This window comes from Papaver somniferum, chromosome 8 (genome assembly GCF_003573695.1).
Source record: "Papaver somniferum cultivar HN1 chromosome 8, ASM357369v1, whole genome shotgun sequence".
NCBI classification, from domain to species: domain Eukaryota; kingdom Viridiplantae; phylum Streptophyta; class Magnoliopsida; order Ranunculales; family Papaveraceae; genus Papaver; species Papaver somniferum.
In genome coordinates, this window is record NC_039365.1 from 5160055 (window position 1) to 5232143 (window position 72089).

The following is a 72089-nucleotide window of genomic DNA, read 5'->3' on the forward strand; positions in this document are numbered from 1 at the left end:
GTATGGATAGACCGATAAACCAGTGAACCAGCAAGAAAACCGATACGGTTCATCTATGATCCACAAATATGTTGAAAAACCCAGTAGACCGGCTGACTCGGGCGGTTCAACCAATGAACCAAGTAACACAGCTTGATTTTTAGCGCTTCACCCAGGTTTTCTTTCTGTCCACAAAATTGAAGAAAAAGCTCAGGGGAGATGATACATAACTTGATCAGATGAATTTTCATTAAACGTGATTTTTCAAATTGAAATATATCAATTTTATAAAGGAGAAAGAAAAAATGTTATAGTGAGGCTGAAACATTGGGGTTCTTCTTAAATGCATGCAATGGTGTTTCCATCATCAATTAAATTAGTGTCGATGGAATAGGAGAATAGGAGAAAAAGAAATATATTGATGGAAAGATTGATACGTTATTATTTGGTATTTGGAAAAAATTATGTTGAGAAATAAAAGATTAAATAGGAAATAAACAAAAAGATTGAGAGCTAGAGAACTATGGAGGCGGACAAAAAATTGATGTTTGTTGTTCAGAACTCAAAAGGTAAAAGAAAGTGGCAGATGCTTCATATTTAGGGTTTTTTTAAAAAAAAAAATATTAAATTGAGATATCCATAAACCCCTTGCAAACATGTGGGGATCATAAGCTGATCAATTACCAGCTGTTTTCATTTTAACCCCACACCAGATGCAATGATGATACACCCACCGATTTTCTATCCCGAACTGTGTCCCGAAACTCACTGCCCCAGGGCCCACGAGAGACAATAATGGGTGGGTTTGGGCCCACCAAGAATTTGTCTCAGTCGGGATTTAGTGTCAGGACAAAAACTCGGTAGGGTAATCATTTCCGCACCAGATGAACCTTCTTTTTAGCCCACACGAGATTAACCAACATGTTAGTAATTATTTATTTATATATGAATTGATTCAGTGAACCGATGTTAAACCAATGACCCTTGACCCAGTAATTAAGTCTATCGGTTCGATGCCCGGTCCGGTTTTCAAAACATTGGTTCTATGAAATTGATTCCCTTAGCTGACGTCCTTTACATCCTAAAAGTTTCTTCAACCTAAGTGAAGACTTATGATACCAATCTACCTCTAACATATAAGCCTTCCGTTTAGATCGTAAGATCAAGGTGGGAAAATCTGTTTGCAATAGCAAAGCTAGCAAACCTCATAAATCCGGTAGTTATGATTCCCAAAGAGAAGCCTAGATTATTAACGACCTCATAAGAACAATCTTAAACGAATTAAATTAGGAATAGTTATAATATATCTATCTTTTGGAATCACAAAATTTGAGACGAAGAAAACTGAATTTTATCTGTCCAGCCTGAAAGAGATTACGAAAACCTCGGTAAAAGAAAAGTAAGATCTGGATACACGAACTACCAAGGTAAAAGATAGTTGGACCTGGCTTCACGAATCCCTAAGTGAAGTCTTTAAGTCGTTAACCTTATTATGTTTCTTAGAATAAGTCTATGTTAATAGAGGACGACTCTAGTATACAACTAGAACAGGGGAAAGTACCAGGGATTGAATTTCCAGTTGTTTGAGTCTCTATGTTTAAATCCTTTCAAGATCGAAGGTCGCTAAAGATTCAAGCTAAGATATCTTGGGAATAAAAATAAAATAAAAATTCTCTGTTTATATGAAATACTGGTTAGGGTTTCACGTAAGCATGTGAGAAATTCGACTTGAAATCACATAGTAGAATATACAGTATGGTCAGCCATAACCGAATTGTGTATAATGATAATTCATGGTCGGTTAACAATTTGAACCATAAGCTTAGCCATATTCATTTAACACTTTTGACTTTAATCTTGATACACAATCACAAGTGATTAAGTGATCAAATATGTCTTAGAGGTGTTTTCGAGAGTTAATCAAATGCCAAATATATCGTATAAAATAGTTTGAATGCTTCTGAAAAATATCTAGCAGGGATGGTATGCATAACAGGTATGTGTACCAACCACATTCGTGAACTCAGACTACCAAAGTACATGTACCCTTAGGTAATTTTTCGGACAGACTATTTTGGTACGCATGCTGGGTACGTGTACTGTAAGGCAGATTCTGAACTCATGCTATTTTGGTATGCGTACATGGTACTGTACCATGAGCCAATTCACGAACTAAGGCTATTTTGGTATGCGTACTGGGTATGCATACCACTGATATGGAACCATTACAGTTGCGTCGGTACGTATACTATCTTGTATCCATATTTTCAGTAGTATTGTATCTCTCTTATAATCAATTTGAAACATTCCCAAGATGAATATTATCGCTCGGGTTATTTTCAAATGATCAACTTGAACCGTAACTTAGTTCACAAATAATAAATTGTTTTTAACTAAATTCATTAAGTATATGAGTGACTATTGCTTGAATTATATTTCGAGATTTCAACAAGACATTTGACTTGAAACTTCTTCTATGCAATGTTTAAATTCCACGTAGTCATACGACTTAATATCATTAAAATAGAATGGTGATCATGTGAGTAAAGAAAATGGTTCAGTCTTTACATACCTTTTGTCGATGAAGTTCTCCGTATGTCTTCGGTTGATCTTTGTCTTCAATAGGTGATTCAGTGATGTCTGATACTCAACCACACACTTTTAATCCTAGTTCAAGACTTGACTAAATGTATACTAGAAATCAAGATATAGTTTTGTGCGACTAAATTTGACAACAAGATTGAGATAGTAAAACTTGCTAGTTCTACCGAGCAGTGCTCTAACAACTACATTATGATGGTGCTACTAATCTTTGATACTGTTTTTTTTAATCTTTTGTAGATATTTTGGCAGAAATTTTTGAAGTTAAGTTAAAAAGTTGGAGGATGTGGAAGATTATGGCTAACAATCTAACTATATGGAAGGCCTTGTCATTTGTTATTAGTTGGCAACTGCGAATATAGAAGAACTCTCGTATTCATGGGACTAGAGCTAGAACTATCAAAGAATGTTGATAGCAGTTAAACATGACATTAATCGCTGATATTCTTATAACGAAAATTTTATCGTAAAGGAATTTAAGAAAAGGTGGAATTCTCCGTTTCCCAAAGTTCTCAAATATTCCGAACAGGAAAATAAGTCCAAAAGGGCAACATATATGACCCAAAAAATATCGCATGTGTCCCTGAAACGATGTCGTACGCCACTGCATGATAAATGCAGTAAGAATATGATAAGTTAACCAGTCAACTGGACTCATATTGACTGGTCAACAGTATGTAGTCAACGGTCAACAATATGATAAGTTCAGTCAACTTGACTGCATGAGTCCTCGTTTGACCAAAAACATTATGAAAAATATGTTATGGGGTAAAACAATGTCACAAAAGGATAATAATGTCGTTGTTAGAATTCTGATAAGGAACAATAATTGCCAGGAATTATATCCTCTTTTGAATCCCTATCCGACCCAGAACCCGCTTAGAACAAAAATTTTAATTCAAAGATTATAACATTTTTCGTATTCTGTCTAAATAGGAGGAAGCAGTTAAATTGTATTTTCGTTGATTTTTCTTTTTCTGGGTTGTATAACCATCTTTCAAATATTTTTTTCTTTAGTATATCTTTTTCTTTTCGGAAAATGGGTAATTTGTCAAATATTTTTAAAACATGGTTCAAATGGACGAGTTAAAATGTCTTTTTCACCCATGAATTGTTGGTTTTGGTCTTTTTAACCAATTTTGTGTTTTCTTTTCTGGAAACACAAAATTGGTTAAAAAGACCAAAATCAACAATTCCTGGGTGAAATGGACAGTTAGATTTTGATACTGTTTAAATGGACAAAAATGTAAAAATAGACAGGATGTAACCAGTTTCATCGTGCCAATTTTCAAATATTTTTTCTTATTTTTAATTTACACAGGATGTATCCAGTTTCATCCTTGCTATTTTTTAAATTTAAGCTAGGATGAAACCAATTTCATCCTTATTATTTTTTTGGCCATTTCACCCAAACTATTTTTTACTCGTCCATTTGAACCGTGATTTAAAAATATTTGGACAAATGACCCATTTTCCGTTCTGGAAATTAGTATATCTTTTTCTTTTCGGGAAATTAAATATCTAGCACAAATACATATTAGTTACCGGAAAGCTTCAATACAATGTGCTGGTAGCCCATGACGGACCATCGGATAGAGCATGCAGTCCATTGACAATCGGCCGAAAAAGAAAAGAGACGTTACTGATGACAAGATAAAATAGTAAGAAGACTGGTTATGTTGTAGTCATTGTCGCGTTTAGGGAAGCTTGATCAAGTTATCGTTATCGCTGATCTACAACAATAATATTCATAGATTTTACTTGAAATTATTTTAATCAAGATACTATACTAATTTGAATATTCTTTATATCTCCAAAGTCAAATAGAATTGTTTTTGCATTAGTTTATGGCTGTACTGTATTTTTAATAAGAATATGCTTTAGCATCATTTCATCAATCGACATCTTTAATCACTAATTGAAGGTAATTGCATTGTTGAAGCTGACAGATGCTTAATGTATCGCATGGTATGTTCCAATTGGTTAGCATATCAAAATCATGTAGCTAATACTGGCATTTTGCAGGGTATTTCCAAATGCACGACACAGTCTGTGGTCACTGGTCATTAATACAAGCTTGTTATCTCTTGACGTGAAAATTTAGCATTAATTTTGCTTTGGTAATTGGACTGAAACTGGCAGCAAACACTCAGCCATGAACGTCACTTCAAGGTTAATATTTTCATGGTTAACAAGCGATCAAAACCAGGTGATTTTTTGTTGTGCTTCAAAAGAAAAAAAATTATCAGGTGTTTTCAATTATTTTTCTCAAAAGAAAAATCATTTTAAAATTGACAAAATCTAATTTGTCCGAATGGGTGAGAAATACTAGGTACTTTAAAAGATCTAAATGGGGATAAAAAGCTTGCCACAGGATATCCTTGATGATGAAGTTTTATTTCCAAAGCATCCTTTCTGGACTTGGTCCCACAGGCAGGGGGCCTATAACAGTTAATGCAGAAGAGAAATGTCTAGGGAATTTTGATAAAGTGACCCAGTTTTGAATTCGGGTAAAAAGAGTACCCCTGCTAGTACTTTTTTGCACTTTTGTAAACTGCCCCGTTTTTTTCAAATAACGCTTTCCATCCCGTTAAATACAAGGTGGCAGTTATCTCACCTGTTAAAAAGTCATATTTACCCCTGAACTATGTCGTGAACTATGAACCCTAACCATGAACCCTAAACCCCTAACCCTGAACTATATCGTGAACCATGAATCCTGAACCATGAACAGCGAAGCCTGAACTATGAACCCAGAACCATGAACTTTGAACCCTGAACTCTGAACTATATCGTGAACCATGAACCCAGAACCATGAACTTTGAACCCTGAACCTTAAACCCCTAACCCTGAACCCCAAACCCTAAATCCATGAACCGAGCTCGACGAACCTGAAAAAAAGAAGTAGAAGATAAACGTGACAAGTAAAGGGTAAATAAGTAAAAAATTGGATGGAAAATTAAACTAGATGGAAAAGTTAACAGTGGGGGCAGTTTTGAAAAGTTGAAAAAAACGGGAGAAATTTATTAAACCGAAATTGAAAGTGGGACAGTTTATCAATATTCCCAAATGTCTACTCAGCTGCCCGGTGAGTGCTAGGTCTTCATACGGTTAACTACCAAAAACGTTGCTATTTGCCATTCTTGTTTCCTTTATAGCACATCCTAAGCTTGCAGTCGACAGCAGCTACAAACATACGCTCAAAAATCCGGGGGAAATATCACAGGGAGATCCAAGGGTTAATTGGGCAGCGATTTTCTCACTAGGATAAGAACAATGTAAAATGAGTTATTTTTTCTCTCATACGGGATTCTTTTCGGTATTTTTCAAGTTAACCAATCATTTTCGATTTTCAAGTTAACCAATCATTTTCGAACTACAAAACTGATCCAATATTTATCTTTTTTTTCCACGTAAACATAATATTTTGGGTTGCCTAAGTCGACTAGATTCTAAAAGCTTGATACTTTGGGTGATCTAATATCATGTGTATGTTCTGAGAGGCTTAGGCTTTTGACGACGAAATATTGTGCATGTCATTTGATATATATGCTAGTCTTATGGACTTCATTCGCAAGATTTCAAGGGAGTCACCTTAGATACCGGAATAAACTGGCTTTTGCAACTGTAAAAGAGAACAAGAAGAAAATGCTTGTATCTGTTAGAAATGTGTAAAATTTGTGCACAAGTTTTGAGTGAACCGCATATTAATTTTGTGGTGGATAGAATAAAAAACCCTAAAATAAACAGAAAAACGTGACCAGGTATAATAATAAAAAATTCAAAAGAAAAAGGAAACGAAAACCGTTACGTATTTTTATTAGGATTCAAAAATTGGATAAAAAAGAACGAACTCTAAGACTTCACTATTGGCTCCAGCTTTCCTCATCTTTCCAAGTTGAACACTCTCTGGTCTTACAAATAAAGTTTTAATCGCACATGGAAATTAAGGGGATAATACAGTTTTTTGAGTCACGATTCAACATTAGGGATCTGAAAACATAATTTTAGGTTAGAGATAAATTTAGATCACCACAATAAACATTCGATTAGGTCACAAGGAAAAATTTAAGTCATAGAGAAAGTTCTGGGACACAAAGCAAATTTTGGGGGCATCTAACATAATTTTGGACATTTATATAAGTTTCAAGTTACATGAGGTCATGAGATTGATTTAGTTCACCTAGTAAGTTTTACTCCCTCCGTTCTTTTTTAATAGGCCAGTTTCTATAAATAAAAGTTTCAAAAAAATAGGCCAGTTTCCTAATTGGGAAAGTCAAATGTTATTTTAATTTTTTGGGACCACTTTTCTCTTAACTTCTTTTGATGACAAGTGTCATGTGGACCACTTCACTTTACTTCTTTTGCGAACAAGTGTCATGGGGACCATTTCACTTCACTTCTTTTATTGACAAGTGTCATGAGGACCACTTTCAATGATTAGTTCTCTTAATTTCCTTAAATTTCGCTAAAAACAAAACTGGATTATTAAAAAAGAACGGAGGGAGTAGATCAAAGTATAATCAGAAGACAAGTTTTGAATCACATGACAAAGTTCAGATTTGGATCACCAGAATTTCTCATAATTGAGGTAATACCATAATGTTTGGATACATATCTAGGAATAATTTTTCCATTTTAGAAGTCAAAAGCTAGAAATTAATTTAGACTTGTAAAACTAATTCAACTTTTTATGAAGCAAAATATAAAAACTACTGCAGCAACTCGTCATCTCTTACATTAACGACATCTCCATCTTCTTTAATCATTGCTCAATATCTCTGCAAATCGAGGACAACCCTAGATTCAATTTCTACAACAATTCAAATCACATTCTTTAAAGAACCCTAATTCCAAAATTGAGAAACCCAAAACCTATCAGTACATCTTCAAACACAAAAAATCTACCAGCAACATCTTCAAATCAAGCACCACCACCTCCATCGATAAAAACCCATGCTAAGGATGTAGAAGAGATGCAGGTACCGATTCCATTTAACAAAAATTTCTCTAAATTTCAGAAATCTTCTCGCAAACCCTTAATTCCTTTTCATAAATCTTCAATCCCATACACTACAGTAACATCAAATTCTGGATAAACCCATCTTTTTTCTTTCACCATAGCATTGATTTGTATACGTGTTTTGAATCAAGCCTGCAAACTGGCTCAGCAATTTCAATGAGGAAATCATAAGCTTGCTTTTAGAAACGTGAGCAGTCTCAAAAATTAACCAACCATCATGACATACAGACAATGGTCGATTAATATGATTTTCTCTTAGTTCAAAGTTGATGGTTTTCTCTTCTTCCACCATATTCTGATTTCTTTAATTCAGTTTCTGTTTTTTATTTTGATGTTCAATCATGTTCTTCAATGATTCTTGATTACATCACCAGATTCAAACCCATTTTGTTCACCGATTTTGTATCTCTTTAGCCTTCTTCACTGATTCCATCCTCCGAATCTTCACCAACAAGATCTTAGATTCTTACAACAACACAGAGAAATGGGGGTGAACTGAGAAAACGGGAAGAACAGTTCTCTCACATGCGACCTAAGATGTTGACGATGGTGCATTTGGTTTAATTCACGGAAATATATGAGGACATTTTGGTAACTTTAACCGACACGTGTATCATTCTGCCACACGTATGTTCTCGCTGACTCAGCTAACTGAGTAATGGATGGAAAAACTAACAAAGGGAAGATTCACTAATTTCAATCTTTTTGGAGAGGAAACGCTAATTAGCGATCTTGAGAGGGGAGGAAACGCAAAATAGACCTAAAAATTAATTCAAACTTTATGGAAAGCAAAATATTTTTGCTTCCGACTTCCGAAGCACTTCACCTGTTTTCCAAAGGCACTTCACCTATTTAACATCTTAACAAACAAAGAACTCTTGATGCCATTGGATAAGATGAGGCGGACTATTCTATGAAGGATAGCTCCGATACATAACTAGGTTAGTAAATAACAACCATCAACGTCAAATTCTTCTTCATAAATTTTCTCGAGAGAGACAACTAATTTCCTTCCAACTTGTACCAGAAAAGAAGAAGAGTCCTCAAAAGAGTGAAACTCATAGATTTCTGAAAAAGATGGATTCATAACTTCAATTCTTGCATTGAATTCTTCAGAGAAAAGGGTCATTGAAATTTGAAGAAATTTGCTTATAACTACAAATGTTAGTCGATTAATGGAGCAGAGTAGTAGTAGAGAAATTGAAACCACAGAGAATCATCAAGAAATGGAAGAGAAAATATATGTAGCAGTTGGTAAAGAGGTTAGAGAAAGTAAATCAACTTTATTATGGGCATTAAAAAATTCTCGTGGAAGAAAAATTTGCTTACTTCATATTCATGTTCCTGCTCAAATGATTCCTATCAGTAATCTCTTTCTCCCTCTCTTTATCTCTCTGTTTTACTGTTTCTCTGGTTTTGAAATTTCTTCTGACATTGTTGTTAGTGGTGGAGGATAATAAACAGTTGACTTTTCTGTGTTTGACTCTTTAAGCTTATTTTTGGATTTTAGAGTCTGGGTTTTGTTTGGTTTTGATGGAATTGGAGTAATGGGTTGAGGAATTTTTGATTGAACTCAAAATGTTTGATTATATTTCTCAATGGATTTTTTTGTGTGTGTGTGAAATGAATTTTAATAGTTTTGGTTGTTTACTGAATGCAGTGGGAGGGAAATTTCCGGCATCTCAATGTAAAGATGAGGAAGTTACGGCTTATCGAGATCTCGAAAGACAGAAGATGGTTAAGAGCTTGAAGGAATATGTTTTGCTTTGTGCTAGTGTTGGGGTAAAGTTGATTCTTCTGCGTTTTGCACCTTGATTTTCTGTGATTTTGAAGTAGTCTATCACTTGCATGATATGTATGGTCTTTAAATTTTAAGTGTGCGGTTGTTTCGGGTTTTTTTCAGGTGAGGGTAGAGAAAATGGAAATTGAAATTGACAATATTGAGAGAGGAATCGTTGAACTTATCACTCGGCATGACATTAAATGGCTTGTCATGGGAGCATCTGCAGACAAACACTATTGGAAGTATGAGTTTGATTTTGCTTCTTGTTCACTACTAAAATGGCTGCCTTAATTGTCACCGGTATTATTATATCCAATCATCGATAGTTGTTTGTTGCATTGCCATTCATTAAGAACTAAATTCCTTAAACTCCTATTTTGGTACCTCTATTTTTATGGAGGGATTGATTTATGAATGTGATTCTATTGCCAAAAATGATGAAACCTGCATTCAACCTCATGCTGCCTCATTTCTGATCCGTTGTACTTGATTAATTTGCAGAAAAATGGCAATGCTCAGGTCCAAGAAAGCAATCTTTGTGTGTAAACAAGCTCAAGTATCTTGCCATATATGGTTCATCTGCAAAGGGTGCCTTATCCTAACGAGGTATGGTTTAAGAGTCACAAAAGACATGAGAATTATGTCATGGGTTCCAATTTCATCAACAAAACATGTTGTTTTGATATATACTTGGTAAAAGAACACTTAAAAAACTAGACCTATGTTTATATACAGGGAAGTTAGTACGGGTGAATCGGAGTTGCAAGCAACTTCACCAGAGGTAGTAATCAATGAAACCACTGGAGCTACCGAATTAGATGGTACAAGAATGAGATCTCTGTCAGAGGGTCGGGAGGAACTTGCGAGGCTCGCTAACCCTGTTCATAATTCATTTCGAAGAGTGCAATCTGACAATTTCGACACTCGTGGAGCAATTGTGAGAACATCGTCTTCCGTAAACAGAACGATTGCGGCAGCGTCTGCAGATGAATGGAGGGAAGCTACAAGGAGCAAGCCTTCTCAGGTTTCAGGGTTCACCATATGGTCTTTGTGCGAAGAAGTCGAACCTTCAGTTTCTAACCAATTGATGCGATATCCAAGGAATGCAAATGGATTGTTACTGCCAGGAGGGCATGAATCTGACGTGGATTCTAGTGATTGTTCTCCGCAGAATGAGCCAGTATGTACTATTTTAGATCATTTCGATCCGAATCAACCTAGTATCACTCTAATCTTTCAGTTAATGTAAAATGTGAGAATAAATGCTGCAATTACATTAGTTCATGTAACTTTGCAGGTAGAAAGACGAATTACTGAAGAAATGTATGATCAACTACAACATGCAATGGCCGAGACGGAGGATTCAAAGAGAGAAGCATTTGAAGAGTCAACTAGGCGTCGGAAGGCCGAAAGACATGCCATTGATGCTATGCGTCAAGTAAGTTTCTTTCAAAATCACTTTTGTCGCCATAATAGTTCTGTTAGAACATTTTACACAGCATCATTCTCGTTTTCTTGGTTATCATATATGACTCAATCTACCCAGTGAGCCTATACACTTGGCACTCTTCTCATCTGACTAAGCTGCCAAACCATTTTATCACAGGCTAAGGCATCAGAAAGATTATACGCCACTGAGGTGAAACAAAGGAAAGATATGGAGGATATTCTCGCAAAAGAGAGTCTAGAATTGAAGGAGATGAAGAATGAGCAAGATGATGTAGTAAAAGAACTTCAAACAGCTCAAGAGCAGTTATCGTCCCTAGAGTGCAAACTGAACGACTCCGAACACATTGGACAGGAGTTGGAAGATAAGATTGCCTCTGCTATGAATCAATTGAAAACTCTCAAGAGAGAGCGAGATGAGATGCAGTTAGAGCGTGACGAAGTGTTCAGAGAAGCTGACAATTTTAGGAAAAGGAGAGAGGAAGAGAAAATCGTCTCAAAAAGTCCAGAGTTCTTCTCTGAGTTCTCTTTCACTGAGATAGAGGAAGCAACTCAGAAACTCAACGCATCACTTATGATCGGTGAAGGAGGATATGGGTGTGTATATAAAGGATTTCTTCACAACACCGAGGTGGCTATAAAGATGTTGCACGCGACTAACTTACAAGGCCATTCAGAATTCCAACAAGAGGTAAATGCTGTGCACTCATATGGGTAAACTACTGTTTATGTATTTGTATATGCAGTAAGCCTATATCATACTTATGGGTGTGATCTTAATTAATGATAAGTTCAATGGGTGGCTGGCCACGCCAAGGGACTGGTTTGATCATTCAGTGTGTGCAGTGCTTGCACTGGATTCTTCCAATATATGTACACTATATTAGCATAGTTGCAAAAATATGATTTTATTAGTGGGTTCTTTACTGTCAGCTGTGAGTTTAGAGATATAGAAGCAGCTTAAATAGTTAATACTAAATTGTTTAATCAAACTGTTGCTTGAATTTCAGGTTGACGTTCTAAGTAAGGTGAGACATCCTAATATCGTTACACTTGTTGGAGCCTGCCCGGAAGCCTGGGCACTTGTTTATGAATACCTTCCCAATGGCAGTCTCGAAGACCGACTTACCTGTAAGGACAATACCCCTCCACTCTTATGGCAAACCAGAATCCAAATTGCCAGCGAGATTTGTTCTGCCTTGATATATCTCCATACAAAGAACCCGCATAGCATCATTCATGGTGATCTCAAACCTGCCAATGTCCTTCTAGACGCCAATTTTGTAAGTAAACTTGGTGACTTTGGCATTTGCCGCTTAATCCCTCGGAGTGACTCCCCAAGCGGAAGCAGCACACCATTCTGTAGAACCCATCCAAAAGGAACACTTGTTTACATGGACCCTGAATTCCTAGGAACAGGTCAACTTACTGCAAAATCAGACGTGTATTCATTTGGAATTGTACTCCTTCGGCTTTTGACTGGGAGACCTGCAATGGGGTTAGTGAAGGAAGTAGAATATGCATTAGACAATGGAAATTTAAGCGACGTATTGGATGAATCAGCTGGCAATTGGCCATTTATACAGGCAAAACAGTTAGCTCAATTGGCATTAAGTTGTTGTCAAATGCACCGACGGAATAGGCCAGATCTTGAGTCAGAGGTAATGAAGGTGCTTGAACCTTTGAAGGATTCATCCAGGGATTCAACATCATCTTCTTGGATGGGAGATGAAGAGCAATCCCAAGGTCCTCCATCATACTTCCTTTGTCCCATTTTACAGGTCAGCAGTAATTTGTAGCTTTTTATTGTTTGGTAAAGAATTGGCATACCACCATCTTGATGGAATTCAACTTTCCGTCACCCATTTATAAAACGTGTAAATTGGATGTCATCATGTGATTAATGCAGACTTTGACGTCAAGAAAATCACAAATTTATTGACCTTTTTGATCTCTGAATTGCAGCAAGTAATGCAAGATCCACAAGTAGCAGCTGATGGGTTCACTTATGAAGCCGGTGCGCTTAAAGAATGGTTAGATGGTGGCAATGAGACCTCGCCCATGACCAATCTTAAGCTCACCCACCTTAATCTCGTTCCGAATCACTCACTTCGGTCAGCAATACAAGAACGGCAGCAACAACGGTGACCTAAGCATCTCAGTCTCCATCATATACTTTTCTTCTTCTCATTTTATGCAATTTGAGTTTTGTATTTATATCCATATTGTAAATAGCATAGATAGAAATATCACCTGTTTTGGTTGATGGAAATTGTTGTAATCTTGTAGAGCTGGAGTGAGTTTGCAATTGCGAAAATTTGCATTTTTGTAGTATTCTAGATCTCATTACTGTACTATTAGTAAGCATATATGTACTGTACTATTGTTTATAAATGTCAGCAATGACTCTCCATTATTTCCTGATTGTTAGTTGTGATAGAAGCAAAAATACTGCTCGCTTGAGTCGTAAGAAGTTACATGTCGACTGTTGGAAAACACTTAAAAAGTTACTTTCCGAATTCTAAAAGCAGAAATTAATATTGGGAACTCTTTTATTTCTAAAAATCATTTTAAAATTGTACTCCCATTCTAGCTCCTGATTTTTTTACTCCTAAAAGCCGAAAATAAATTTTTAAGTGTATCCAAACATGCAACTAGTCTTTAGCACACGAGCCATCTGCAAATTTGAACTTCCAACTCACTTGAAAGTCGTGGTGATTATTTTCTCATATCACCTGTATTATTTTCGCTATGCTCAGACCAATAATACAGGTGATATGAGTTCGAAATTAGTTAGTATCGAATAAAATAGATGATGATGATAATGACTCGAACGTAAAACTCGTCAGCATCATGTAAGATGGATGATCACGCTAATTCAATCAAATAAAAAGCACGATCTTGACGATGACTTCGGTACAAAACTCAACAACATCAGATAAGAAGGATGATCAGATAGTGACGTGATCTGAGTCCAGAACTCGTCCACACCTTTATTCAGGTGATAAATTTTAATTGGGCTTTTTAATAAAGTAGCCAACTTTTAGAAATATATTTTAGAAAATGACCGTTTTTTTGAATCATTATATAAACTGGCCGAGTTTGACTTTTTCCGTCCGTTTTTTTCAAAAAACGGGTAACAGCAGTTAACGGCCTACATGACAGTTATCCCACTATTAAAAAGACGTCTTAGTCCCTCCCAGTGCTAATGAGTTGAACCTGCAAATAAACGAGTCACTACTGAGTTGATAAGGCTTCCTTTCAAAACTTTCCACAAACAGATGGTGTGCGCAAAACTGGTGATGTAGAGGTGTCTCTTCTAGTGGTATTTGCGCAACCTTTTGTAGCTTTATCACCTGCAATTTCGAATTGGATAACTACCCAACAATCCTTGATATACAAAAACTCTAAAAACTTCAAAAACACATACATCTGATCATTGTAAACCGACGGGAACATCAACAGTTGCCAACTGATTTTCCGGCAGCCAAACAAACTCAAATCTTGACCTAAACGTCGTACCATTTCCTTCCTCGTTTTAGTGCTGAATCCGAATTCATAAATAGATTTCGATGCAGCAACTGTTGAAACATACATTCTAATCATTCATAATCTCTAACGGCTTCACCAGCCGTTACCACTGATCACCGAAATCAATGAAAACGACTTAAGTTCTGAGTTGTTTCAAGGCTTCAAGGCCATACACATCCGGACCAAATAGGAAAATCACTTTGCACCCAACGTTTATCTCCGGCTTCATCATCTCCCAACCCCATTAATCATAAACCAATTACACTTATAAGATTCCTCTTTTTTAGATTACTTAACACCACTCACATCTAAAGCATCAAATACCCAAACTTAGAATCACCATTCGTCTTTCATCAGAAAATTAAACAAAAAAAAAATACAATTTTATCATGTAAATGAAATCAGTGAAGAAATGAGAATGGAGATGATGATGGGATTGAAGATCTCGGAGAACATTTATTCTTCTCAAAACTTCTTAGAGTTGAGAGAGACAGAAACGAAGCGAAGAAATGAAATGAGGCTGGGAAGGATACTCGTGTAATTTCGATGTGAAAAATTGACTTAATCAACTTGGTAGACCATTCTAGTGGGTCCAGGTGTTATATCTAACAGAATGGCCACTTTATAAAAGATTTAAAATTTTTGGCCGGTTCATTAATTATATGGACGGAAGCTGGCCAGTTTATTAATTTGCCCATTTTAATTTTAGAATTTTTAAAAATTGTACGGAAAATAAACCCTACGGCTGACACGTGGCGTTAAGACAAATATTTCGTGACGTACATAAAATCACATATAATTCACTGTTCTATCTTAATTTTCCAGAATATTTTCTGAAAAGGATATACCATTAAACTCACAATTACAGTTTTACCCCTCTACATCCTTCGTCTTCTTCTTCTACCCTATTCTATATTTTTTTTCCCTCCCTCGAGAACCTTCCCGATTTCGGCGATACCACAGATTCATACTTCATATCTTGGGTTACTCAGTTTCATTTCTTAATAAAACATCGAATCGCTGAAGATCTTCAAGTTTTCCTGTAAATCGGTTCTTGTTCACAACTAATCTCAGATTTCCTGTATCTAGCTGGCTGCTGGTAAGTAAACTTTCACTGATTCGTAGATTTATTTTTTTGACACGGATCTTACGGTGTGGAACGCTAAATCGGAATGTGTTTCTTTGATTTTTTAATTGGTTTGTGTTTCTTGATTTGTTTGGACTTAATTTGCTGTTAATTTTGTTTTGTGGTGTATGATCTGAGTTTTATGTTAATTAGATCTCTATTTTGTCAATTTAGGGTTGGTTTAGTGATTGATTTAATTATTGTTTAGCTTTAAAAGATTGTGAATGAATAGGAGAAAGACCTGGATTCAATTGTTAGGTTGAGTTTTAATGACAGTGAATTCGGTGGTGACACATTAGATTTGATTTTGTAGGTGCCATTTTTACAGTATGATTCTTTGTTTACTTATCCAGTTATCCTGATCCTGCGTGATCTTTGTTTTTTTTTTATGAAGTGGGGAAAACAAGAATTATATTATTAGGTTTTAGTCTTTTAGATAGTGTGGACCTATGCCTCTGCTTGGTTAAGGGCGTTGATTGATGCAACTGTTTAAGCTACTAGCCACCTAAGCGGATTAGTGTAATAGAAAATTGTAGAGGGCAAAGAATGGCAGTTCTGCTCATATTATAGTCAATGCTGAGTTCCTTAAAAAGTTTGGCATGTTTCACATTTGTGGAGGTGTAGTTGGAAACCATGAGCATCATAAAGTTAGCTGCGAATGGTTGTATTTGACTTAGGTAATGTAGGTTCTGGACAAGAGGTATGTTCTCTTGTTGTTGAGTTTGCTTTTATTTAAAGAGAATGTTTAGCTGTTTTTCCCAAGTTGCATGATCTCAAGTGAATAAATATTGTTGTTATTGGTATGGGAGTGCTCAATTATTGATATATGTATCTGTCGGATCTTACTCTCTTTTTTTTTGTATTTTTCAGAGACTTCCCTCACATAGCCCTTGAAATCTTTATATGCCTGCAGCAAAATTAAGGTCCAGTAACAATCTAGATGCAATGATGTTTGGACAGAATCTCGTGAAGGCAGATGAAACAAATGTCTCTCTTGATACTTTCATTAGACAAGCAATAGGGAAAGAACCTGTTCTTCCTTATTCTAGGGCGGCTGACAGCCCAATCCAGTGGATTCAGTTCCTTAGCTCTTTAGACCCACAAGGTATTGACAAATGATTTAGCTTTCAAAGTTTTAAGATCCTTGTAGTGTGAAAAGTCTTATAGATAGCAAGTTTTAAAGGTGTTAGTTACTGCTTATTTGCATCCAAGATTAGTTTTCTTAGAAAATTTAATCACCCCATGATACGTATTAAAGTCCTATGAAAAGGGACATAGGGTGTCTCAGTAGCGAGCACATTCTATAATCCTGAGGCCTTTGTTACCTTTGCTCAGGTGAAGTGGCCTCGGTGAGACTGATTAAGTATGTGAAGTGTCATAACTCTTAAGCAGGTACTTTGGGGTTGTAGTTAGCATTAGGTTTCTCCAGGATACCAGTACATGATTCAGCGTTCGTTGTGCGTCTTTCTTTTTGCAGCAGATCTCTCTGGGTGGCCATTGTATCCGAAGGTTCCGATGCAGAAGTGCGATAAGTGTGTTCGAGAATTTTGTTCGCCCATTAACTATCGAAGACATATACGTCTGCACCGTCGGTCTTTGAAGATTGAAAAGGTTTCTATGCTTCCTGTTGAAATATTGTTTCTCAGTTCACTATCTTTATAGGTTTTGAGGCTCTCACTCATTTAGAAGAGTCATTTAAATTTCAATGAATTTTCCTTTTCCACGACTTACGTTTTCTGTATGATGTTTAGGACTCTACTAAGATTAGGGATCTCATGGGAGCATTTTGGGATAAGGTATTTTTAACTCTGCCTTTTACTTGAGCAATATAACTGTAGCGACCATTCAGTCCATTCCTCCTTTTGGACCCAATTTCTTACTTATGTCCTGTGTTTTGCAGCTGTCTGTGGATGAGGCTAAGGATGTTATATCATTTGATACTGTGATGTTGGAGGTAATGACCTAGTCATAAAATTCACATTGTTTTTTGTTTTATTTACTGTAGTCAGAGGTTCAGTTAATCTATAGTTCTCAGTATTCTGTCTCTTATATTTGGATAAATCTGATTTAAGCTGTTACTTCCCGCCCCTTATTATCTTTTTTGGACCTATACTTGACCATTAGGCGAATTGCATGATTGACTAATGGATGGAGTAGAGCGTGAAAAACCAGATTATTGCAATACAACTATAATTATAGCCCTATATAGCTTTTGTATTATGGTTAGACGAGAATGCACTTAACTGACATGGACAACTTTTAGCTCTTGGGAACCAAACAGAAGGCTGCCTGCATTCTATTCCTACATTACATAAGCTTCAAAAGAGGAAAATCTAAATGACCTAAATGTTACAGAACAGAGGTACAAGAGTAGTTATGGATCTCCAAGAGTCTTCCTTGCTTACGTATATATATAGTTGTCCGTTTAGAAAGTCAGCAGTCTGTGGGTAGTGGTTAGAGCTCATGGCAAAGGAATAATTGATTCGGCAGAGGCATCCTGTAATTGTTGTCATGTTCTTTTCATTAGATGTTCCAATATATGTGCATTTTCATCTATTGTTGGATGCTATCTAACAAGAAATAAGTTGCAGGGAGTTCCTGGATCTGCAGTTGTAAGGGCATTGGCATCGTTTATCCGTAAACCGGGGTTTTTCTCACTGCCTCAGAGTTATGTCAAGGCTGGTGCTGCTCTATTGGTTAGACACTTGTTCAGTATTTGTTATTCATTGACATTTTTTTAGTATCTGTCAGTTTTAAGGTATTCAAAGGTGCATATGCTTTCTCCAGGATCTCATTCAAGGAAGGCCTTCGAGGTTTCCTATATCCTCTACTGAATTATTCAGTATCCTTCATGATGCCAGCGAGAAGACATTCTTGTGTCCTGGCACAGCTACATCAATGCAAAAATTTATGTTTGATGGTGAACCTGGGAAGATTGGATTCGAAATGAAGAATCTAATCGCTTGCACTAGTTTCTTAGTCGAGCAAAAACTGGTAACTAGTTTATACCTCATTCTGATTTTGTTGGACGTATTCTGCTCAATAGCTCCATTCCATCTATATCTATGGTGGTCTAATAATTACATCGCGATGCAGATTAAGGAATGCCTTGTCGAGAAAGATGCAGAAGCTCTAAGGTGTCAAAAGTTGCTTGTAGAGGAGGAAGAAGCTGCTCAGAGAAGGTATTTTTCTAGTGTTTCTCTTCATTTAGCACAGATTATGAACCATTCATCGAAGACTTGAATTTCGGTAATAAAAATTATATGTTTGGTCTGTTCTTTTGTCCATGCAGACAGTTTGAACTCTTGGAAAGAAAAAGGCTAAAGAAGCTTAGGCAAAAAGAGCAGAAAGCAAAGGAGCAAGTCGAAGTAGAAGACGTAGATCTAAAAGAAGATTCCTCAATTTCTGTTGAGGTTTCAGAATCTACGTCCATCTCTCATACTCCTGAACTTTCTATAGTTCGATCTGCAAGCACAGATGAAGGATGTGATAATGCTGATAATGCAGAGAAGGCAGAAATTGACATGGCTTATGAAACTTCCAACTCTAACGATCCTCAGGACTTTGACCACCAACATGTACAGCAAGGAAACAGTCAACAGCAAGGAGATGGTCAACAGCATGGAAATGGTCGACAGCGTGCAGTTGCTAATCGACGTTCACAACGCAGTGAACCAAATAGCTTCCGCACAGGTCATGTCGTTCCAGTTTCTAAGTTGGGAGCTATTCAGAAACGTGGGAACTACAGAGACCTTAAGACAACTCCTCTGGCCAACAAAAGCCAAAGAGTATGGACCAGGAAAACCAAAATTGAGAATGAGAGAATAGGTTCGAATGCTGGAGTAAGAGACACGAGAGATAAACAAGATCTAGGTGGCAGTAGGGATTTGTTGATAGGTTCAATCCCCGTAACACTTGCGGAGTGTAGTACCAGCAGTCAGATTAAGGTCGATCAATGCACCTTGGATCACCAACCAGGTCAACGGAACATTAGCAGTAGCAGTATACAAGAAAAATCAGTAAAGATCGAGCTTGTTCAAAGTGGGACTAATAAATCGAAGACAAAGCATTGGAGGCCTGTGGGGAGACGTGAAAGAAGGAAAAGAGAAAAAATTGAATCTGTAGGAGAATCTTCAAATCTGATAGATGACAGTTGTATACCTCGCAATAATTCTGATGGGTGCAGTGGTTTGGAAGGGGCACGTTCTTCAGAAGCTACAGAGGAATTACACTCAACAGGGAAAAAACTATTTTCCAGCCACGAAGTCAAGGCTTTCCTCGCTCAGAGTATGAACAACAAATTTCTTCTTGTGTTTATTTTAACAAACATTTTTATCGTCTGAAATCATGTGCCTGACTGAATGACTAATCGTCTCAACTATACTTGCAGGATGGAAGGAAGCTATCACTTCAGATCATGTGAAGTTGGTCCTGTCTCCAGAAACAGAACTGCCAGAGTGCGTTGAGAACCAGGATGTTCAAGTAACTGCACATATACCATCAGAGAGTTGCAATCGCAGTATTCTCGGCAGTGCAGAGAATAGATTAGCAGGTACTAATGGTCCTGAACGTGCGAAAAATGGTACCTCTAAACATGCCAAGTTTAAAGCAAAGCCTGAAAGAGGTTATAAACTAAAGCGCATCCCCGAACAAAGAAATAGTTCATGATGGAATGAATCAAGGGGAAAGAAATAACATACAATTGTTGTACCAAAGTGTGTAGTGTGCAACAGCATCAAATCATCATTATTCATTGCAGAGGTTCCAGTTTTAGAAGAGAGTCTTCTGTGTCAGAAGCATGAAAAAAAATGATTCATTGGTAGAACTAGAAATATTTCACCAAATTTGTAACCTCTTCTGTTTCTTTCTCTTTCCTGTTATTATTGTGAGGGTAAGTGAATAGAGATAGTACAACTGTGAAAAAAAAAAGAAAAAAAAGTTCTGTGGGGATTTTGTCTTAAAATCTTTAAAGTAATTTTGGGGTCTTTCCATTTTAGGTTATTTCAAGCATCCTTTGTGCTTAACTTCTGTTATGGTGCTTGCATATAGTGACAGTTTTGACATCCCGGTTTTCAGATTCTTCGTTATTTTTGAATACGCTAGTGCGGTTTTGATGCTAATGCAGATTTCATCATCTCTTGAAAAGTTCTTTGACGCTATTTGATGGAAATGGTGTAAGGCAGAGTCCCGGATGTACTTGCCAGATGCGCCTAGGTGACAGTATCATCTGTGGGCTGCACTGAGCATTACAAATTCGCAATTCCTTGGCTGTTCGGCGAGAGGGCTGCGCCGGGCAATTTTCCTGAACAGCTGCTAGCGCTCCTTCACTTTGTCCACCGAATTTGGCTCTTTACCTGAGAGAATCAGGGAAATGTTTAAGTGGTGAACCCGAGGTACACCTGTCGCATAAAGAAGTCAACACATCATCCTGTTGCCGACACTTGTTAGATCAAAATCCCATTTCACTTCCACCTAAGTCACGTGGTCATCTATTTTACCTCTCCATTTTCTTCTTATCTCCATCTATTTCTTTCAAAATTTCCAAATAATTCTCACAAATTTAAACGGAAAAACAAAAAAATCAGGCAACAAAGGAAAAATGTCAGGAGGGTTAGGATCAACATGTATAGATGAAGACATTAGAGCTCCAAAATCAAAAGAATCAGAAACACAAAATCTTCAAATGAATTCAACCTTACCAGCAAAACCACCAAAAACCCATAGAGGAATCTTATCACTCAGGCAACTAAATGCATTAGCAATAGCAATAGTCCTCTCAGCAACAGGCATGGTAAGCATACAAGACATCGCTTTCGTAGTATCCTCAATATTCTACATGCTTTTCTTATCAAAATTTGCATTTCCTTTATCACCGCCTTCCACTGAAAACACACCAATATTCTCACCGGCGAAAAACAAGATCTTAGCCGTTTATGTATCCGTTGGTGCACTTATTGGTTTACTGTTGCCGATTGTGTACATCTTTCATGGGATTTATGAGGGTGATAAAGAAGGAATCAAAGCAGCTGTACCACATGTATTTCTTTTGTCTAGTCAGGTTTTTATGGAAGGGTTTGCGTTCTCGAACCGGTTTTCGATACCCATTCGAGTTTTTGTACCTGTTTTTTATAACGCTATGAGGATTTTGACGATTATGGATTGGTTGAAAGCTGAGATATTTAAAGAAAATGAAGGGTTTGGTAAAGGGTCTGAATGGAGGTTGTATGTTGGCAGAGGTCTTGGTGTTGCTAATATGGTGTTTTGGAGTTTTAATTTGTTTGGGTTCTTGTTGCCTATTTATTTGCCTAGGGCTTTCAAGAGATACTATGGAGCTAAGGAAGGTCAGGATTAATGTGCCTTCCTATGTTGTGCAAGGCACCAAGCTGGTTGCCAGCCGCGTTAGGCCCCTAATGCGACCAGTTCTTTTTAGTTTTTTGGAGGTAATGGCGACCTGGGCGCGGTATTGGTTAGGCGCTCGCCTTTGCCAACATAGGAACTGCCTTCTAGTTGCAGATTTAGTTTTTTTTTTTGCGTTTTCTTCTCTGGATGATGTAATATTGGCAAATGTAACTTTGTAGTAGTTTCTAATGAAAATCTGGCTTTTATGATGAATTAGGAGTCTCTTTTCAAAGTCCTTCTCTTCTTCCATCACTATCTTAACCTATTTTGGCCGTGAAGCCACAAACTTGGAGATAGTTTCGGCCATCTCATCTGCCTCATCTTCCTGAGGCCATCGACCACCTGGATGTGTGATGAAATCAGCTGCTGGAAGCTTACTAGCAACCCAGATTCCCTCTTTAGTCCATTCTTCAGACCAATTACGAGACCAAAGCACCTGAATCGGCACATTGTTTTTGTCAAGAGACTCGAGGTTCATCAACAATAAAAATGTTGGATAGATTATTCACCTTCAAGAGGAGGTATTTATCAAGGTTACAAGAAGAGAAGGAAGTAAATGAAACACGTCTATTTACACAACGTGTTGTCAGGATGTGAAGAAAGAAAGTCCAAGAATTACAGTTACACTATTACAACCACTAACCGTATTCACAATTGATTGTTCAACACTCTCCCTCAAGGTGGAGCATACATATCACGTATGCACTCTCCCTCAAGGTGGATATATTATTCGACATCGCTTTGGTTAGAATATCCGCCAATTGTTGTGTTGTACGGACATATGGTACTTCAATAATGTTTTCTTCGAGTTCCTCGTAGATGAAGTTCCTATCAATTTTCATGTGCTTCGTTCGATCATGTTGCACTGAATTTTCTGCAATTTTAATTGCCGACTGATTATCACAAAACAACTTCATAGGTTTCTCAGAGGGAAACCAAGCTCTTCCATAAGCCTTTTCAACCATAACAATTCACAAATTCCTTTTACCATTGCCCTACATTCTGCTTCACCACTTGACAAGGAAACAACCTGTTTTTTCTTAGACTTCCAAGTTACTAAGTTACCCCTGACGAAGGTAACATACCCAGATGTCGATCTTTTCCTATCACCTTTGCCTCCCCAATCCAAGTCCGTGTATCCTGATACATCCAGACGTCCATGTTTTGAAAACATCAACCCTCTTCCTGGTGCAGACTTCAAATATCTCAGTATCCTTATGACTGCATCCATGTGTTGTTGACCGGATTATGCATAAATCTGCTTACAACACTTACATCATAGGAAATATCAGGTCTTGTATGAGAAAGATACATTAAGCGGCCAACTAACCTTTGGTATTGCCCTTTGTCAGTTGGTACTTGATCAGAACACTCTTCAAGACCATGATTTTGTTCTATAGGAGATCCTATCGGTTCACAATCAAGCATATCGGTTTCCTTCAACAGATCAATCACATATTTTCGCTGAGACGAAAAAAATTCCCTTTTCAGATCGTGAAACTTCGATCCCCAAGAAGTATTTAAGTCCACCCAAATCCTTCATATCAAACTCAGAATACAAACAACTCTTCGGGGTCATTTCCTGTTACCACCATATCATCTACATAGATAATAAGCGCGGTTAATTTGTCACCTACCCTTTTTAGGAACAAAGTATGATCAACGTACTCTGTGTATACCCACATTTCTTCATTGCCAGACGAAATCGACCAAACCAAGCTCTGGGAGACTGCTTCAAACCATATAACGCCTTGTTTAGTTTACAAACCATGTTTGTATCGGTCGGATCATAATAACCTGGAGGTAGTGACATGTAGATTTCTTCTTGCAAATCACCATGTAAAAAGGAATTTTTTACATCATATTATTGTAGAGGCCATCCTAAATTTGCTGCCAAAGACAACAATACTCGAATAGTATTGATTTTTGCAACATGAGCAAACGTCTCTTGATAATCAATACCATAAGTCTGGGTAAATCCTTTCACCACAAGTCTTGCTTTGTACTTATAGATGGATCCATCTAGATTATGCTTGATTGCATATACCCACCTGCAACCAACAGGTTTCTTCCCTTCTGGTAGTGAAACTATATCCCATGTACCATTTTTCTTATGTGCTGACATCTCCTCTTCCATAGGGCCAGCCCATTTCGGGTCAGATAATGCTTCTTGTACGTTTTTGGGAATAGTAACATCCTCCATCTGAGTGACAAATGCTTTGCCAGCTTCTGACAACTTATGAGTAGATATGTAATCCGCAATGGGATATTTTACCTTCTTTATCGGTTCAGGTGAAAAGCGATCTGGTGGCACCCCACGGTTACTCCTTTGTGGCAATTGATACCTATCTGTCTCAGTTAATTCACAATTATTGTCAGTATTAATCAAATCCTCAACGTTTACCTCAGGGGCGTCAGCGGGAGGATGATTTGGTGTAGGTACGGCTGAAGAAAAGAAGGGGTCTTCCACGATAAGAGTTTCACCCTCTTGAACTATTTCCAGAGGTTTCATAGTAGTTATGCCCAAATCAGTAGAATCTTGAGGGTTATTTGAACTTGCTTCTGTGGCAGAAAGATGTATCTCACTGTTAGTTGGAAATAAATCCATCCATTTCAACTCTTCAATATTGCTCTTTCCCTGAAGAGGAGAACTTGTATCATCTATTGAGTAAAATTTCTCGTGCTCTGAGAAGGTAACATCCATGTTAACATAATATTTGCGTGTAGAAGGATGATAACACATGTAACCCTTTTGGTACGGATGATAACCAACGAATACACACTTTAGAGCACATGGGTCCAGCTTGCTACACAAATGTATTTATATGTGGACATATACAACACATCCAAACACTCGTAGAGGAAGTTTAATCTAGGAAGGAATTGCCACAAATGAAGCCACTTTATCCAAAGGTGTTTGAAATTTCAAAACACTGGTGGGTACACGATTAAGGAGATACACTGCATTTGTGATGGCTTCTTCCCAAAAATTTGGCCTCATGTGTGCGCCAATCAAACAATCTCTCGTAATCTCAAGTGATTGCCTGTTCTTCCTCTCTGCAACACCATTTTGTTGTGGAGTAGAAGGACAAGTAGTCTCATGAATTAAACCATGTTCCTGGAAATAACCTTATAAAACTTCATTAACATATTCGCCACCATTATCAGAACGAAGGAATTTTATAATAGTGGAAAATTGTGTTTGAATCATTACATGAAAATACTCGAAAATATCAGCTACATCACTTTTATTTTTCATCAAGTAAAGCCAAGTCATACGAGTGCAGTCATCGACAAAAATAACAAACCAACGAAATCCTGAAGTACTAGTAATTCGGCAAGGTCCCCAAACATCGGAATGAACCAAAGCAAATGGAATTAATCTTCTGTTAAAACTATCAGGATAAGTAGTACGATGAGTCTTTGCTAAGATACAAGTTTCGCAGTTAAAATCAGAGGGTTCGCAGGTTGAAAATAAAGTTGGAAATAAATGTTGTAAATTACCAAAAGAAACGTGACCCAATCGGTGATGCCATAACAATATTTGATCTTCATATGCATGGGAAGACCCTTTGGCTAACAAAGATCGTCCTTCACACACATCATCTACGTAATACAACCCCCCTTTCTTAGTACCACGCCCAATTATCTTCCCATCACTAAGATCTTGGAGAAAACAGGAAGTCGAATAGATCAATACTACACAATTTAATTGTGCAGTCACTTGTGATACTGATAAAAGGTTATTAGAAAGAGAAGGAATCAACAAAGTATGTTATAAAGTCAAGGAAGAATTCAAATCCACTCTCCCAACGGCAGTAACCGAACATGAAACGCCATTGGCATTATAAACCGTTGAGCATTCAGGTGCACATACATCTTTTAAAATAGATGCTTCAAATTCATATGATTAGTGGCACCGGAATCAAGTACCCAACCATGATCTTTTTCAGAATTTGTAGTAAGTAAAGCTATATCAAATTCACTTGATTGCTGAAAAATGTTCGGATTGACCAAAGAATGAGATTCAACAACTGAAGAATGAGTATCGGTTGTTCTCGTAACCATTGAAGTACATGCATCTGCCCCTCTTTGATGGATCTTTATTTGTATTTTATAGGCGTCCCACCAATCGGGATACCCAATTTTCTTGAAACATTTATCCACGAAATGTGAATTGCCTCCACAATAAACACAATGTCTATCGACCGTCAAAGAAATAATAATATAATACACGTTTGTATGTTGCAAGCAGCTTGCCAAAAGTTTGCAAACGGTTTGCAAAGGAGAAAAAATGGTTTCGTTAAAAATTTGCCGAAACAGGAAAGATGGCAATCAAAAAGTTACTAAAGAACTCAAATCACAAAACATATAACAGAGAAAAGGTATTCGCGTTCTTAATGAAGAACTCAATCATAAAACGGGTGAATTAAATTTCGGTTGATACCAACTTAATTAGCCAAAAAATTAATAGCTAAGATCCAAAGACAAAGTAGTAAGGATCACAATCTTAATAGTTAAGATTGATCACAGTCAATCAGCAAGGTAGCAAAGTAGTTTCAACAAATACCACTATTCCAAAAAACAACCAGTAACAATCAGATATTGAATCAAGTAACAATCAAAGAATCAACAAATGATTCATCGATACAGTAGAGTAAATGAGATCCAACAAAGGGTTCGAACACAAATTTACTTACACATCACAGAAGAAGAAAAAATACCACTTACTTGGTAGTCGGAATAAAAACAACTAGAAGAAGAACCTTAAGCAAGCGGAAGAAAGATCAAAAGAAGCACTCACTGTTATTAAGAAGCACTCAACTCACCATGGAGCTCTGATACCATGTCAAGAGACTCAAGGTTCATCGACAATAAAAATGTTGAATAGTTTATTCACCTTCAAGAGGAGGTATTTATCAAGGTTACAAGAAGAGAAGGAAGTAAATGAAACACGTCTATTTACACATAACGTGTTGTCAGGATGTGAAGAAAGTAAGTCAAAGAATTACACTTACACTATTACGACCACTAACCGTATTCACAATTGATTGTTCAACAGTCTTCTTCCATGAAATCAGCCCAATCTCCTAAATCAAAACCACCAATGCTGCAATCCAGACCATCTCTAACTTTCTTAACTCCAAGAACACCTCTTCTACCATCCCTACCTGTCAAGAGCACCCTGTGAGCCTCTGCAACAGTCCTGTTAACTGATCCAGAACAACAATTTCTAAGCAATCCCAGGTACGCAGATGAAAATCCCAACACTAGATCTCTGACAACCAGCATTTCTAACATCCGTAACGGCAAAGCTGTAGACGCCGGAGTAGAATCGATCAATGTTATACTTCTGACCACCTCTAGATTCCACGATACCCAACTACCACACATCACCAAAGCGAAATCATGTAAAACTATATGAACAGGAGAAGAAAGATCTATGTCCATTGGCTTAAGAATCTTAGCCAGACTCCTAGTTTTTTGAGTTGTTTCATCCTCGTAACTAGGAATTCCAACCAGCTGATCAAACCAACCCTTTTCTCTTAAATCACTGTAAACATCATGAAACCAACCGGAAATTCCACCCAATCTCTCATATTCTACTACAAATTCAGATTTATCAGAGAACCCTGAACCAGGTAAATCAATTCCAACAGCATGAATTCCATTGGAGCCCAATGATTTAATGACATTACGAAACGAATAAGAATTAGCACCGAACACATGAATCAACAATACAGTTTCTTCTCCTTCATTTCTTGGACTGTCACTTTCCATTGCAAACACTTGAAATGGAAATGAATTGAATGGGCTTTTTTGTACTTTAATCATTCTACCACTTGAATAGCGATGTTTTAGATCAGTAGGTAAGCTTAGAAACCATGATTCATCATCTTGTGGAGTTCAAATGTGAAGTATGCCCAGAACTTGAATGCATTTGTCCGTCGACTATGTTGTGAAAGGCGCCCTAGGTGCTCAAGGGGCGCCTAAGCAATATAGCGCCCTAGGCGCAAAGATGTGATACAGGTTATTGATTTGTTTTGGTAGGGTTTGATTTGTTTCTTTTAGTTCGGTAGTTTGCAAGTCTATAAGATAAGTCAAAAGGAGTTATCTTACAAGTATAGTTGTTAGGATAAACTTGACATGTATGTGAAGTTATGGTCAGTCAAGGGTTAGCTAGAACTATAAGTAGTATGTGAAGTTATGGTCAGTCAAGGGTTAGCTAGAACTATAAGTATCTAGTTCCTCTGCTTGCGAAATATTATTAACCAGTTGGTTGTTATTTGGGTTAAACTCCATTGTTACTTTTTTTTATTCTTGGATTAGAGTTTGCTCCTGGATTGGAGTGTTTTGTCGGTTACTTTAAGAAATGGAATTTCCTTGTTTTCAAATCGCTTCCGTGTGCCATATCAAGATGTTTTCTATTTTTTGAAAATTTCCACGGCCGCCTAGGCGCTAGGCATTAGGGTAGACATATAAGGATGAACTTGGTCGTCATGTATCCAGAATGATCTTGGTACTGACCAATTAGAAACCACACACAGATAGTCCTAGACATGCTTTGTTGCCATATCGAGAAAACTAGACATAAACACATGAAACTTCAAATTTGGCTACCCATACACGCTTATCAGGTGATGCTGAAACAATTGAAAAAACTACTTTCCGCAATATTTCCTGCATATACTCAATGGATTCATAACATAAATTATATTTACGAAAGTCTGCATCACATTCTTCATTAAAATTAGTTTATTGTTCAAGGAAACTAGAAAGTGCGCAGTTGATAGAAACTCCGCTTAACACCCAGCAGCTTACAAATCAAGTAAGAGACGCGATCTATGAGACACAAGCAAAACACACACAAGATTCCCATATACTAGTGATTAGTCATTGCAAAATGCATTTCAATGAGCATCAATTTTAAAATGCTTCAAAATTCAATAAAAATTACCAGGTTATACTTATGCTGCATTTATGGACTTTCCTCCCGATTGCCGCTTCTTCTGGTAATGCCTGTTCTCTTCTTCTCACACATGATATTGTATTTTACCTTATTCCACCGTTTTCGTATCTTCTTCTCCTAATGCTTTCAGTGAAATTAAGGTATTCATATGAGGAATCGCTTGGAGAACATAATGAGGAAAGTTCACAAGCGTTTCTATACAAGAAGATTTTATGTCATAGGAATATAAATTGTTTAAATTATAACATAGAACTTCTCCGCTCTTCATCAAGGAAAGTGGTCTCACATCGTAAAATTTCCCACCCGAAGTCATTGACAGAAATTTTTTCTCATGTTCCATCAGGTTCTGGCTTCCTTTTTTCCTTAGCAACCACGTAGTATTCTTCATCACTGACAGAAATACTAGAACACCATAAAACTCTACCCAAAACCCCAAGTTCAAAAGACCTACCACTAGATAGACAAGGCAGAGCAGGAATTTCACAAAACCTTTCATCAGCCAAATTAAAGCAAACTATTTTCCCTGTCGATGTAATCCAATATAAAGAGTTATTGAAAGAACCAACAGAATAACTTAATCCGCAGTCTCCTATGTTTCTCCATCGACTTCCACTACCTAGAGTGTATACCTCAACACAATCCAAATCGGGTTTCCTCCTCAACTGAACGATTCTAACAACCTTGTACTCATTGGTTTCACGGAGATAACCGAATCCGTCGTAGAGATTATAAGTTTCAGGATTCCTGTACCTATTATACTTGGGAAGTATAACATACTCTCTCGTAATGGGATATTCAGGGTTTATGTTCTGGATAAGCTTTCCTACAAAGCTATGTGCCGAGGAAATCAAAATTCACTCGAAGATAATGGTAATGACTATTTCCTTCGTTTGTTATCCAACTCTTTCTTCCAAGATGTGAAAATAGATACCCTAGATGACGTTGAAACGTTCAAAATACATGATTCAGTACATGACCTTGCACAAGCGTTGTTGGCAGTCATGAAGCCACAATTCTCAAGGCAAGTGAAATGCAGAATGACGTATCTCAAATTCTTCGTCTACATTTAGATATAAAAGGTGGAGTATCAAAATCAGTTTCTGATGTTTTGATTAATGCAAAAAAATGCGCACAATTTTTTGCCAGGATACTGACTTTTTCAATCAGATCTGCCCAATTAGCAACAAACGTTTACGTGTTATATCTCCACTTGGCAAGGGTAATCTGAAAACTCATCAAGTGTTTTCAGATACGATGGATATCTCCACTTTGCAATTTCTTTGGACGGATACGATGGATTCCGTCAAGTGTTTGGGTAAAGATTTGTGTTACCAAGAAAAAGAAGAAAGCAAAGGTTCTTCAAAAGCTACAACAACATCAGCATTCCTTCGCTAATTGAGTTAACAGTTATTGATATGAAACAATTAGAAATGTGGCTTTCTCCTCCATCACCTTACAACTCCTTCCCGGTCCTTGAGAAACTAACTATACAAAGCTGCAATATATTGACATATGTACCGATTTACGATTATGGACTTCTTTCCGGGAATTATATATCAGCGATTGCTATAGTATGGTAGCATCAACGCCGTATAATATCAGAAGTAATTCTCTCTCTCTCTTTCTGTCTACTTTATTTTTATTTTTTCAATGGAAACATCGTGCTGGGCATGGGTCTAAGACTCTAAATTCTTTTCTAAATAATGTGTAGGATTCAACTGGGACTCATAGCGATTCTTACATACATGATGATGCGGCCTAATCTGAATCCATGATTTTCTACATAGGTTTACAGTATACTTGCACCTGTTAACTGATTTTTTGGTTTTGAGGGTTTTTGCAGGCTGAAAATCTACTGACGGTGAATACAGACCCATGCATGGTATACAAGTTTCTTTAGTTCATAGAATTGCTAGCTTAATTAATTAATTATGTCGATAATCAGTTTCTGTTTGCTTGGTTCTGACGAAGGAAATTTTGGTGTTTGTGTTACTTTTATGATGCATAAAGTTCATAGTGTTCAAGACAACTGGTGCTACGACAACTACTACTGCTACTATTTCACCTCAGCGGCTCAGCCTATAACACAGATACTGTGTTCATCTGATAGGCAAGTCACACTAGGCATTAGAGCTTTTGACTAGGGATAGGCAAACATCCACTAAATGCACCTGCTGGTTTGATGGCGAGTGTCTTCAGTACATTCTATGATTTATTCCAAATTCCAAATTGTTGTCAGGTTTCTTTCGTTGAGCACAGGTCAAATGCTGAAATTCCTCTTGTACTGTTGCTTAGTGTGTCCATGGAAAGCCCGGAGATAAAGTAAACCCAGACTTTCCTAGAGAAAGTATAGGACAGCAAACCATGATCAGCGGTCTCCTCATTGGTGATCTATATCTCTTTCAACCAATCAAGTCCCTTGAATTGCACAGCATTACTAACCAAATTTGAATCCAACATAAAAGTTTGTGGTGCAGTTAACTCTGGAGTCTGGTGGAACATCGTAGTTTGCAAGGTACACGAAACTTGAATTGCGAGAAAGTCATCAACGTAGTTTTATTCAAGATTTGATAAGACAGCCTGCTTAAGAGATTTCTTGAGGTGATTAACTTAATCGGTCTACCCGTGTATCTATTCAACCTATTGTTTTTGTATGCATTTGTTTTCCTCCCAATGAACAGACTTAGAAAATTAAATTGACAGATCTAGTAATCTCAAAATGTCAGCATTATACAAAGACATATAAAGATAAACTTGCTCATTATGTATCCAAAAGGATCTTGGGACTGACCAATTAGAAACCAGCATACAGATAGTGTAAAACATGCTTTGTTGCCATATCGAAGAACTAGACATAATCACGAGCAACTTGAAATTTGGCTACCTATACACGTCTATCAAGTGATGCTAACAAGACTGCACACATAGACTCCCTAAACAATTGAAAACGCTACTTCCCGCATATACTTATTGGATTTTTAATACGAATTACTTTTACGAAAGTCTGCATCATATTCTTCATTATAATAAGTTTATTGTTTCAGGAACCAACAAAATTCCTAATTGAAACGTAATTAACACCAGCTTTCAAATTAAGCAAGAGACAGGAACTGTGTACTAAAACGCTTGAAGTTTTAACAAAAATTACCAGGTTATACTTATGCATATATGAACCTTCCTGCCTATTGCTGCTTCGTCTGCTAACGCCTCTTCTTTTGATATTGCACTTTATCTTATTCCATTGTTTTTGTATCTTCCTCTCTTAATGCTTTCAGTGAAATTAAGGTATTCATGTGAGGAATTGTTTGGTAAACATATTGAGGAAAGTTCACGAGCGTTTTAGAACAAAATGATTTCATGTCATAGGAATAGAGATTAGCTGAATTATAACATAGAACTTCACCACTCTTCATCAAGGAAAGTGGTTTCAAATCGTCAAACTCCTTGTCCGCAACCAATGACAGGTAATCCTCCTGCTCCATCGTGTTCTGATTTACGTTTTTCTTTAACAGACACGTGACAGTCTTTCTTTTGTACACATCATAAATACAAGAACACCATAAAAATCCACCCAAAACCGCAATTCTAAAATATATATCACTAGATATACTAGGCAGGGCAGGTATTTCACAAAACTTTTCATCAGCCAAATTAAAACATGCTATATTTCCTCTATATGTAATCCAATATAGAGAGTCGCTTCCAAAGACTCCAATACTATTACTGAAAGAACCCATAGAAGAAATTAATCCGCAATCTGCTACTTCTCTCCAACCATTGCCACTACCAAGGGTGTACACCTTCACGCAGTCAAAATTGGGTGTCCCCCTCAACTGACCGATTGTAACAACCTAGTACTCATTGGTTTCACGAAGATAACCGAATCCATCGTAGAGATGATAAGTTCTAGGATTCCTGTACCTATTATACTTCGGAATGGGATTACAGATGTAAGGAGGTTTATAATCATACAATTCACTATCATGACAAGCATTGAGACAAATCAAACCATTGCATGAACCAATAATAGTATAATTCTTCTCAAACGGAGGGTTTATGTTGATCCTTTTAATACTATGCTCATGATGGTTCTCATTATAATCAAGGTAGCTTAACTGTTGAAATTCTTTGCATAAAAAAGTTCACTTACCAGGATTAGGGAGATGAGGTAAGTGCATCCGAGAGAAGCAAGGAAAGTGTACAAGATTTCTCCAGGGTTTGCATACCAATTTAGACCCTAATACTGATTCAGTTGGTAACCTGGTCAGTATTTCTAATATGATGTCTAGTGGGAGAATGTTAAACTTCCCCATCAAAATCTCTCGCAGAGGATCGGAGATGCTATAAGAGACACGTACAGGAATTTAGGGTTGCATAGTTACGGATACGGATTTAGGTATTGGTTTTCAAGATGAACGGATTAATTATGTACTGGACTCTAGCTTGTAGATCTAGTAATGGGCTAATTGTGGAGGGTTCTGATTCTTCACTTTCTACGGCAACAATGGAGGGTCCTGAATGGAGCGTGAATGGGATTCACTTGTTGCGTGAATCTGCGTCTTGGATATGAGTTTGTGGCTGTGCTTGAAAATTTTGGATTGGCACTACCAGGAAAGTTGGGACCAACAATAATAATCCTTATCATATCCAACTTGGTTTTTTTTTTTTTTTTTTGAAGCTGGAAATTTCATTGATTAAGAGACGTGTGTTACATGATGTGCATCTTTTTGAAATTGAGATACAATCTTATCAGATATTGAAGAAATCCAAACATTACTTAAATAAGAAACTCTAGCTAACTTCGCTAAAATATCAGCAACTCTATTTTGTTCTTTTGGCACATAATTTACTGTCAGATGGTTTTATTCTTAAACATACTCTTTATATCTAAAATCAAATTTTGAATCCTCAGACTAATTGTGAGTCAAGCTCGAATACCAACCTGTCAAGTTTCATATCTTCTGTCCATTGTAAAGCTTCCCATAAACCCCTGCATTCCACCTGTTCTGGACTCAACGCCTTGTCTAAGAAGATGCATTTGGATCCCCTGTGCGTCCCTGCAAAATCGCGAAGAATTAGACCTAGGCCACCTAATTTAGTAGTATAGTTAAAAGAACCATCAACATTTATTTTATAAGTGCCTATACTAGGTGGTTTCCAGTGCGAATTCATCATGTTTTGCCTGACAGGATTTGAAGCAATACTGATTCTTCTTGGTTTCAAGAGTTCTATTTCTAACTTGCTCTTCATGATAACTGAATCTTGAGTTATCTTCCTTCCTTTGAAGACATTATCACATCTTGCATTCCAAATGCACCATGCTGTAGTGGCTATTCTGCACAGTTGATCTTCTTGAATCTGATTAGCTTTTAGCTTGTCAAACCAGTCACAGAACCAATCCACCAAATTTGCATCATCTTGAATATAAATACCTAACACTGCAAACCATACTGCTTTTGAGAGATTGCAATGGAGGATATTGTGAGAAGAAGTCTCTAATGAGTATAGAGGACAACTATAGTCACCATTTTGTATGACATAGATCAGCTTATCTCTTGTTTGTAGGATATATTTCAAACACTTCCAAGTGAATTGAGCAATCCTAGGTAGAATAGGTAACTTCCATAATTTCTTGAAGATAAACTGCATTCTTTGTCCAACAGACTGATCTGTATTCTGCTCTTCAAACATTTTCCTATATGCAGATTTTACTGAGAAAACTCCACTTCTTTCTAGAGTTCAGACCATTCTATCTGGTTGATTTATATGAATTGAAGTATTCAGAATTAATCTTGCCACTGAAGGTTCAAAGAGAGAAAAGATGAGAGTCTGTTTCCATCCTCCATAATCTGAGAAAAGCTGATACTCATAATTGTAGTCTTGATAATTACTTCATCTTTGTTTAGGATAAGAAGGAGTACATAAATCTGGTATCCATTTGTAGCTCCATATTAAGATGGTTTGTCCATTACCAAATACACCGGAAAGTGTTGTTTTTGATGAAGGGAAGTTCAGAACTAATGCTCTTCCAGGACCATGTAGATCTGGAGATCTCTTTAGTGTCAAATATCCTTCCATCTGAGAAGTATTTAGCTTTAAAAGATTGTGCACATATAGAGGTGTTGTCTGTGCATAGCCTCCATGCAGATTTTGCCAGTAAAGCTCTAGTAAACAACTTGAGATCCTTGAAACCAAAACCTACCTCTTCCTTTGGCTTGTTAACATTTTTCCAAGATATTGGTGGCCTACCTTTATTAGTCTTTTTCTTCCTCCAAAATTTTTGCTGAATAACATCTTCTTAATAGTAACACCTGGCAGTTTGAAAGTTAACATATGATAGACTGGGATGGCATTTGTAACATTTCTCACCATTACAGACCTTCCTGCTTCTGACATATTTATTGAACACCATCTTGTCATTCTATTTTCTATTTTCTCTGCAAGATTAGAGAAAGGAATTTTTTTTGTTCCTTCCCACAAAGAATGGAAAACCAAGATACTTTTCATCACTGATGTTGAGTTCTCTGACTTGAAGTATACCACAGTTGACAACAATAATGACTTGTATTCTTGCTGAAGTAAACTGCAGATTTGTGAAAATTTATCATTTGCCCTGAGCACACACTGAATTCCTCAATAACTTGTAACAACTTATTAGTCTGAGACTGATTTGCCTTTCAAAAAAGAAAACAGTCATCAACAAACAACAAGTGATTTATCTTTGGTGCTGATCTTGATATTTTCATTCCTGTAAGTTGATGTTTTTGTTCATGATAATTCAACTGTCTTGAGAAAGCTTCCATGACTAAGATGAAAAGATATGGAGAAAATGGATCTCCTTGTCTTATTCTTCTTGTAGGATGAAAAGGAGATGAAGGGGATCCATTGATCATGATTTCCACAGAAGTAGTACTAATACATTGCAACACAAGATGACAAAACTTCTCACAAAATTCAAATTTCCTTAGAACTTCCATAAGGAAACTCCATTCCATTCTATCAAAATTTTTAGACATGTCCATTTTGAGTGCAAGATGGCCAGTTCTTCCTTTCTTTTTCTTCATTGCTTTAACCAATTCTTGAACCAAACATATATTCTCAGAGATGAGTCTCCCTGGCACATAGGATGATTGCGTAGGAGATATGATATCCACCATATGTTTCTTGAGTCTGAGAGCTATAATCTTAGATATTAATTTATAAGTTGTATTACACAAGGCTATGGGCCTAAAGTCTTCTGGTTTATGAGCTCCATGAAGTTTTGGAATTATAGAGATTCTAGTATTGTTGATCTTCTTAAGGAGGTAACCTGATCTGAAAAAAGACTTCACCATGTTGAAAACATCACTTCCAACTAGGTGCCACTGCGATTGATAAAAGCAGGTGAAAAACCATCTGGGCCTGGAGAGCCCATAGTTGCATTGACATAAGAGCCTTATAAATTTCATCATCTTCTGGAATTTTAATAAGGTCTTCATTGTTTTGGTCTGAGATACATTGAGGAATGAACTGAAGGAATTGACTTGGATCAGCTGGTTGAGTAGATGTACTTATCTTCTTAAAATGAGAAACTAGAAGTTCTTCTTTAGGGTTTCTGTCTTGACACCAAGCACCATCTGGAGACTGAAGAGAATCAATCTTGTTTCTAACTCTTCTATAATTTGCTCTTATATGGAAGTATCTTGAATTTATGTCCATGTCATTATAAAAATGGTCACTTGACTTTTGCATATTAGAGTTGGCTTGAATCTCATTGAGGCTGTCTATTTCTTTATCCAACTTTATTACTTCATCAGTGTTGTTTCCATGAACATCTTGACCTTGCAGATTTGTAAGATCTTCTTGTAGTTGAGAGATTCTTGACTGAATATGACCAAAAGTATCTTTCCTCCATTTTGAAAGGAAGTATCTTGTATTAGAGAGCATGTCAGATAAAAGATAAGCTGCAGAACCTGAGAGGTTAGTTTTCCAAGCATTCATGATTTCATTTTTACAAGCATCATTTTGTAACCAATGCTCAAAGAATTTCCAGCATTTACCAGTAGTACTAGACTTATTATAAAGAGTCAAAAGAATGGGAACATGGTCATATCCCTTCTGAGGGAGATGGGCAAGTCTAGATTCAGGGTAATTTAGGAACCAAATACTATTAACTAGATCACGATCTAGTCTAGATTTATTTTTTCCTATACTATGATTATTACTAGTCCAAGTGAAAGGGTTTCCATTAAAACCCAAATCATTTAGGTCGGAGTTCTTGATATAATCTAAGACTTCAGTGGCTGTAGGTTCAGTATTTGTGTTTCTTTCAAATGAATTGATAGTAATATTCAAATCTCCTATGAGAACCAAGGGTATATTAACAGAAGTACTAAGGTCTTTAATATATTTCCATTGACTAGGTTGATCATTTTTGTAAGAGGTTCCATAAACACATGAAAGAAACCATTCGCCTCTGCTAGGGTCATTTTTTACTAGAGCATGGAACACTTAAAGAATTAAGGATTTTTAGAGAGAAACCATCCTTACAAAGAAGGATAATACCCCCAGCTTGGCCAATAGAAGGAACAAAATATTTATTTGGCATTTTAAGAAAACTAGTTAGATTGATAATTCTCTCATCATTTATTTTTGTCTCACATAAAAAAGTTATATCAGGTGAGTGAATATTGTTTATATGGAGCAGGTGATCTCTAATATCTTTACCAAGAGTACTTGACAGTTTCAGCTTATGATTTTCATGATAGGGATAAAGAAATAAGAGCTTAACTTGATACTCAAGATATTAGAAAGGTTTTGTACGGAAATGATATAAATAGACCTATACCTAGACCAGTAATAAATGTTATAAGAGAGAGAGCTATTGAAAATAACAACTAAATTGATGTTGTAGGAAGTAAAGAAATTAAGATTAGGAAGTGTTACCAGATTGTTAGGGGCCTCATTCATCTCATGGGGGTTCTCTCCTGCTCCTATTTCTCCTTCCTCAATGAGATCATTCTCCATATCGTCTCCACCATTGGAATTTTGCAGTTTCCCAGTATTGCTTTCCACGATGTCTTCATCCAGGTCTTCAGTTCTAGATCTCTTGCTGGTTCTTATTTCTCCCTCCTCAATTGGATCATCCTCTTTAGCTTCTTCTTCAATTTTCTTGTGAATGGCTTCACAGATTCTTTCCAGCAGTAAATCAATATCATCATAGATTTCTACTTCATAAGCAGTAGCTAGGTCATGGAGATCGTTGATATATTGGTCTTGAGTGAAACCCCTAATCATCAGATCATGTTCAACATTGCGACACTCCTCTTCATTGTGATCAATGACATAACATTTGGGACAAAGGGAATGTGGTTGCTTCTCCTAGTGAAATCTGATCCATGTGACTCCTCCAGCTACAGTGTTCCACCATCCTCCTCTATGAAGTGGTTTCGTAAGATCAATTTTGATCCTAGCATTAATGGTGGTACCAAAAGTAGGCTTACAGTTCTCAGGCCATGTAGAGAATTTTTCTCCTAATTCTATAATAGCCTCATTTACTACTTCGATAGAGTGATGTTCAGGTAAGAGGTTTTTGAACTGTAAATCCCATTCTTGGAATTTAAAGACTAAGTTTTGTACCGGGATAGCAGGATCATATTTCTGAAGGTTTAAATGGCACTTGTTGACATTCCATGGACCTTTTTTGAGTATGTCATTCATAACTTCAACTGTGACAAACTTGAACAGGAAGATATTCCTATCAATTGCTTGAACTTCCTTGATTCTGAAACGATTCCATAAAAGAATAACTCCCTTTCTGACTGCATCAGTTTCAATGGGATCTTTTGAGAAAACCTTACCAACCGGAGTGGTACCCCAAACATCTGTAGCTTTGGTGATAGCTGACTTGGTACCAACAGCTCTCCTCAAGTTTCTTGCTCCAATATCCCTTATTTGTGTGTTTTGCATTTTCCCAGTGATAGCAGAGATTTGAGAGTTAGAAGGAGAAGCCATATTCCTTTGTTTTTTAGTGCTAGGGTTTTGTGATGAGATGGTAAACAGATTTTCTCCGAGATATATAGAGCTATTGTTTCCTTAGATAAGATGTGAAGATTTTCCTAGTATAAGTGGAATATTGTATAGGTGTTTGAGAATTAAAGTTGAATGGAGCAATTTCCGGCTTTTGACTAGATAACCAACAATTACGCATATCCAAAGGCGGAAAGTTTGATAAGTTAAAATCTGAGTTTCCTGTATCTTCTTCTCCTAATGCTTTTAGTGAAACTAAGGTATTCATATGAGGAATGATATGGAAAAGATATTGAGGAAAGTCCACAAGCCTTTTGGAACAAGAAGATTTTATGTCATAAGAATAGAGATTAAATGAATTATAACATAAAACTTCACCACTCTTCATAAAGGCAAGTAGTTTCACATCGCAAATCTTCGTACCTTTCAATGATAGGTATTCCTTCTGTTCCATCATGTTCTGACTTCTGCTTTTCTTTAGGAACCAGATGTCAGTCTTTCTTATGCACCCATCATCTTTGAAATAAGTTTGAGAACACCATAAAAGTCCATCCAAACTCCCAATTCCACAAAACATACCACTAGATAGAAAAGGAGCAGGAATTTCACAAAACCTTTCATCAGCCAAATTAAAGCAGGCTATCTTTCCTTCCCATGTAATCCAATATAGAGAGTCGCTTACAAAGACACCGTCACGACTATTGAAAGAACCCACGAAAGAGCTAAACCCCCAACCTCCTACGTTTCTCCAACCATTGCCACTACCAAGAGTGTATACCTTCCACACTGTTCAAATTGGGTTTCCCCCTCAACTGATCGATTCTAACAACCTTGTACTCATTGGTTTCACGAAGATAACCAAATCCGTCGTAGAGATGATAAGTTAGATTCCTGCACCTATTATCCTTCAGAAGTATAACATACTCTTCGTATAGGGATTACAGATGTACGCAGGTCCATAATCACTGTCTTGACAAGCATCGACACAAATCAAACCACTGCATGAGCCAATAACAGTATAATCCTTCCCAAACGGTGGGTTTAGGTTGATCCTTCTAATACTATGCTCATGATGATTCTCATTATACTCGAGGTAGTTTAACTGTTGATGAATATCTTCGCCTAAAAAAGTTAACTTACCAGTATTAGCCAGATGAGACAGGTACATTCGAGAGAAGCAGGGAAGGTCTACAAGATTTCTCCAGGGTTTACAAACCAATTACACTCTAATACCGATTCATTAGGTAACCTGGTCCGTATTTCTAAGATGATGTCTGATGGGAGAATGTTAAAGTTCCCCATCAAAAGGATTCATTGTAACTGGACTCTCTCTAATGGGCCAATTGTGGAGGGTTAACTTTCAGTTGGTAACTAAGGGCACTCCTATGGCAACTTTTAAGAAAATACCCGCAATATGCTTATTGCTTGGGGTACCAATTCCATACTAATGGATGTCTTGCCTTATATGGATACCCCTAATTAAGCAAATTGGTACCTCTCATTTGCAGCTTTATTTTGGAGGAGGATCTGAAGGGAAGTTGTATTTTGGTCTGCTGTTTTGGAGTTTTAATTTGTTTGGGTTCTTGTACCTATCTATTTGCGTTTACTTCTGGAGTTTACTTTTCTTAATTGATTTTTATTTTATTTCCGATGGAATTCATGTTACACAAAAGGCGTTGCTTTTCCTGCACCACGAGTTTGGTTGCACCCCTTGTTGAACAATGGAAAAGTCTGAACCCTGAATGAAGCGACAATGGATGCGGTTGCTGCGTGAATCTGCATCTTGATAGCGATGAAACTGTGTGGAAATGCAACTGAATGGAAGGAAGCTGAGAATGGAAAAGGAAGTTAAAAAACGAACGCAATCTCTTCACCTTCTCTTCCCCATAGACCAAACAACTACAAAAGGGAGAACAGTCCACAGTTTACTTGTCAGTTTTTTTTTTCAGTGAGCACAGGCCAATGCTGAAATTGCTCTTATACTGTTGCTTTGTCTGTCCATGGAAGACCCATTCTGGAGATAAAGTAATCCCAGACTTGCCTGGAGAAAGTGCAGTACAGCATACCATGATCCACCGTCTCCTCGCTGGTGCTGCAATACAACAGTCCACCTCAGCAATTTTACACCCTGTTTAGGAATATGCTTTTTCCAGAGAAATTTATAGTCAGATGTTGCGACATTTCCATTCTGGTGCACATTAGCCAATTGTATCCCTCCTTAGCAGTATAAGTTGAATTTGAGTTGTATGAAACGGAATCTGCCTCATTTGATAGCGCAGGAGCATCACCCAGTAGAGCTAATAAATTAGTGAACTTACCAATTTCCTCACTTGATCGCTGCATTCTGAGTTGGATATTCCATCTCCCTTGGTGAACGAGATCAGCCACCTTAGCATTCTTGTTTGTTGCAGCTTTGAATGCCTTCTTGGGAAGTTTCAGTTAGATAAATACATGACCAACAACCATTTCTATGTTTATGCTACTGTGTTATAGAGTTTCCACTGAATATCTACCACAATTGCATACAGTTGTAATAACTTTTTTTTGGCTTGATAGAAGGAAGATCATATTGAAGATGAAAAAAAATACAGGAGTGCACCAAGGCGCTCAAACAGCATAGAGAATGAACTCTCAGCTTCCCGACAGGAAACTCTCCCATTTAATGAAAACACAAACACTATGGACCTTAAAAGAAAGGCACAAACCAAAGAGACAAACAACAGTACTATGCAGATACAAACAGAGAAGAGAGCAAGCTCTCAACTACTCTACAACATACACTAAATACTAAAAAGTCAAGGAGGATAAAAAAAAATCTCTCCTTCCAGTTAATGATAAAAACATGAAGGGGAATCCCCCCGAAAAGGGTACAGAAGAGGCTTAAGAGAAAATATGCAGTTTAATCATATTGATAAGTGCATTGAAATTCTTAAGTTTACCTGTGAAGGTCCCCGATTTTTCTCCCACACCAAACATTCCACATCATGCTAGTGGGAAGTCTGGTCCAGATTTCCTTCCCCATCACTGATAAGCTGTTGGTTTTCAGTCATCTATAAGCTTTTTTCTCCAAATTACAAGATGGGTTTAGAAAGGAAACGAAATAATCAACTTTCTCGAAATCCTTGGCCGAGCCCGTAAGAATCCATAAGGTTTGGTTGATGAACATGACCATGACCATGACCGTGTCCGTGACCCATATGATGGTCATGGCTACCATGACCAGGCTGATGGTCACTGCCTTCAGCTTCGTCAAATTTCTTTTGAATACGCTTGGGTATAGGCTCCACCTCTACTTTCTTGACCGATTTTGGCAGTGACCCCACGAAGTTGGTGATAGTTTCGGCTATCTCATCTGCTGCATCTTCCTGAGGCCACCGACCACCTGAATGTGTGATGAAATTAGCTTGCGGAAGCTTACCAGCAACCCAGCTTCCTTCCTTAGTCCATTCCTCAGACCAACTACGAGACCAAAGCACCTGAATAGGCATACTCTTTATTCCTGTCAAACCAGCCCATCCCTCTAAGTCAAAGCTATAATTCATACCTTTCTCAACTCCAACAACAGCTCTTCTGCCGTCCCTTCCTGTCAATAGGACCCTATGAGCCTCTGCAACAGTACCATTAATTGATCTAGAACAACGAGATCTAAGAATTCCCTCGTACACAGACGAAAATCCCAACAGTACTTCTCTAACAACCGGCACTTCCAATACCCATAATGGCAAAGCAGTGGATGTCGGAGTAGAATCAATCAAAGTTAAACTTCTGACCAACTCTAAATTCTCTGATACCCAATTAGCACACATCCCCAAAGCCGAATCATGTAAAGCTAAATGAACAGGAGCAAGACCCATTGAATCAATCACTTGTCCAATAATTCTACCCATATCCTCAGAATTCAAATTCAATGGCTTAACACTCTTAGTCCTCGAAACCCTTGTTTTAGTTGTTTCATCCTCATAATAAGGCATTCCACCAGTTTCAACCAGCTGATCAAACCCCCAAAACAAACCCTTTTCTTTAATGTCACTATAAATATCATAAATTTTACCGAAAGCGCCCACCAATCTCTCTTCTTCTACTAATGAAGATTTATCAGAAAACCCTGAACCAGGTAAATCAATTCCAACAGCATGAATTCCATTCAAACCCAATGTTTTAATGACATTACGAAATGAATAAGAATTACAACCTAACCCATGAATTAACAATAAAGTTTCCCCTTTTCTTGAACCATCTTCAACTGCAAACACTTCAATTGGAGATGAATGTGGATTTGTTTGTACTTTAATAGTTCTACCTTTTGAATAGTGATGTCTTAGCTCACTGGGTAAGCTTAAAAACCATGATTTATCATCTTGTGGTGTTAAAGCAGAGAGAGTAACTATTATTAGAGTGAAAAGAGATATACCAAATGTGAAGTATGCCCAGAACTTGAATGCATTTGCTGTTGGTGAAGAACCCAAATCATGAGTAGCAGCAGCTGGATTTGGAGATGCAGAAGATGAATTAGTCTTTAATGGGGTTGTTTCTGTTTCTTTGATTTCTGATTCTCTCTCAGTTTCAGTGATAATCGCCATTGATAACTAGAAATTGAATCAAAAATAGGTTTTTTTTTTCTTCTAAGAACTTGTTCCTTTTAATTTAAGATGTCTCTTGAAGAATCTGATCCGTTCATTCAGATCTTCTTCTTCAGTCTTCTTCCTTGGAACACTAAATCCCACGAGTCTTGATATGAATCATCACAGATCTCTTTTCTCCCACTATTCGAAAAAAAAAAATTCAACTTTTTCTCTTTTTAATTTTCTTTTTACAGACAGAAGAACAGAGGACTAGAGGAGTGAGAAAGAAACATAGCAGGAAAAAGAGGAGAGTGTCCATCGACCATCTACCGATTGGGCTGTCTTAGGCCCATTGATGGCTAGCGTTGTTCTTGTGGTTAGCTATAACGGTCCCAACAGTGACGCATAATGATTGCGCGTTACAATGTTGCAGGCCAAGTCAGTGTTCAGCTGTAATGGCGCATTGCGAAGCCATAATACTGGTATACTGTATAGACTGTCAACTGCTAAGAATGGAAAAACCCTGCAGGGTTAGTGAAGCGCAAAGGTGGCACTATACTATAAAGACATTTGGCTAAGTAATGAAGCTTATTGGCCGACACAATGAAGCTTCATTGAGGGATTGACAAGACATGGCCAAAGTTGACAGATGAAACATGCGATGTTGGCATTGATACATATCCGTGGGATTGAGTTGGCCAAAACTCAAGGATGATGCAATAGTGAAGAATAGGCCAGGAGTTGGTCTATGGCATTAGTTCAAGACTGGACAAAGCTTGAACAGTGAAAACAAGCAAGCAACGCAAGACTGGCATTGTTATTATCAATCAAATTGTTTAAGTCAAGCAAATGACGCATGAGCAACTAGAATGATCTTAAGGAGTTGGCCTTAGTAATTGAGGCACAAGGATTGTCCGTGCTTTAGCTTAGAGCAGTAAGCATGCAGGGCCAAGGTGGATGAGCATTGGAATAAGGCATAATTTGGTAAAGCACAACAATTGTGCAATATGTCTCAAGTGACGGTTACAAGTTGATTACGAGCTTCACAAGCATGCCAATGACGCGACACAAAGGAAAACGGTTATAAAGTGAGTTTATAACCATGTGGGAGTATTCATAATCACCAAGAACAAGTGTGGCGTCAATTGGGTAGACATCACAAAAGTTAGCAGTTAAAAAGAATTGTAGGCGGTTATGAAAACTACATGATGGGACACATGGCTGTTCCATGGGTGTGCAACGGTTGTGCACAGTTTTGGCTAGTAAGTTTGTTGTATAAATAGTCCGATGGAGTGGGAAAATCAGTAAGCTTATATAGGAGAGAGTTTTGTAGACATGTAGTCTTATACTTGAGAGAATAAAGGCATCACCAAGAGGGTGATGGCATGTTTAGTCCATGTGATGGACTGTTTGATGTAATCTTCCTTTAGTGCAATAAAATGAGTTTGTTGCAGTATCCTTTGTGTTTATTGTGTTGCTGGTTAGTGTGAGAATTGTTGAAGTGCATGACAGAATCTCTTATGCTTATGGGGGCATGAAGAGTTAAAGAAAAAGAAGAAAAGACTTCTGTTGTGCAATGCCTTATGAGTGAAGGCATATGCGTACTTTGATGCAAGTATGCAAGGCTGAATGATTTTTGGTGAAGTTGATTCACTGAACCACAATCATTGTCGGTCATGTCCCATGAAAATTTTAAGCGATTAAATGGGCATGTGACATTAGCCTATATAGTGTTTCTGACTTCTGCTTCTCCATAAGTCAAAATCAGAAGAAAAATTATTTTGTTTCACAAAAAATTAACTTTTCGATTCTTAGAAGTCATTTTGAAATTTGACATCCAAATTAATATGCGGCTTAGCCAAGTATGGGAGAAAATATAACCATCATGGTGTTCGGCTATACAAAGCCGTAAATTGAGTTTTTGGCTAGTTAAAAGTTTGGCGAAGACGGAGTTTCTAACTAATATATTTACTTTACACATTAAAAAAAAAAGAAAAATTATTTATGTGTAACAATGGGCGCAATAAAATTGTTAGGAGAAAATTTAGTCTTGACTCTTGACTTTGCTATTACATGCTACACATGTATAGCATGTGATACTAAAGCCCGGACTATCTACAAGATATCGAAAAATATAAAACCATAGTTGTTGTTTGTTTTCGGTAGATTTTGCAGTTCAAGAAATTGTCCAAATAAATTGTACCATAATACGTGTTCCGATATATACATATTATAGTCCCACCCCCAGATATATCAAACTATGCTCGATTACGCCTTAATATGTCCAGCTGGTAAACTTTAAGTGTATTACTTATCAAATAAGCAGAGTTGTTGTTGTGGTAACAAAGTAAAACCCAGGTGTTGTGCATCTTGATACAGATAGGGACGAAACCTTCTCATGGCTGAGCTGGTTCCCAAACCCTGTTTTCTTCTTTTTATAACATGGGTGCAAAATATAAAAAAAACTAACAAACAACCTGCACAATAAATGAAGTTTGTGATGTAACCAATAAAATCAATTTTAGTGTCATCAGTTATGAATAATATTGAAAAACATTATATGTCGGAAATATTTTAGTTTTACCAACTCGTTCCATCAATTCTAGCTTGCCACCTAGCATAAAATTTGTCCCCAAAATTATATGTCAATAAACAAATGAATCGTTATGCGGGACAACATTAATTTTTTATTTCAGATAAGCTTCCCTTAGTTAAGGCAATGAGACATTAGGTATTGCGAAATTCCAACCGAAAGGTATTCTTCAAAATAAAGTTCCTAACACATTAAGATTGTATAACTAGCGAATACGTTGAACTACTACGAAATGTAAACCAAAATACCTGTATTATGCAAACTAAGCATAGTATATAAATTACTAGGTCTCAACCCTTGTCGTAACGGCACAGGAAAGGATATATGTTTCACATGCATCCATCGATTCATACATATCGTAATTGTCTGAGAAGAATCGAACTGATCGATCCAGTTCTAAATGTTTTGAGGAGTTGGTTAATAAACATGTCCTTATCCTCGAATCTTTTAATATTGTGTACGTAAGTCGTACAACCTTTTGGGACAAACATAGTCAATCATTAGAGAAAATCTTATGGACAGTATAACATTACTTCGTTCACTACTTCAAAAAAATATCATCAAAGGTCATTCACCAAACTTGTAACAAAACTAAAAACACCTAAAATTACTTTAAAATCAATTGGATTAATCTTGCAAAATCTGTTAGCATTAGAATTTAATTTTTCTCTTTGATATAAATTGTTGGCTTCCCAATTTACATAGATTTATGTTTATTCATTTTCTCAAAATTTATAATAATATTTAATTCTTGATCCATTTCTTTTCTTGTCTCTTTACCTATTATCATGAACTATTTCTGAAGCATGCATAATTACACGAAGTTGGAGAGAAATGACAAAAACAGAAATCATGACAAAAATGGGGAATAAAGAGAGATGTGAGAAACTAAATCGATTACAATTAATTCACGTGCAGGCTTGCATAATCCCATGAAATAGGGGAGAAATAATAACAGAAACAGAAACCATGACAAAAAAGGGGAATAAAGGGAGATGTGAGAAACTGAACCGGTTACAATTAATTCGCGTGGAGACTTGTGTCTGGTCAATTTTTTTTATAGCTTTCATTTTTTATCCTGCCCCTACGCGGCAAATCTTAAAATCACAACATCTTCGTTTTTGGAAAAATCTGGCCTTTATAAATTGCTTTAATTTTAAAAAAAGTAATAAAAAGTAATTTAAAAACTAAAATCAAATTAAAACAAAAAAAAAAAACAAAATTAACTAAGGGTGACTAAATAATTTACCTATCTTAGGACACCTTTTCTCACCCTACTACTATTACTTATTCCACCACCACGTTATCGTCACCACTCTACCGGTCTCACAAATACCACCACCATTATCCCCACCACCGATCCACCACCACCCACCATCACAACTACCATTAGTGCTTAATTTATCTTGGGACCCATCTTCTCACTCTACTACCACTACTTCTTCCACCACCACATTATCGTCACCACTCCACCAGTCTCACCAATATCCACCACCATTATCCCCACTACTGCGCACCATCGTAACTACCATTAATGCTTACTGATATGGTTAATATCAAATAAATTTATTATGTATCAACAAAAAAAAAATTTCATTTGATTAATTAAAGAAACATTTATTATGAAATATCAATTGAACAGTTATTATTAAATTTTAATTAAACGTGATCATTTATAGCGGTAGATTTATGTTCTGCAAGTATAAATTTGATCGTTCTTTATCTAGCCTAACTTGTCCAAACTTTGTTTTGTATTCTGGAAATGTAATCAATTTTATTTTAATACTAAACCCGTGATTTATTCGATCGGGTACTATAAATAGCTGGGATCCCATTTGGGTGATCCAGCGGTCATGATCATATTGTCTTAAATGATTTAGTATCCTCCTCAAAATATTTGTGTTTTGTCCTTATCAGTTGTGCTAAAAACAACCAACTCCATCTATCATAATAAAATGTTGCCCATTTTGTGAAGACACAAAATTATTATTGTCCACTACTATTCACTAACATCCACCACCGTACGTAAAAACCAGCCACGCTCACTATTTTTTCCATCACCAATAATGTTACCACCTCCACCACTCACAAATACCCGCCACTGTTTCCACCACCAACTACTTCTTTCACTACCACCACTAAAAATTATTAAAAGAATTTTCAATCGGGGTCACTGTAGTACAATGGTAAATTCATTGGGTGATGATACCAGTTACCTGAGTTCGAAACTCGCGAGCACCAAATTCTTTACCGATAAATTATGTATATAGTTTTTAATAAACTTATTTATTAATAAAAATATGTATTTATTAGATTCATTAAATGAACATTTATCATGAAAAAATAATTAATCATTCATCATGAACAATCAATATGACACCAATTAATAAAGTATTTATAATGGTTAGTTGAAAAACCACGGTCATAGATTTATTCCTCCTAGACAAATCTCGACCGCTTTTATCTAGCCTAACTTACCCAAGTTTTGTTTTGTATTCTAGATAAAATAAAATTCACCACCCTCTTATAACAAATTTTTTTTCTTTGATAATACAATTTACAAAAGCAGCCTAGATTTATTACATAATTATAATAATAACGAAGTGTCGAACAACTCATATTTAGTTGGTCAATGAATGGAATTGACCAAGGTTAGCTCGTGTATGAACATGGTATTTATATGTGATGTTTGAGCACTTAACAGAAACTATTAACATGAAAAGTTACTTCTAAACGACAAACTTAATTTATGAACCTGTATTGAAATTTCGAAGTATGGTTTAGTTTACATGAGAAGTCACTTTATGAGTACAGTATGTGGTCCTTCTTGACAAATGAAATCCTAGACTAGTTTCGACCGTGCATGACTGGAATAAAATGGGCAAAATCAATCCAAAATTCAAACATTATTTTTCGAGTTTTATTCAAATGTTTTATGCTTGATATAATGCATCAATAATGAGTGAATCAAATAAAGAAATGTTAAAAACATTTCACGTCTCTTTAGCAGGAATTAGCTTATATATATATTAGCTTTTAATTATGACAGTCACAACCTAGCTAGTTCACTCCAAATTCAGAAGTGTGCACCTTCAATACTAGAAATAAGTAATCTGATAGTCTTGATATGGAGGAGGAAACCTGAGTTGATAATGAGCAACTATGTGTTGGTTTCCACCTTTTAAATCTACTCTACCCATCCACCGGAATAGAAAAATATCAAAATTTACAATATATGGTTGAATGAATTAAAATCGATTTCTTTTCGTGAATTCTATTGAAACGAGTTGATAATAACAATTACAACGAACAGGTTGTGCAATATTCATGTTTGTGTGTATGATTCTTGGAATATCTCCATATGTTCATATTTCCATGTTAGTCAGAACCAGTGGTCATCAGTCGTCATCAAACTGATTTGATTCAGAATCTGTTATCTGTATCATTATTCTCTCCAGGTATTCTTTTTATTTCCTAATTCTCGGTAATTCCAAAACATATTCAACTTTCCCTCCGAAAGTATTTTCATAAAAATATCCTCTAAATATCTTCTATTACGAAAAATGTAATTAGTTTTGCGATCTTATTTCCAAAAGTAGTTTTCATCCCTGTAAATTCTGTATTCATCATTTATTATCGTACTGTCAAATACTATATGCAGCGTTTCCACTAACAATCGGACTATGGCATTTCAAAATTCGAGTTTATTCACTTATCTTGAAATACCTATTCACTGCATCTCAAATATTCATCAAGATGTTCTCCCTGTCCTGGATATCCAGTATTCAAAACCCTTTATTCCCCAAATATCTTCCATATCCGGAAGTTGATTGTACATAAAGCTGCACAAGACCCGTCCGACTTATCCGAACCCGCCCGTACCCGCTAAACTCGTGAGTTTTTAATCCCAACCCGCCCTTTGTGGGTGCGGGGTTGGTTATGAAAATAAAACCCTGCTATAGTTGGGTTGGTAGTTGGTATTAGCTTAAACTCGCCCGAACCCGCCCGAAAGCTCGCTAAATATACACCATTGATAAAACTAATCCTAGCCGTCCGTTATTGAAACCCTAGTGGTACTAGTATATAAGATAACCCTATTTCTCTCCACTTTCTAGTCTCTTCCTCTCTGTTTGGCCTCCACATTTTTTCTTCTTCACCTACGATGACAACAACTACTTAGAATCTTCACCAACAGTCGACAACAATCGAAATCAACACTTAATCTTGATATGTGACTTCCTAGTTCCTAGGTATTGAAGTTTGGGTTTTTTATTTTTTTCTCATTTAAGATTATTTGATTTCAGAAAATTTGATCATTGAATATAAAGCAGGTACAAATATAAACACTACAGGTGAAAAACTTGCAGATAATATTGAACTACATCTGAAGTGGGTTTAAACCCGAACCCGACCGACCCGTAGTGGGCGGGTCAAAAATACGCCCTCTGTTTGTGGTTGCGGGGTTGATTATGAAAATAAAAACTCGCTATAGTTGGGTTGGTAGTTGGTATTAGTTAAAACCCAACACGCCCTACCCATGTGCAGCTCTAATTGTACATTCCAAATATTTTCTCATTTAGTCTCTTCTGATTCCAAAATATATGCATGTCGAACACCTTTAGGTGGTTTTATCATTTATTTTCCTTGTAATATTTTTAATTTGTTAGCTGTCATAGATGGCTCTACTACTATTCTAATGTCGACTCATTTTGAGTCTTAGTTTTTAATGAAATACCTAATTCACAAAAAGATTCCAAATATTTTCTCATTTAATCTTATGTTTTTCATGGGGCTAACATTGTCCATTTTATGTAAAAATGATAGACTTATATAGTCAGCAATAAAAAAACTAAATAAAATAAATAAATTACTAGTATCTATGTTATTTTCCTACGAAAATCAGCTGTCAGAAAAATGGGATGGTTATGATGAAGATTAAATACAACATTCATGGGCGAAGTATATAACTTAGGGTTCAAGATTTGTTCATGTTGAACACTACAACTTTATCAATGTCCAACTTGAGAGGGGTGTTGGAATATTCAAGATAATCGGAAGATTTGGTCGGCTACTCAATTTTGTATTCTAGGTGGATATGCCTAGTGAAAGATCACTACACCATTTTGGCTGATTAGAAACAAATTTTACATGTTAAGAAACAAGGTTGTAACAGGTAGGTTCTGTTTCAAAAGACTGCGTGACAAATTTTGTAACGGTCTTGTAGCTGTTACGAATTCTGTGTTGTAACAGGAATTGTAATAGATGGCGGATGTTACTACGTGTCATTTTGAAACAGCCTGCAATAACAAATGTGTGGGTTTTTCTCAGAATCTTCAATAAACTTTACACACTTAAAAAAATCAAATGAATAAAATAGTAGTACATAATTATGCACTTTTATCCCCAAATAACAAACCCATAAACAACTTCATCAAAAAAAAGAGTACTAACACAAACAGAAAGAAATAAAAGAGAAGGGAAGATTCGTTACATTGGATGTTTGTATGTGACAAACCATCATGTACATGTCCAATCTTCAATTAAAGAAATGCTTTGCCTAGGATAATTGAAGTCTACTTGCTTCCATCTCCAATTCTATTGATTGTTGTATGGTCTACTAACCAAATCTAATCAATGACTTGTAATACCTACAAAGATTAAGTGAACTAGAATGGTAGGTTGTGTTGACAAAACAAAACTTTTTATAATGAACTATTCAATAGATTACAAATTATGTCAACTAGGACCGTTGAAATATGCTAGTTTATGAATGTTAAGACGGATTTTACTTCTTTAGACGAACCTACATCTAATTTTATTTCTAAAAGGATCAAGCCGCTACTAGAACAGTTCATCTCTGGATGTCGAAAAATAATTTGGATCAAAAACAAATGTTCAAGAATGTATTACTTAGTCATGTTATCACTACAAGGTTCTATCGACCAATACCGACGTTCATAGTTTGTAAACACGACCAAACAAAATCAGCATCATAAATCAAAATCACACACCTTTATTCAGTAGAAGTTGGAACCCAGCATCAACTTCTTCTTCCATGAATCTCTCCACCTCCAGTTGTTCCTACTAAAATCAAAATCATGTCAAACTTCATAAACATAAAGACGCTTAAAAAGATCGAGACCCAATAAAAAATACCAAAAATCATCAGGTGAAATCCAAACCATAATCGAGAATCTCATATAAAATCGAAACCCTAAAAAAAAATATCATCAATAGATCTGTTAGAGCATTGCTCCGTCGAACTCGCATGCGTTGATATCTCAAGCATGTTTGTCAATGTTAGTGATCAGTCTTGATTTCTAGTCTACTAAAGCTAAGTCCCGGACTAGGATAGAAAGTATAGTTGAGCTCAAGGACTTCATGGAGATTCATCATACAAGAAGAAGAACTACTCAAGGAACCGGTGGAACTTCTCGACAAAAAGGTATGTGAAGACTTGAACTTATCTGTCACTCTAAAGTCTATCTATTTTATCTCCTACTTCTTGAGACAAAACGTCGTATGCTATATATAGACTTAGATTATACACATTTGGTATTTTGATCCGAGTATACCTCTCTTATCTATATCTCGAAATATGTGTTGGTAAGCATTTCGCTTCGACCATGTTTATCTTTACCTAGTGAAGAAAGTCATGATATGTTTCAATCACTTTGAAAATTTCTTTGACGAGAAATGGTGTAACAACTATATAACGTCCTCTAAGAATGTTTCAATGGCTGGAATGAGATTTTAGATTACATAAACAATGATGGACATAAGTATTGTTGTGGAAACACATATGTGCACAAGTCCTATCCCTTGAACCAAAGTTTGCGACTTTTGTTGATCAAGAGAAACAGGAAGAATGGATTGTTGCCAAGTCCACGAACTCAGTCCGCGAACTGCCGAACTTCTCATCCCGAGAAATTCTGATGGAGTTGAAAAACTTGTTGTGTGAGTACAAGTCCGCGAACCCAGTCCGCGAACCGGCGGAAAGTCTTTGCCGAGATTTTCTGCTGGAGTTTCTAAACTCTGCCCGGTTGCTTAAGTCCGCGAACCTAGTGTGCGAACTTAAGAAGGTTATATATCTGAAGATGATTTCTCAACTTAAATTTATAAAGACTAAGGAATGAAATTTGCAAACCGTGGCTATAAAGTTCATGAACCGATTCTAGTGAATTAAATCTTCTTTGCTTCAATTGTGTCTTGTGTAGTACATAAGATTTCCTTGCAATTGAATAGATCTCTAACTAGTTCATTTGAGTCATTTGAACTGGTTATGGTGAAGAAGAATATGGTTGGTATGAAATGCTCATATGGCTAACCCTTTGGTTAACTATTGTTGAACCAATAATGTACACGTTTGGGTACGGTTAACAAACCTATAAGCGTGCATTTCATTTGTGTATAACAAGCCAAGTTTTTGATTTAACAGTTGAGAAATATTAGCTTGAATCTAAATCAGGTTTTCATCTAATGGTGGATATTGTTTGCTTTGTGACCAAGGCGAAACCCTGATTTGAAAGACTATATAAGGGGATATCTAGCAACTCTGCAAAACTAATCCCCACACTTCACATGTGATACAAGTTTGCGTGCTAGAGTCGTTTCTCCTTTAACATTTGGTTTTCTTCTTCTAAAACCAGGTTAACGACTTAAAGACTTCATTGGGATTGTGAAGCCAGACCGATACTACTTTTATCGTAGTAGTGTGATCTGATCTTGCATCTTCTATCGTACGAGTACAATCAGATTGATTGACTTGATATTAATATCTCCGATAGGCAAGATATAAAAAGTAGTCACAAACATCTTCGTCTCATTGTTTGTGATAGACAGATTTTTGTGTCTAAATTGTCCTCAATGTCTATATTGTTGGAACTCGATTTTTGTACTAATATTGTTTTTTTATGTATTTTTAGGTATTTTTGGAAAATAAATTTTGTTGGAAAATTCAGCTGGAAAAGTTGCTCGGAGCACCCCGGAGGACATTTGCTATACGAACCCCCATTTTTGCTAACTGTCACCCACGGCTATATGTAGCCCATTTTTATCCACATCATTCATTTTTGTCCACAGCACCCATCTTCTTCAAATTCAAATATAAATTTTGGCGGGAAAATATTCACAGATTTTCAGTTCGTGATTTGGAGGGGTTATAATTAGGGTTGTCAATGGGTACCCATTACCCGGATCCGGAACCGGACCCTGTTGAAACGGGTCCGGTTCTGGATCCTAAAATTGGACCCATTAACAAATTAGAAACCGGCGGGTAATTACCCGATTGGACCCGAATCTTAATGGGTCCAAACGGGTAATACCCGTCGGGTATCCGTGGATAACGGGTACCCGACCCAATTTTGTATAAAGTCCTAAAATGAGGTTACACGGCAACAAATCTTCTCTGCTGCTTCTAAATTCCCCTAGTCAAATCTTTTATTCTCTCTTAGGGTTAGAATTTCTCTGACTTTTCATTTTTTTTCTTTCCATTCAAAGACAACGATGGATTAAAGAGATATTATCGTTGTGGCCGAATTCTTTTATCCAACCGATCTTCTTAAGAATCTTAACTATCGGATTTTCTTCAATTGTGAATATAATCATTTCGGTACTTATGCTATAAGATTCAAAAACTAGTGGAGTTATTTGGATTTGGAAAGCATTTGCGGTGCGAGAGAAATTAAGAGTGGGTCTTCATCTGAAATTCAAACAAATCAAGAGATGATTTTACTGTTAGTGCTGGATTCAAACCTGAATCTTGTCTTTTTCGTGATCTGACCAATTGATGGAACACCACTCCATTTTGTTAATCATTTCTCTATATAGTCTATACTTTAATTTCTATATATAGTCTACAAATTCTCTACTTTGGACACTCCCTTTTTGGTTTTAGCAGGAGCCTCAGGAGCATTAAAAGAAAAAACGGATTTAGTAGATTTCATTTCGATGAATGTATATATTCAGTATTTTTCCTGATACATTTCTATGCATGTGTTTTGATACTTCAACTTGATTTTAAATTTAATAAGAAATACTCGTGTTTAATGTTAGAAGAATCGATTTCTTCTGGTACGATAAAACTTCACAGAAGAACCATTGATTATCTGGACCCGATAACTACCCGTTGTTTTAATCGGGTCCGGTTTTGGGCCAGCAAAAGTGAGGACCAGACTCGGAACCGCAAATACCCGGAACCGACTCTAATAATCGGGTCGGTTCTGGGCCATATGGTACCCGGAGGAACTCGGACCCATTAACACCCCTAGTTATAATGTGATTCAATGGCTGAAACTTCATGGGAAGACTTTATTTAGCTTAACAGGCATGGTAGGGTCGTTGGAATTGATCCAGTTTGGCTGGATAATCGTTGGGAAGAAAACAGAGGTGTGTGTGCAAAGAGAGGAGATATTCACGGAATTTGCATGAGTTTGAGAGAGTTTGCGCATGCTGGGAAGACTCTAACAACTGTTGGAAGCGTGTACGAGGTAAAAAAGGAGAAGTTGACATCCATAGACGCGTGAAGGAATCAAGAATCGAAAGAAAATATTCCAGAAAATATTTTCTTCGCTGCCGTATATATGAAGATAATTTTGAGTTATTACAGAGGATTTTCTTCACCTGTTGGATTTAAATATGTTGCTGAGGTTTCGAGAAAGGGAGAGGGAGAGTTTGGGAGAGTTAGAGAGCATCACAGAGCCGAAAAATCGAGTTGCAGAGAACACCATTTCTGCTGCTGCAGAACTGAAGAACACGAAGAACAGACTGACGAAGACAGTCGTTTATCAACAGTGAAAACGACAGACACGTGAGGGTCGCAGAGAGACAACAACATCAGTTCTCTTTTATCGTTCTTTGTAACAGTGTTTTGCAACAATTATAAACGTTGCAAATACCCGATTTTTCATTATTTTCTCTCCATTTCATCTTTGTAAACAAATTTTGAGCATGAATCAATACTTTGAGCAAGTTTATGCAATGATGAGCTAAACCCATCATCTGGGGCGACGGAGGAAGCTATTTCGCTAATAAAATGTGGTAATCTCTATTTTATTTAATTTATGCAATTATTATATGATTATTTTCCTTGATAAATAAATAGAAAAAATGGTTTTTGTTAAACAATTGTTATTTCAATTGATGGAGCATGCTAGCCTAGGGTTTTGATGTCCCATACTTTCGATTTACAATTGTTATTTCTAAAAAAAATCAACTTTTGGAATATTTAGAATCAATTTGAATGAAGGATTTGCATAACTATAATTAGAGAATATAAAATCACTTTGATATTGGTAATTAGTGGAATCCATAGCCCCAGTCTTCTCCATATTTTTCATATCACTTTTATTTAAAATTAAGTCTAAAATAATCTTCCTTCACAAGTCTTAACGAACCTTTTTACTACAACAACTTTGAAAATACATCAGTTTGTGATTCCGCAACATCTTGTTTCGCTGCCAAACTATTAAGATTGTTATGAGGTGATTGATTTATCTAGGCTGTTCTTCGGGAATATAAGACCGTATAATCAATTGGTTCCTGTTCAGCTTGATTATTATCAAAAGACGGAACAAAAACTTTAGGGTTTTTATGTGGGAGACAGATTGATCCTTTGATAGACCTGTATGTGTGAGACAGATTTGTTTATTGTCAAAGCTTGCGATTTTGGGTCGTAGCAACTCTTAGTTGTGGGTTAGATCAGCTAAGTTAATCAAGTGCGCAGTATCCTGCTGAGATCAGAGGCGTAGGGAGTACAACTGTACCTTGGATCAGTAGGAGACTGATTGGGGTTCAACTACAGTTCAGTTCGAAGTTAGCTTGGAGTAGGCTAGTGTCTGTAGAGGCTTAATACAGTGTATGTTCAATCTTTACTAGGTCCCATGGTTTTTTTGCATTTGCGGTTTCCTCGTTAACAAAATTCTGGTGTTTGTGTTATTTCTATTTCCGCATTATATTGTTTATCTTTATAATTGAAATAATACAGGTTGTGCGTTGTAGATCATCAATTAAAATATCCAACCTTTGGTTGTTGATTTAAATTGATTGATCCTTGGATATTGGTCTTTGGTACCATCCAAGTTATTCCTTGTATTTGATAAAGATCGCTGATTGTTATTAGCTTGAGTAAAGATCAAATCAAGAGAGAGATATTAACTCCTCGATATACTTTAATCTAGATTGAGTCTGATTATCTAGTTGATTCTCTAGCAAACTATATTGGAGTTAGTCCATACAGATTGCTAAGAGAAATATTAGGTGGTGTTGTTAGACCCCCGCTTTTTAAATTGGTATCAGAGAAGGCAAACACGTTAAAGACCTTATAAGTCTTTGTTTGTAGCGATCTGATTATACACGTTAAAGACCTTATAAGGACAAATCATCTTATATGTGCATTACGAGTTTGTCTTGTTGCCTAGTAAATCTTCTTTTTATGTTTTATTTGGAAGAATAACTAGAGTTTGGAATAGCCATAATTGTGATTACACATAGCTATGTCCATTATTTTCATCCTCATGTTTTTAGATTTATTTATTTAAATTCTAAAAACTATTTGGAAGATGATGTTTTTGCAATATTAATCTTTATGATTTGGTATACTGCAATTTGTTATGGGATATTGGTGTTTACGTCCATGAACTATGTTCGTCCAATACTTTGTCAAAAGTAAAGTCGTTTGTGATCGGTATTCACATACTGGTAAAAGAATGAATGGACTTTTGACAAATACAAAAGTTAAGCCTATATTGTCAAGTATTTGATGGAAGATAGGTTAAAATCTTTTGTTTTCAAAGATTATGTATATTAATATCGTTATGCAAATAGTGGTGGAAAATATAATGAATCCTTGTGTTTTCCACAGTATTGATCATCCCTGATCCATATTTTATGTATAATTGTGAGGCTCCATAATGTATCTTATGTTGAGCACTATACAACCAAGTTGATTTTTTTAGCTTAGGTGTTGTTCAGTGAGATATGTTATGTCGAGCATATTGAACTAAATTAATCATCTTGTTTGGTTATTTAGTTGGTGCTCCGTAAGTTTTCTTATGTCGAGCAAACCAAATGACAATTAAATTGATTACTTTTGTGATTAGTGTGGTTGTGTATTCCAATTAGATTAATTACGGGTTCTCTTGTAATTAATCTAGTTGAGTATTTTCGTTTCTCTATAAGTTCTATTATGTCGAGCATATTCAATTAAGTTGATCACTTGTGTGTTTACAAGAGAACCCATAATTAATCTAATTGGAATACAAAACCAAACTAATTACAAAAGTAATCTATTTAATTGTCATTTGTTTTGCTTGACATAAAAAGACTTATGGAGCAATAACTAAATAACCAAACAAGATAATTAATTTAGTTCAAGAATGCTCAACATAAAGTACCTTATGGAACAACCAACAAAGCTAATCAAAAATTAATCAACTTGGTTATATCGTGCTCAACATAAGACACATTACGGAGCCTCACGGTATTACATAAAATATGGATCAGTGAAGATCAATATTGTGGAATACACAAGGATTCATTCTATCTTCCATCACTATTTGCATACCGATTTTTAATAGACATAATCCTTGAACACAAAAGATTTTAACCTATCTTCCATAAAAAAATTGACAATATAGGCTTAACTTTTGTATATGTCAAAATTATATTCATCCATAAATCAATACATGAATACCGGTCATGAACGACTTTACTTTTGACAAAATATGGGATAACATAGTTCACGGATGTAAACACCAATATCCCATAACAAATTGCAATATAACAAATCATAAAGATTAAATACTGCAAACCATCATCCTCCAAATATTTTTAGAATTTAATACCAATAAACCTAAAAAAAAAACAAGAAGATGAAAATAATAGCTACGTGTAGTCACAATCATTGTTATTCAAAGCACTAGTTATTCTTCCAACTAAACCAAAAAGAAGACATACTAGGCAACTAAAACAATAAACATGATTAAAACACTCTAAAATCTGTCAGCAACTAGAGATTGAACATGGACGAGCTCATCAATTTCCTTCTTCAGTTTGTTTTTCAGAAAATCAAGATTCCTTGTTGCAATTCCGAGTTGTTCACGTACTACTTCAAAGTCTCGAAGAAGATTTCCTACCAGTTGTGATGACATCTGAACTGGTAGTTTGTTTTCATGATCAAAAGCATGAAAGCATGTTATAGAAACAAGATTCAACTCAAGAATATCGTCATTCTCAACTTCATCAACCTTGTTGCTTCCATCCACTGTGTACAAAAAGAGTCCAGTAGAATCTTTTGACCTTATGGAATACAGTATTTATAAGGTGTTCCAAGAACCCTGGGAACAATGACGTTCGTGTGGGTTCGGTATGTGTACTTGGTCAATCACACATGTGAGACCCGGGGAAAGGAGAAACACAATTATTCAAAGAATTGCCGAGAGACAGACACTCGGAGAAGGAATGAAGGAACACGAGGACCAAATTTTTTTATTTTTTTTAAAAACTTAACAACGTATTTAATACAACCCCTACAACTTTCCCAAGATGAGTCATCTTGAGAACAAAGAGCATCCACCTTTTACATAAAAGAGGGATGCAACTTCAAGCAGTCATGGTGTATTAAGATGAGCATCTTGCTCATCAATATTCACTTCTTCTTTTCTTTTAACAAGGGTATTTAGAGAGACATTACTCGTCATAGCTGAAGAAGTTTTATCAAGAAAAGGGTTAGGAGTACTTGAGTCAACTGTTTTCCATGTTTTCTTGATGCTCCGTTTGAGTCTGTTTACACTGATTTTAGATCTGAGACTCGATTGTTGATATGTAAGAAATCTGGAGCGGAAGTCTTGGATTTGCAGCTTTCTTCAGGGAGAGATGAGGAACTAAACTTTTCTTTCTTTCTCTTATGCCTTTTTCTCTTTACAGGGTCAATCACCCTTTCGCCATTCTTCCTTCTTCCATTTTAGGCATTTTTTGTTTTGAACACACAACTAAGAAAGGACTTATCACAGTATATTCCTTGAGTGTTTAAAGTGCCTTTTCCAACATTGTGTGAAACCAGTTTAATGACTTATTTAGACATCAAGTAACAATGTTATGAAGCTTTTCATTCCTCAACCGATAACGATATCTTTGCTCAGAATGTCCTTTATTTCCGCAGTAATAGCAGTTAAAGGAATTATTTTTAATTGTTCTCTTGTGAGAAGAATTAGAAGGAGAAGAATCCTTGTTTTTGGGACCATTGCAAGCTGCTAAAGGTTTTTCACATGGAGAATTATCACTAGCTTTAACAAAGTTGATCTTACTAGTTTTTGGAACGTCTATTCCTTTATAGCCCAGACCACATGTATCACGGTGTTCTTTACATGCTCCAAACATAGAAGATAATTTTGTAGAGATAGAATTGAATCTACTCAGACTCTCTTCCAGTTATTTTACTTTATTAAGAGCATCTGCAAGCTCAGTTTCTAAGGATTTTTCTTTGGCGAGAAGACTGCGCTCTTTGTCGCAAAAACGTTTTTGTTGAGAGTCATATCTTTCTTCAGTTTTTGCAAGTCTTTCTTTCAACACGAAGATATTTCGAAAAGATTATCATATTAAGATTTTTTTGTGCGTACATCTTCTTCACGATCTTTAACGATGGATTGTAAGAGTTTATATCCATCATCGTACCCTTTAAAGAGTTTTCTCAACTTTGTATTTACTTGACAAAGAGGACCCATGTATTTACTCAAGAAGGTTGTTGACTTCTTTTCTTTCAAGGAACAATCAAACAACTTGATATATTGAGATACTTCCTCATCAATACTTTGTCCTTCTTCTGAATCACTATCATATGAAAGATCATCCAACTGTTCCTCAAGAGATTTTTTCCAGTCGAAAGGAGATTCAGTCAATGGACAAGTTTTTGATTTTTTCTCAGAAGTTTCAACCCTTTGAGACTCACGTGAGTGGATCTTAAAAGGTGTTTCTTTATCAGAGATGTACTTATCGTCCATAGAGTCAGATCGCTACAAACACATACTTGTAAGGTCTTAAACGTGTTTTCCTGCTCTGATACCAATTGAAAAAGCGAGGGTCTAACAACACCACCCAATATTTCTCTTAGCAATCTGTATGGACAAACTCGAATATACTTTTAAGATAATCAACAAGACTCAATCAATTAAAAGTACATAAACGATTTTATCTCTCTCTCTTGATTTGATTTTCTCAATCACAAACTGCGAGTACTAATCAAATACAAGGAATAACTTAGATGGTACCAAAGAACAATATCCAAGTTTCAATCAATATCAATCAAAAACCGTTAGGTCGTATTCTCCAATTGATTGAACTAACGCACAACCTGTATTATTTCAATTATAACAAATATAATGCGGGAATATAAATAACACAGACACCAAAATTTTGTTAACGAGGAAACCGCAAACGCATAAAAATCCCGGGACCTAGTCCATATTGAACACACACTGTATTAATCCGCTACAGACACTAGCTTACTCCAAGCTAACTTCGGACTGGACTGTAGTTGAACCCCAATCAGTCTCCCACTGATCCAAGGTACAGTTGTACTCCCTACGCCTTTGATCCCAGTAGGATACTGCGCACTTTATTCCCTTAGATGATCTCACCCTACAACTAAGAGTTTCCACGACCCAAAATCGCAGGCTTTCACAATAAACAAATCTGTCTCACACAGACAAGTCTATCAAAGGATCAACTGTCTCCCACAGAAAAACCCTAAAGTTTTTGTTCCGTCTTTTGATAATAACCAAGGTGAACATGAACCAATTGATAATCCAGTCTTATAGTCCCGAAGAACAGCCTAGATAAATCAATCACCTCACAACAATCTTAATCGTATGGTAGCGAAACAAGATGTTGCGGAATCACAAACAAAGAGACGAAGATATTTGTGACTACTTTTTATATCTTTCCTATCAGAGATATCAATCTCAAGCCAATCAAACTGATTGTACTCGTACGATAGAAGATGCAAGATCAGATCACACAACTACGATAAAAGTAGTATCGGTCTGGCTTCACAATCCCAATCAAGTCTTTAAGTCGTTAACCTGGTTTTAGAAGAAGAAAACCAAAGTTTAAAGGAGAAACGACTCTAGCACGCTAAATAGTATCACATGTGAGGTGTGGCTATTAGTTTTGAAGAGTTGCTAGATGTCCCCTTATATAGTCTTTCAAATCAGGGTTTCTACTTGGTCACAAAGCAAACAATATCCACCGTTAGATGAAAACCTGATTTAGATTCAATCTAATATTTCTCAACCTTTAGATCGAAAACTTAGCTTGTAATACACAAATGAAATGCACGCTTCTAGGTTTGTTAACCGTACCCAAACGTGTACATTGTTGGTTCAACAATAGTTAACCAAAAGGTTAGCCATATGAGCATTTCATACCAACCATATTCTTCTTCACCATAACTAGTTCAAATGACTCAAATGAACTAGTTAGAGAGTTTTTCAATTGCAAGGAAATCTTATGTACTACACAAGACACAATTGAAGCAAAGATGATTTGATTCACTCGAATCGGTTCATGAACTTTATAGCCACGGTTTGCAAATTGCATTCCTTAGTCTTTATAAGTCGAAGTTCAGAAATCATCTTAATATATATAACCTTCTTAAGTTCGCACACTAGGTTCGCGGACTTAAGCAACCGGTAGAGTTTACAAACTCCAGCAGAAAATCTCGTCAAAGACTTTCTGCTGGTTCGCGGACTGGGTACCCGGACTGGTACTCACGCAACTAGTTTGTCAACTCCAGCAGAATTTCTCGGGATGAGAAGTTCGGCAGTTCGCGGACTGAGTTCGCGGACTTGGCAACAAGCTATTCTTCCGGTTTCTCTTGATCAACAAAGTTCGCAAACTTTGGTTCAAGGGATATGACTTATGCACATATGTGTTTCCACAACAATACTTATGTCCATCATTGGTTATGTAATCTAAAATCTCATTCCAACCATTGAAACATTCTTAGAGGACATTATATAGTTGTTACACCATTTATCGTCAATGCAATTTTCAAAGTGATTGAAACATATCATGACTTTCGTCACTAGGTAAAGATAAACATGGTCGAAGCGAAACGCTTACCAACACATATTTTGAGATATAGATAGGCGAGGTATATTCGGATCAAAATACCAAATGTTTATAATCTAAGTCTATATATAGCATACTACTTTTTCTCTCAAGAAGTAGGAGATAGAGAAGATAGACTTTTGAGTAAAAAATAAGTTCAAGTCTTCACATACCTTTTTGTCGAGAAGTTCCACCGGTTCCTTGAGTAGTTCTTCTTCTTGTATGATGAATCTCCATGAAGTCCTTGAGCTCAACTACACTTTCTATCCTAGTCCGAGACTTAGCTATAATAGACTATAAATCAAGATTTATAGTTTTGATCGCTAACATTGACAAACATGCTTGAGATAGCAACGCATGCGAGTTCGACCGAGCAATGCTCTAACACTGGGATTCAAAGGAAACACCTTTACTTGGAGCAACAAAAGAGAAGGTCTGGCAAATATCAAGCAAAGGCTTGGCAAGGCCATGACAAATGCTCAATGGAATTTAGAATTCCAAGAAGCATCTCTTGAAAACTTGGTGGCAGTTGGCTCAGATCATGGACCAATCTTCCTCTCTTTAAAACCTGCTTCTTCTCTATCTCTTCATCCTTTCAAGTTTTACGATACGTGGTTGAAAGAACCATCATGTATCGAGGTAATCAAGAGTTCTTGGAATCTCAACTATGGAAACACATCTTTAGACCTGATAACAAATATTTCCACCCTAACCAATAATGTTAGCACCTGGAAAAAAGATGTTTATGGAAAACCAAACAAGAAAATTAAATTACTTCTAAAAGTAATTGAGAATTTAAATGGAATACCTTCCAACACTTGTACAACTTCTCTCATAAAAAAGAAACTACTAGATCTAGAGGCTTTGTATGACACACAGGAGGAAATTTCCAAGCAACAGTTTAGAAACAACAAAATCACTTTAGGTGAAAGAAACACTACTTTCTTTCATGTAACTACTCTAAAAAGAAGGAAAATAAATAATATATATTGCATACAAGACAAGGATGATAATATTGTCTCAGCTAGACCAAAAATCGAAGAAGTTCTAACTTCCTACTTCTCTGATCTGTTCACTGATAGTTCTTCTAACACAGATGAACTATTTTTCTCACATATTAATCATTGCATTTCCATATAGGAAAACCTAGAACTAACTAATATACCAACCTCAGAGGAAATATGGGAAGTAGTGAAAAAGCTTAAACCAAATAAAGCATCGGGACCTCATGGTTTCCCGGTAAGTTTCTTTAAACATAACTGGGGGATAGTCGGCCCTTAATTAGTCTCTGTCATTCAGGATTTCTTTAAAAATAAACAGCTCCACCCAGATCTAAACAAAACTTTCTCGTTCCTAATTCCGAAGAAAAAGCATCCAAAATCTCCTGCTGATTTTAGGACAATCGGCGTGTGTAATACTCCTTACAAAATCATTGAAAAGCTTTTGGCTAATAGATTTAAAAAATCGCTAGAAAAAATAATCTCTCCCTTGCAATCTGCTTTTCTTTCTTCTTGGAAAATTTCGGATAACATCATCGTAGCTCATGAGATAGTTCACTAAGTGAAAAAAGTAAAAAGAAAACATGCAACATTGGGATAAAAATTGACATGTCGAAAGCCTTCGACAGAGTCGATTGGAATTTCTTGATAAAAACCTTAACAACTTTTGGTTTTTCTGAGCATTGGTGCCAGCTAATTTACCAATGTCTCTCTACTTCTTCCATTGCTGTCATACTCAATGGCCATCCTTGTAAGGACTTCAAACCTTCTAGGGGCATTAGGCAGGGAGATCCATTATCTACCTACCTCTTCATACTGTGCATGGAAGTTTTTTCTCGCTTGTTAAACCACTTACAAACCACAAAACAAGTTCAGGGGATAAAACTTACACCTAAATCACCTCCTATCTCTCACCTGTTCTTTGCAGATGATCTGCTTTAGTTCACTAAGGTAGACTTAGGAAGTTGTAAGAACTTGTTAGAAGCCATACATACTTTTAGCGCAGCATCAGGTCAAGTCATAAATTTCGAAAAGCCATGCCTTTTAATCAGCAAAAAAGTGCATAATAAACACATAGGCATCATATGAAGATTAATGAAGATAAAGAAAATTAACATAAAAGATACACATTTAGGAGCACCGCTATTCATACATATATCAAAACTAAAAGATTTTGATAACATTATTGAAAAAATGGAACAAAAAATAAAAAACTGGCTTGGAAAGATCTTGTCTCAACCAAGTAAAATTGTCTTGAACAAAGCTGTTCTTTCCAGCATGCCAATTTTTAGCATGGGCCCTTCCAAAAAAGATAACTAAAAGAATAAATAACATCCAAAGGGACTTCTGGTGGGGGAAACACAATAATTCTAAGGGAATATATATAAAGCCTTTTGATTTTTTATGTAACCCAATAGACCAGGAGGGTCTAGGTTTTAATGAAGTGAACAAAGTCAACCAAGCTATGCTCAGTAGAATAGCTTGGAGACTAGTTAGTAACCCTGATGACCTGTGGGCTCAAATCCTCAAGGTCAAATACTTTAAGAAATCAGGAATAACACACATTAAAAGTATATCATCTGGGAAGTAGGTAATGGTTTACTGATAAACATTTGAGAAGATAAATGGATTCCATCTAGAGGAGAGACCTTGGCAGAGTCCTTTCCTTCCAGAAACACAACTATAACACTTGTGTCTGAACTCATTGACTCAAACACAAAAAAGTGGAACACTGATCTGTTACATTCTTTATTTGACAACTCAACTGTGCAGGAGATTACAAACATTATACTATACACTACCAATGCGGGAAGCCTGAAAAGGACAAACTGAGATGGACATTAACTAAGAATGGAGAATTCTCAGTTAAAACTCTGTATGCAAAACTTTCTAATCCTTCTAACACAATCTCTGACAAAACTATAAAGTTTTGGAAAGGATTATGGGCCATGGATACTTCTCAAAGGATCAAATTGTTTATACGGAAATGCTTACAAGATGAATTACCGACTAGACAAAAGACTAGGTCTATTGAAAACAAGTGTATCTTCTGTAATAGTGTTGTTGAATCTACTTATCATCTCTTTTTTTATTGTGATTATGCAAAGGAAGTTTGGAATCTTGAGCCAATGGCCTCACATGGAATAACTCAAACTATAAACTCTCATAATAATACTTTCTTGCATAAAAATAATGAATGGATAGCAGGGGATATGAATTCAGTCTCTATGGCTCTGGCTGCAACCAAATGTTGGTTTATATGGAAAGAGATGTGCCTTAGAATCTTTGAGGATAAGTCTAGAACTCCTGAACAACTTCCTTTGGACATAACACGTCACTATGATTACTGGCATCCTACACATTTGCACACCTTGGCTCAACCACAAGTCAGACATATCAAACCTATACCCTACTGGCAATTCCCAGAAGTGAACACTGTTAAGATAAACTGTGATGCCCCTTGGATTTCTAAAAATACTAATGCAGGGTTTGGTTTTGTGATTCGTAACTGGACATGAACTTTTAAAGGAGAAGCATCAGGAATCTTTAGAACTTCCACTGCTGAAGAAGCAGAAGCTCTAACTCTGCTGCAAGCTACAAATTGGGTCATCACAAACAACTTACAACATCTGGTCATTGAGGGAGACAACCAAGCAATTATAAAGTACTTACAAGGACAAGATTCAACAATCCAATGGCAAAGTATGACAATATTGGAGGAAGTCAGGAAACAAACCGCAAGTTTAACACACTTTTTGGGTTTCAATTTCGGAGAAAGAAAAGCTAACATAGTAGCTTATCTTTTAGCAAAGAATGGGAGGAAGAACAATAGACAACATTCTTGCCTAGAACAATCTCCCCTGTTTTTAATTCCTTCAATTGCTTTTGATACTGAAAAAGCTTATGAATTCTGTAATTCTAGTAACTCTGTTGTAAACTTTCCAGAAGAAACTGATCTAAGAGATTCAATCATCAGAAGAACAATTCACACTGAATTTATTACATATGAGACTAAATCAAATGATTAGTTTCTTTCTGCTTATCAATCTACTTATCTTCAAACAAAAAACGTGATGGAGCGAGAGGAAAAAGAGGGAGGGAGAGAGAGAGGAAAAAGAGGGAAAGAGAAATGGTTATGATTAGTTGTTTGGAAAATAAAATCATGTGACGATGTTTGGTTCAGCGTCAGCGCTGTTCTATTCAGCGTTTCGTTGCTAGATTAAAAATACCACAAGACTTAGGAGGTTGCCCTAGTTGACATGGATGGCCAATCTAGATGTTAGATTAGAAGACCATATGGGTTAACCTTAGCACTTTCCACTGGCACTAAAGTATCATTTTTCCGAAACGGGGCGAAAATACCACTTATTTTGAAATGGGCGAAAGTATCACTTTTTCTAAAAGAGCAAAAGTATCCATTTTTCCGAAATGGGGCAAAAATATCACTTTTTTTGAAACAGGGCGAAAATATCTCTTTTCCGAAAAGGGCAAAAGTATCAATTTTTCGAAACGGGGCAAAAATATCATTTTTTCCGAAACGGGGCGAAAGTGTCACTTTTTCCGAAACGGGGCGAAAGCATCACTTTTTCCGAAACGGGGCGAAAGCATTACTTTTTCTGAAACAGGGGCAAAAGTATCACTTTTTCTGAAGCGGCGCGAAAGTATGATTTTTTCTGAAACGGGACGAAAGTATCACTTTTTCTGAAATGTGGCGAAAGTATCATTTTTTCTGAAATGGGGCCAAAGTTTCAATTTTCTGAAACTGGGTGAAAGTATCACTTTTTCTGAAATAAGGTGAAAGTATCATTTTTTTCTGAAACGGGACGAAAGTAGTCGCATACAAACCCCATCTTCAGATTCTTCTTCGGTCGGCCCTTCCATCACGACAACGGTTGTACTAGTATATTTTATCTAGGACTATGTGGTAGTTTCTTGTACGTATTTTTATGCTGAGATTCATTACATTTGGATAGCATCCATCTTCAAGAGAAGGTTTACAATTATTTCCCTTTGTGAGTTTAAACTTAATTCGATAAGTTTTCTCTCTACAGGTCGTCTAGTATTACTTTATAGACTAAACAAGGTCATGATATCTGAGTCTCAGTATGAAAATTCATCGTTGCCAAACTACAATAAAACATACAAATTCAAGATCAATCCAAAATCCAAATATCAAAATTATAATTTTCTGGGTCGGGAAGAGTTTGGACTAACTCGTGTAAAATTTGGACTACACTGTTTATACGGGGGATTTTTGGACTAACGAGTACCAAGCTTGAGGAGGCTAGACTAGAGAGCAAAAAGCTCAACTTATATGGGATTATACGTTAATACATACATCTTCAACTCTTAATTCAGGTTTTGGCTCTGCAGGAAATTTAGAAGGTTAGCATGCGTGTACAAGTTAACTAATGCGTGTATGTGCATATTCAGTTAGTAAGTGATTAGAATCCGCTAAGGTTAGCTCGTTCGCGCCACCGGTCCACCCTAAAATCCGCAGAATCATAAGCAATGTATGAGCACAACTGCCCAAAAATTATAAGTGCATGAGAGGTCACTTTTTGAATGTGAAATTTTGTTAGAAGTATGCATGGTTCATCTTGGTTACAATATCGAGTGTATCTGAGAAATTTTATTTTCAAATATATGGTTTCTTCTCGCAATGAATTCATTACGACCCTGAATTACCCAAGCAAAATGTGGCAAGATTAAGCCAAAATTCATGCATTATTTTTCAAGTTCTATTCAAATGCTTCACGTGTGATAAAGGAATGTTAAGTGTATGTATCATGTCCCTTGTGAATATATGACAGCTTTTATATCCAAGATGCTCATTACATAAATTAGCCATCAATTTTCACAGCCTAGCTAGTCTGCTTCAGAATGCTTAAATGATAGCTTGTATCTTCTACCTTTTTGAAAAAAGTGATTTGAATAATCGAAGTGGGGGAGGAAATGATTTACCTAAACTGATGGTATGTCATTGTACAGGCGTAAAAGTGCGTTGGTTGTGGACAGGATAGATGTCCGTGGTATCCCTTTTCCTGATCATAGAGTTTGCAGATGGCCAAAACCCTTGGAATTGAATCCCCAAGTAATTAACACCGACGGGTCACTAAAGAAAGGTGGAGCAGGAGGTGGTTGTATCTTGCGAACTAGTGTTGGGAAGTCCTTAAAGCTTTTGCAGCAGTATGTTTGGAGATGAAAGTGCACGTGATAGAAGTAATAGCAGTTCAAAGACCCCTCCGCATTGCAGTGGAAGATGGTGTCATACTCGAAGGGGAAGATGTCTTACATTTTGAATGCGATTCCAGTAGGCGAATAGTTGTAGCAAGATGGAGAAGAATTAAGAACATTACAAGGAAATTACTTTTATACACACTTACGGAGTGGGTACTTGCAGCCTTGCTGGGGGAGAACTAGAAAACATCACGAGGAAATCACTTTTAGTTTTGCAGAATAGAATGGGTAAAAGTGGTAAAAATTGCAAGAAGAAGAAAGCCATATAGATAAAAAGGAAAGTCTGACTTTCATACAAAGCAAAAGACAAAAAAATATAAGAATTTATGTTTTGTCAATACGGATTTATGTAAATAATTTCCATTTTGATTGATTCTTGTGCTTTCTCTATCAACTCTTTGTGATTAATAATCTTATGACCCATCCCCCAAAAAATAAAAATTAGTTTCAAATGGTAGAATCTTCCATAAACCAATTAAACCGGTTGAAGAGCGTGAAATAGGTTAGATATCCACCTCACAACCGTATCTTTATATTTTCCAATATTAATTGTTCTTTCTTCGCCAAAATAAAATTGATTCTAAACCGTGTCGCTCTATTTGATGTTAACTGCACATCGTACATATTAGCTGCCAATGCGTATTATGTATTCAAGTGTGTGGTAGCAACCAGGATAGTCTTTTAGCTTGTATATTATGTCCCCAATTTATTAAAGACGTGCCATCATGCACACACTCGTGACACACTAAAATGGAATCTCCCCGATGGAATTAGGTGGGAGAGGAAAGGCGAAGCAAGTCATTTGGATGTTGGGATCTTTAGTGAAGTGAGTGCAAGAACAAAGACAGAAGTGCATAATTACGACCAACAAAGAGCATAATCTTACGGCTATAAATTATCTATTATCAGAAGAAAGAAAAAAGACGTCCGCTGGACGCACATATCATCATGGTGTCGATCATATTGATTTTTAACGTCATCCAACTATCTATCTCTCGCTCACAGTAACAATCTCTATTATTCCTCCATGTTGGTTAAACTTCAACATAGAAGTCATTAACAAGCTGGTTAGGACAAGATTAGGAAATTGATGTAATCCTGAGGGAATTAGAAGTCATCTAATTCTAAGAAAAGGAAAGACATGTAATAAGGTAATAGGACTAGGAAAAGGAATTCATAGTTCTATATATATATGATCACCAAAGTTGTGGTTGATCATATGAGCAAGATTAGAGCTTGTGTTTAGTTTTGAGAGATTTTCTAAACATCAATAAAGAGAGTTGTCTTTATATAAGCTAAGTTTCATCTTGCAGTTGTCATTAATTGGTATCAGAGCCAGTCTACACCGAGCCATGGGAGACGAGAGCACCATCATACATGCAAAACAGTTCACACCACCATCAATACAAGTTCCAATCCTCAACACCACAAACTACACAGTATGGGCCATGAGAATGAAGGTACTGATGAAAATCTACAAAGTTTGGGAAACAATTGATCCTGGTACATTGGACCCAGACAAAAACAATGTTGCCATTGGATTACTCTTTCAAGCAATACCAGAGTGTCTTGTTCTACAAGTTGGTGAACAGGAAACTTCAAAGAAAATTTGGGATGCAATAAAGGCACGTAATCTCGGAGCTTATCGAGTTAAAGAATCCCGTCTTCAAACCTTAATGTCTGAATTTGAAAGAGTGAAGATGAAAGACACTGATACTATTGATAGCTTTGCAGGAAAGCTATCAGAGATAGCCTCAAAAGCTGCGTCACTTGGACAATCCATTGATGAATATAAACTGGTAAAGAAGTTTCTCAATAGTTTACCACGATCCAAGTATATTCATATCATAGCTTCTCTCGAACAAGTCTTAGATTTAAAGAAGACTAGCTATGAAGATATAATTGGAAGATTGAAAGCATATGAAGAGAGAATCCTTGATGAAGAAAACAATGGAGAAACTCAAGGAAAACTCTTGTACACAAACTCTTACCAACAAAACTCTGCGAAAAGAGGAAGAGGTCGTGGAAGAGGTGGTAGAGTAAATAGAGGCCGAGGAAGGGGAGGAAGGTTTAACTCACAAGATAGAACAACAAGTCAGAATGATCAAAACCAAGGGAAAGAAAAGAAGGATAGATCAAACATTATTTGTTACAGATGTGATAAACCAGGACACTTCTCCTCTGTATGCCCTGAAAGAATACAAAAGATGGAAGAAGCAAAAAAGAATGAAACAAGGGAAGCAGATACAACTCTTTTCATGCACGAAGTTGTATTCTTAAACGAAGGGAAACTAATACTAAAGAACTACGAATCAAAGGATGGAGAAGAAGGAATCTGGTATTTAGATAATGGAGCCAGCAATCACATGACTGGTAAGAGATACTATTTTTTTGAACTCAATGAGAAAATCAAAGGACAAGTGAAGTTTGGGGATGGATCTTCTGTAGAAATTGAAGGGAAAGGATCAATTCTATTTCAGAGCAAGACCGGAGAACAAAAGCTTGTCACAAACATCTACTTCATCCCAAACTTACAAAGCAACATTCTAAGTTTAGGACAAGCTACAGAAGTTGGATGTGATGTTAGAATGCGACAAGATTATCTAACAGTTCATGACCCAAGTGGAAGAGTTTTAGTTAGAGTCTCACGTTCACAGAATAGACTCTACAAGATAAGTCTCATGATTGGAAGGCCATTGTGTCTGAATATGAGACTGGAAGA

At 36.5% G+C, this 72089-nt stretch overlaps 5 protein-coding genes across 7 annotated transcripts; 3 read left to right on the forward strand and 2 right to left on the reverse strand.

The window, feature by feature from the left end:
• The first annotated feature begins 8592 nt into the window (after positions 1-8592).
• Positions 8593-13227, forward strand: LOC113301372 (U-box domain-containing protein 33-like). The gene is made up of 9 exons (XM_026550144.1): positions 8593-8969; positions 9265-9386; positions 9508-9629; positions 9889-9993; positions 10123-10567; positions 10685-10825; positions 10994-11524; positions 11844-12614; positions 12799-13227. Exons 1-9 carry the CDS (start codon positions 8780-8782, stop codon positions 12979-12981), a joined length of 2610 nt encoding a protein of 869 aa, XP_026405929.1. The 5' UTR covers positions 8593-8779; the 3' UTR covers positions 12982-13227.
• Positions 13228-15273: 2046 nt separating this feature from the next.
• On the forward strand, positions 15274-20553 carry LOC113304262. 3 transcript variants are annotated; one of them, XM_026553336.1, is made up of 10 exons: positions 15274-15463; positions 16361-16595; positions 16968-17101; positions 17242-17286; positions 17391-17444; positions 18082-18186; positions 18278-18484; positions 18587-18672; positions 18783-19777; positions 19881-20553. In XM_026553336.1, exons 2-10 carry the CDS (start codon positions 16394-16396, stop codon positions 20156-20158), a joined length of 2106 nt encoding a protein of 701 aa, XP_026409121.1. In that variant the 5' UTR covers positions 15274-15463; positions 16361-16393; the 3' UTR covers positions 20159-20553. The 3 variants fall into 3 exon arrangements, with proteins under 3 accessions (XP_026409121.1, XP_026409122.1, XP_026409123.1); XM_026553337.1 differs by having other exon boundaries at positions 16971-17101; XM_026553338.1 differs by having other exon boundaries at positions 16404-16595.
• A 431-nt stretch (positions 20554-20984) lies between these two features.
• LOC113302032 lies at positions 20985-22102 on the forward strand. Its single transcript, XM_026550869.1, has one exon. The coding sequence runs from the start codon at positions 21090-21092 to the stop codon at positions 21840-21842; it is 753 nt and encodes a 250-aa protein (XP_026406654.1). The 5' UTR covers positions 20985-21089; the 3' UTR covers positions 21843-22102.
• A 4842-nt stretch (positions 22103-26944) lies between these two features.
• On the reverse strand, positions 26945-27796 carry LOC113304969 (protein AUXIN RESPONSE 4-like; the record flags this gene model as incomplete). The annotated part of the gene is made up of 1 exon (XM_026554087.1): positions 26945-27796. A coding segment is annotated over one exon (852 nt), but the record flags the coding sequence as incomplete, so codon positions are not given.
• Positions 27797-41486: 13690 nt separating this feature from the next.
• On the reverse strand, positions 41487-43682 carry LOC113304350 (protein AUXIN RESPONSE 4-like). Its single transcript, XM_026553436.1, has one exon. The coding sequence runs from the start codon at positions 43445-43447 to the stop codon at positions 41972-41974; it is 1476 nt and encodes a 491-aa protein (XP_026409221.1). The 5' UTR covers positions 43448-43682; the 3' UTR covers positions 41487-41971.
• Between the last annotated feature and the right edge of the window lie 28407 nt (positions 43683-72089).

What these genes read in the sequence shown, in the direction of transcription:
- LOC113302032 (XM_026550869.1), top strand. Translation starts at nt 21,090, where the DNA reads ATGTCAGGAGGGTTAGGATCAACATGTATAGATGAAGACATTAGAGCT.
- LOC113301372 (XM_026550144.1), top strand. Translation starts at nt 8,780, where the DNA reads ATGGAGCAGAGTAGTAGTAGAGAAATTGAAACCACAGAGAATCATCAA. An exon ending in TGCTCAAATGATTCCTATCA is followed by an intron (nt 8,970 to 9,264) that starts GTAATCTCTTTC and finishes TACTGAATGCAG; the next exon opens with TGGGAGGGAAATTTCCGGCA. An exon ending in TCCTTTGTCCCATTTTACAG is followed by an intron (nt 12,615 to 12,798) that starts GTCAGCAGTAAT and finishes TCTGAATTGCAG; the next exon opens with CAAGTAATGCAAGATCCACA.
- LOC113304262 (XM_026553336.1), top strand. Translation starts at nt 16,394, where the DNA reads ATGCCTGCAGCAAAATTAAGGTCCAGTAACAATCTAGATGCAATGATG. An exon ending in TGGGAGCATTTTGGGATAAG is followed by an intron (nt 17,287 to 17,390) that starts GTATTTTTAACT and finishes TGTGTTTTGCAG; the next exon opens with CTGTCTGTGGATGAGGCTAA. An exon ending in TCTTAGTCGAGCAAAAACTG is followed by an intron (nt 18,485 to 18,586) that starts GTAACTAGTTTA and finishes ATCGCGATGCAG; the next exon opens with ATTAAGGAATGCCTTGTCGA.
- LOC113304350 (XM_026553436.1), bottom strand. Translation starts at nt 43,447, where the DNA reads ATGGCGATTATCACTGAAACTGAGAGAGAATCAGAAATCAAAGAAACA.